This window comes from Spermophilus citellus (assembly GCF_964194105.1).
Source record: "Spermophilus citellus genome assembly, chromosome: 2".
Lineage (NCBI taxonomy): Eukaryota > Metazoa > Chordata > Mammalia > Rodentia > Sciuridae > Spermophilus > Spermophilus citellus.
The window spans coordinates 202,030,790-202,102,081 of record NC_138183.1 but is presented as its reverse complement, the minus strand read 5'-3'; the positions used below and the strand labels follow the sequence as shown (position 1 = coordinate 202,102,081).

The following is a 71,292-nucleotide window of genomic DNA, read 5'->3' as shown; positions in this document are numbered from 1 at the left end:
GGTCTAGCCTAGTCTTGCAGAGAGAGGCCACCCTGACATTAAATCCCAGACCCCAGGGGTGAGCAAAAGGTAGTTCAAATGAGGAGAAAGGGAAGGATGTTCCAAGCAGGAAAAAAACAGCAGGTCTGCAGGCCTGAAGGTGGGCAACAATGAGGGCAATTTGAGATGCAGGATGCATCCTTGGAGCAAGGGGCAAGTCAGTGAGGGGTGAGGAATGTCAGGACAGGGGGACTTTCTGGGGAGCAATGGGAAGCCATTACAGGTTGGAGAGTTGGTTGGCAAAATCTCACTTGTACTTTTAAAATACCTCCTGGCTGCTTACACAACATGGAGTCTATACTACTGGTACTCAGGCTGGATTCGGGGACGCCAATAAGAAGCTTTATAGTAGCATGGAAGAGATAGTGGTCACTTGGTCTAGGGCCATGGCAGTGACAGGGATTAAAGGGAATGTCAAAGACAACTCCCCAATTTGTGTCTAGTTTTTATTTTTTATTTTTTGTGGTACTGGGGGTTGAACCCAGGGATGCTCTACCTTTGAGCTACATCCCCAGCCTTTTAATTTTTTATTTTGAGATAGGGTCTTACTAAATTGTCCAAGTCTGATCTGGAACTTGAGATCCTCCTGCCTCAGCTTCTTGAGTTGCTGGGATTACAATTGTGTTTTTTTCTAAAAATTAATAAATTTTTAAATAAATTAAAAATTATAAATTACTTAGTCTTTATACATAATGAAAAAATTCTAAAGGTGTATACTTGCCCCTTCTCTGCCATCTTCCATTCTCACTTGCAAGCTGACAGCCTGAGCAGGAGCAAATTTTCACTTACTCTCATTCCTTTAAACAGAGGGAGGGTTTCTTTTAAATGGGATAATACTACTTGCTACTCTGCAAGCTACTTGTCTCATTAACATCATTTCAGACATGCTCTGTAAATCAGTAGCTATAGCTTGAACTCAGTTTTTCTTGAGGGGGTGGTACCAGGGATTGAACTCAGGGGCACTGAGCCACATCCCCAGCCCTGTTTTGTATTTTATTTAGAGACAGGATCTCACTGAGTTGCTTAGCAACCGACTTTTGCTGAGGCTGGCTTTGAACTCTCCATCCTCCTGTCTCAGCCTCCCAAGCTCTGGGATTTCAGACCTGCACCTGGCTTGAACTCATTTTTAATAGTTGCATAATATTTTACAGTAGGGCCTAGGAAAGTGTATTCAATCATTGATTGACACTGATATCCAAAGATTTCCAGTTTTCAGCCACCACACACGCTGCTAAAATTATAGGATTATTTTTATATGTAGGTGATTTTCCCCTGTAGGATAGATTCTCAAAAGGAAGATTTCTGGGTCAAAGGCATGTACATTTTAATTTTAATAAATAATGCCAGGTTACCTGCCCAAAATTGTAATAATGCCAGATTACTTGCTTAGCAATAAATGAGAATACCTATTTTCTCAAAAATTTAGTAAACCTGAACATTTTACTCTTTTACTTTTTTTGCAAATCTGATGAATTTAAATAATGAAGTCTTATTTTGCTTTAATTTGCATTTTCTTAACTAATAATGAAGGTAAGCCTTTTATTGGCCATTTATGTCTCTCCCACTCTGAATGGACTCTTCATACTCCAGCTTCTCCTTTGGGCTTTAGTCTTTTCTTTGCAATTTACAGAAATTCTTTGTATATACTGCATATTTTCCTTTTAACTCTCACAAATTTTGCAAGTCTTTTCTCAATAAGTTAATTTTACTTTTCGTTTGTCTATGTTATCTTTGGCCATCCAAGTCTTTAAAACTCAAATATAAAGTATCTTTTCCTTTGTTCCTCCCACCAAATTTATGTTTTTATTATTCAAATCCATTTTTTCTCTTAAAGATTTTCTAATATTTTCGTTGTGTCATTCTTATATTAAAATATCTAAATCACTTGGAACACACTTTTTATATTTGGAGGAGGTAGGGATCTCATTTGTTTCTTTTAGATGAATGGCCAGTTGTGGCAGCCCCATACAATTCACCCATTTAAAGTATTTAAAGTCACAGACATGTAAATCAACACAATCAACCTTAGGTTGACTCTCTTCTATTTCTTCAAAAAGAAACCCTATACCTTTAGCTATCATCTCACTTCTATTCTTAGCCCCTAGAAAACACTAATTTGCTTTCTATCTCTACAGACTCATCAATTCTGGCTTTTTCATATAAGTGGAATCACAAATATGTACTTTTATGGTGACTGGCTTCTTTCACTTAGCGTAATGTTTTCAAAATTCATCCATCTTACAGCATTTATTAGAATTTCATTTTTTTACAGAGGAATAATATTTTTAATTGCTGGACAATTGATTTTTTCCCCATCTTTTGGTTATTGTGAATGATGTTTCTATAAACATTAATGTACAAATTTTTGTGGACATGTTTTTAATTCTCCTGGGTATATATCTGGGAGTAAAATTGCTGGTCATATAGTCACTCTGTGTTTAACTTTTTGAGGAACAGCCAGGCTATTTTCCAAAATGGCTGTATCATTTACATTCCTACCAGCAGTGTGTGAAGTAGTTCTAATTGTTTCCCATCTGCAACAGCATTTATCATCTGAATTTTTTCTTCTAGCTTCCTGTTGGTGTGAAGTGGTATATAATTGTAGTTTTCATGTGATCAGTGATGTTGACCATCTTTTCAGTGTTTATTAGCTTTTTTTTTTTTTTTTTTTAAAGAGAGAGTACCGCAGTCTGGCTGGGCACAATTCAGGAGCCACTTGTCAAAAGAAACTAACTTTATTTTTAGAACCACACATGCCAAACAAAACAGCTCCTCAAGAAAAACCCTCAGAGCCCAACTGCCACCACCGGCTTCCCACAAGCCTCTCACCCACAAGCCTCTCCACCTCCCCCAATCCTCCTGCTCTTGAGGCCGATTGGCTGGGTCACGTGAGCGGAGCCAAAGAAGTCCCCCAATGAGCAGCTCCATGGTCTGAAAGGGCAGGGAAACAGCCCAATGAGCATCACTGCAGAGGAGCCAATCAGCTAGATGTTGCTGGGGCCGCTGTGAGCCAATCATCAGCCGGCAGCTGGAAGTTTGCTGGCAGCTGGAAGTTTGCTGGGGCCCCTTTGGCTGTGGCTCTCAACATCTCCCCCTCTCTGTTTAAACAACAAGCATGTGGCTTAGGGACCGTGCCTGCCTTAGGTTGTCCAATACTACATATGGTCCTTACCCGTCATTGGATGAGCTGACCTCAGGGCATCAGCCTCCTGTCTTAGGTTGGTACCATTGCAATTGGATCTTACCCGTCACTGACTACCGGTCCAGTATACAGCCACACCTGTGGAGAAGTCTTTGTACCAGCTGGGGGGGGTGAGGTTCTTTGCCTCACCTCTGTTGGCCCCCAAATTTTAGCTGAACGATCATGACAAGCAGAAGGGAGGAAGATACACCAAGCCAATTGACGGCTCCTTTTGGAAAATTTGTACCACCAATGACATCATCAGCAAACTTTGGAGCCCCAGCAAACTTCCAGCTGCCAGCAAACTTCCAGCTGCTGGCTGATGATTGGCTCACAGCGGCCCCAGCAACATCTAGCTGATTGGCTCCTCAGAGAGAGAGAATTTTTAATGTTTATTTTTTTAGTTTTCGGCAAACACAACATCTTTATTTGTATGTGGTGCTGAGGATCGAACCCAGGCCGCACGCATGCCAGGCGAGCGCGCTACCGCTTGAGCCACATCCCCAGCCCTATTGGCTTATTTTTATGTCCCCCTTGAAGAAATGTCTACAAATGACAATACCATTATCTTCTTTTTCTCTGATGAGTTAAAAAGCCACTTTTGTCATAACTTTCTTCTGGCCAGGCACCGTGATGCATGCCTATAACCCCATCCACTCATCAAGCTGAGGCAGGAGGTCAAGCTGATCTCAAAGTTTGAGACCAGCCTCAGCAATTTAGGAGGAACCTGTCTCAAAATATAAAACAAAAAGGATTGGGGATGTGGCTCAGTGGTAAAGTGCCCACCCCTGAGTTCAACCCTCTATAAACAAACAAAAACAAAAATAAATCCTTTCTGAACTTTTAAATTGGCTATCCATTCCTTGACCTATTTATCTTTTCCTGGTTTATACTATACTGTTAGGTTATGGTGGGTTGATAGTATATTTTATTATCTGATAATGCAAGTTCTCTTCTTTACATATATTTTATTATTTATTAACCAGTCTCAGATATTTAATTTTCAAATGTACTGCAAATTAAATTTTTTTAAAATTCTAAAGTTTTTTTTAACTTGGGATTCTAATAAAAATTGCATTAGATCTATATATGAATTTTGAAAGGGTTGGCTTTTTCTGAAACACGCCTGTCTTTCTATATGTTCAAATCTTATTATGTGATTTCAGGACTTTCTTTAAAGATCTTTCCATTTGTGATGGTTGTTGTGGTGGTTTTTAAATTAATTCTGGGTATTTTACAGTTTTGTCACTGTTAAAGTATATCAATTTCTTTATTTCTATTTCTCATATGCAGTTGCATTTAGAAAAATCACTACATATTTCTATCTGTTAATCTTGTATTTAGCTATCTTCCCAATTATCTAATCAATTATAATAGTTTTTAAACTCAGTTTTACTGGACTTTCTTGATATATAATCACATAATTGTAAGTAAACATGTGTTTGTCCTTTTTAAAACCAGCTGTTTTCTGATTAATCTATTTTCTTGTCTTATTGAATAATAGTCTTTAAAAGATGTTGAATAGCAGTGCTGAAAAATGTGACTGGGGAATGTAACACAGTGGCAGAGCACTTGTCTAGCATGTGTGAGGCCCTGGGTGTGCTCATCAGCACCTCAGAGGAAAAAAAGTAGCACCGATAATGGGTAATCTGTCTTGTTCCCAATTTATTCGAATAGCTTCAGAATGTCATTATTTAGATATCTGCCATCAGGTTTTTGTTAAATAGTCTTAACAAATTTAAGTAGTTTTCTTCTATTTCTTGTTTGTTTAATATTAGCACTATATGCTGAATTTTATCAAATGATTTTTGACATCTATTACTATAATCATATTTTGTTCCCTTTGTTTATTGATACAGTGATTAACATAGATAGATTTCCTGGTGCTGAGTCATGTTCATAGTGTTGAAATAAACCCGCCTTTATCATAGTGCATTATTATTTTGATACTTTTTCCCATAACCAGTTAGTTAATATCTTTTATCTTTTCTTTCATTCCTCATTTTTTATTGGTGCATTATAGTTGTACCAATAATGATGGAACTTGTTACACATTCGTACATGCACACAATATAACAACACAATTTGGCCAACATCACTTCCCAGCACTCAGTTAATATCTTATTTCAGATTTTGCACTCATATTCAAACTGTTCAGATTTTTTCTTTCTTTTAAACTTCATTCTTTCTAAGTTTTGAGAAATAAGAAAATGCTAGCTTTTAAAACAAACCAGGGAGTTTTTCAACTTTTTCTTTGGTCTGGAGTAGTTTAAGCAACATTAAAATTATCTTTTTAAAGGTCATAAAAACCTTATTTTAATGTAATCCATATCTTGTGATTTTTAAAATTTTAGTTATGACAAAATACACATAATGTAGAATTCACCATCTCAACCATTTTTAAGTGTACAGCTCAGTAGAATAAATACATTCACATTGTTATGCAATCAATCGGTGGACCTCTTTTAATCTAAAAATTCTGAAAGCCTATATCCATTGAACAACTCCAATTCTTCTCTCCTCCCAGCCCTGGCAGCTGCTTTTCTACTTTGTATGAATCTGAATACTCTAGGTACCCTACAGGTAGAGTTATATACTAATTATCTTTTTGTGACTGGCTTATTTGTGAATGGCTTATTTCACTTAGCATCCTGTCCACAAAGTCATCATTGCTGTAGCATGTATCAAATTTACCTTCCTTTGTAAATTTGAATAATATTCTATTGTATTCTATTGTACCACATTTTTGTTTATCTGTTTAGCCATTAATGGACACTTGGGTTACTTTCACCTTTTGACTGCTGTAAATAATGCTGCTGTGAATGTGGGCATATAACTATCTCTTTGAGAACTTTCTTTCAGTTCTTTTGGCTACATATCCAAAAATGGAATTGCCAGAGCATATGGTAACTTGTGATATTTTAATGGCAGAATTTTAATTTCTTTTCAAATCTCTTACATTTATTGTCCTACTCAGGATTTTTACTTTTATGCTCAGTTCTGATAATTTTCTGCCTAACTTGAAGTTATCCATTCCCCCTAGGTTTTCACATTTATTTTTATAGGCTTATACATATTATTGTTAAAAGTCTTTAACCTTTGCTGTATCTGTGATATATATCACTCTCTTTCAAACCTAATATTGTGCATTGTTTTTTGTGCAAGGGATTGAACTCAGGGGTGCTTAACTACTGAGCTACATCTCAGCCTATTTCTTATTTTTTATTTTGAGACAGGGCCTCACCAAGTTGCTTAGGGCCTCTCTGAGTTGCTGAGACTGGCTTTGAACTTGCAATCTTCATGCCTTAGCCTCCCTAGCTGCAGGGATTACAGGTGTGTGCCACCGCACCTGGCTTGCATTTTCGCTTTCATTATTATTATTATTATTATTATTATTAGCTGTAGTTGGACACAACACCTTTATTTTATTTATTTATTTTTATGTGGTGCTGAGGATCGAACCCATATGTTCATATGTTGCATATGTTAGGTGAACATTCTACTACTGAGCCACAACCCCAGCCCTCTTTATTTTCTTAACCAGGTTTGCTTGGAAGGATTTTCTATTTTGTTGGTCTGTTCAAAGAACCAGATTTTGGTTCTATTTTTTTCCTTTTAATTATGATTTTTTCTAACGTTTGTTTATTTTCTATTTTATTATTTTCTAAATTTAGCTTGGTTAATTTCCTTCTATTTTTTTGTGGCTGTTTATTCTTTTTCTGATTTCTTAGATTGCATATCTAGTTCATTTACTTTCAGGCTTTCTTTTTAACCTTAAAAGCATTGTTTCCTCTGATATGGCTGTGTTCCTTAAATTCTGTATGGTATGCTGAGTTCTCTTTTTCATTACTGGATGATCTGTAATTTCATGTTTGATCTTATCCTTGATTCAGTAGTAACTTAAGAGTATATTTCTTAGTTTTCAAGCAGTTTATGCTTTTAGCCTTGAAATCAACTTTGTTTGACATTAATATTGCTGTTCCTACTCCCTCTCTGCTTGCATTTGCTTGGTATATTTTTGCCTATTGCTTTATTTTCAGTCTTTTTTGTCACCTTGTTTTGGGAGTATTTCTTGTAAACAGCATTTGGCTGTATTTTATTTTTTAACTTAACTCAGACAATCTGTTTTGTGATAGCAAAATTCACTTTCTTCACATTTAATGTAACATACTGATATACCCAGCTCCGTTGCTGCCAGAGAAGACTGGCGGTCCCAGTGGGTGCTGCTTCCTGTTATTGTTCTGGTCCATTCTTGCTCACACAGCCTTTCCCATCATGCTCGTCATGCAGCTAAGACAGGTTGGAACATAAAGATAATACAAGTGCCAAGTACCAGATCTCACACATTTGCAATAATTAACCCCAAATTCTGATGCTCCACTTCTCCTTTTTAGGATTCTACTCTCCAAAAAGTTGTGAGGCCTTTCTAGGAATGCTCACACGAATAACTGAAGTACTCTCTGGACACCACTAGATTTTGAGTTTTAGAGAGTCATTTCCTAACAATCCCAGGGGTGAGCAGTAGGGTTGGGGGAATAGATGTCTCCTGTTTAATTAGAGCTGCTGCCTGATGCTCCTGCCATCTTGCTTAAGCTGCTGCCAGTGCCACCAGTTTACTGAACTTAGCTGCTCTTTTCCTTCCTGACCTAGCAAGATGACACTTTAGCTTCTAGTGATCAGTTCTTTCAGAGGGGGCTCCCATAACAAAGCTGGAGAGCTCCCTATGACCAGGTTCCTCATTTGCACCACCGCCCTCTTCTTCTTAGAATGGTGATCAGGAGTAGGTCAGGCTCAACTTTGCACCACCTCTGGAACTGTTGCTCCTTCCAAATTTCATACCATGTTTCACAGTCTAATCCACCCAGAAGATCCCCTTGCACCTATTGCTTCTCCTCTATCACAGATCCCTGTGGGAAACTCAGTACTTGTGACAGTTCTGTCCGTCCATCTCCAGCTATGAACTCAGTTCACTCTTTCACCAGGAGTCGAGGCCCCATATAAAATGCACAGATGGGGTTGGGCATCTGTTGCAACACCTCACTGCTCCATGATGGTTAAGCTTTCGGAACTTTCTTTCTCTGTATCTCCTTAGGAAAACTAGGGAGCTGATCTTTTGAGAGCACATATAAGCCTTTACCACAAGTGAGGTAAGGGCAGGGAGACTGGGTGTTTACCCCTCAGATGGGCTTCTCTGAGTGTGAACTCTGGCCAAGCAGAGATACCCAGTTTTGGGGCCATGCCACTCCATATGACACTCTGTGCAAAGTAGCATAAGGTGCCCTCTCTGAATAGGTACAACTCATGACAGGCACATAGCTTGGAGAGAGTAGAGAAAGGGCAAAATTTTAGACCTTACTTGCTCAAGATACTCTAATACAAGTACCAGCTAACACCAATCCAGGAAGTGGCTTTGCCTGGCTCCCCAGAGAACTGAACAGAGTGAGCATGCAGATACACATATTCCTTCAGAGGAAGTGTGCTCCAATCTCTGCTCTCATAACATCTATATGACATCCTGGGGGGTGGGGGTGAGTGTTTAGGGTCTCTGAACCTCCATTCTTAAATTGAAAGCCCAGGAAATCAAAGTTCCTTCCCTTACTCCTCAGGCTTCCATTTTCTCCAGGGAAACAGAGTAGACTCTTGATATTCCATGTGTCCATCCGCTCCAGGGGCTGAACTTATTTCCTAGGCCTCAACAGAGTAATCCATACACCACTCAGCAAACCTAACCTTCACTCAGAGATACCCCACTTGGAGGATCATAGGGGAGCTGTTTCCTCAGAGGACTTGGAGAGGTAAGGACAGACTGAGAAGAGTCACTGGGCTCAGAACCTGCAGGTACGTTCGCTTATAGTACAGCAGGCTGCAGGAGCAGGATTGCAAGTGGATGGAACTCAGTAGACATCAACTGAACTGAGTGAGGAGTAGTGGTGGTAGCCAAGGCATCCCCAGATTACAAGGAAGTTGGATTAGGATTTTATCTTGTGGACAATGGACAGCTATCAAATATTTTTTGAGCAGGGTAGAAACAAAGCCAGATCTTGGCACCAGAGGGAATGACTCCAGTGGCTGTGCAGGATGACAAGGTGGAGGATTTGCCAAACCTAAGGCATGGCGTGCGTACTCTGAGTGGCTCTGAGCTAGTGGGGAACTAAGAGTAGCCAATTTGGGAAATCATTCTGAAGAACTGTGAACATTCCCCTTTACTTCATTAAATTAAGTATGATTCATGCAATCATTTCACACACTTTTCCAGATACTCTGTGGGTCCGTGTTGAAGGGTGGAGAAGGACAGGAGAATCAGCAGGAGACCCCTCTTCCCCCTGCCTTTTCTCCGCCCCTCAATCAGAATGTGTTTTGATAAGTGGGGGCTTGGGGACAGCATAAGGGTGACTAACAGCGCCTCCCCCACCAATTAAATTTTTTAAAAAGCTGCTATGGAAGGAGCGAATATTAGTTTCCTGATTTATAAAGCCAAATGGATTAAGCTCATTCATTGCCTGAGGAAACAAAAAGGAAATCTTCAATACCTCTGTGCACATTGAGAACAGGAACAATACCGGTCTTTAGAAAGCAGAAACCTAATTTGGGGGAATCAATTACCCTCTGTGTCCCTGCCTCTGTGGGCTCTCTCACTGGCTCTCTCAATAGAGATTTCCTGGGAGGTAAAATGTGGAGAAGTTGGTCAGGCATAGGCACACCACACCCTCTGTATAGCCTTGAGACAGGAAGTTGAGAATTGGGTGTCGAGTGGGTGGGGTTGTCAAGCATATGTAGAAATGAGGTGTAGGGGGCTTTGAGATAAAAGTAGAGACTGTAGAGGCAGAACTGGGAGGGACAGTGAGAGGGCAAGGAAAGCAGGGGTTTGAACAGGGCAGTGAGGTAGGGTGATAGTGTGTGGGGGGAGCATAGACCAATCAGTGCAGGAACAGGTGATTGGGGAGGGGGTTGGATACTGTGGCTCAGCCTGGCTCTTGTGTCACCTATTCCCTCTTGACCCTCCCTGGTTTCTCTTCTGTGGTCTGTACTTTGCCCCCTTGGATCTGAATATGCAGTGGACAATGGCTAGGCAGTAATGAGAAAAGAGACAGGATGGAGTGCCTGCCACCATAGCCAGAGTCACATTCACAAAGTCACACAGAAGCACTCTCACAATCTCACACACATTCCTGTGCTGGGTCTCCAACCTCGGTTGACAGTCCAGTCCAGAGCCACACCCAGCCAGATGCACTCATACAATGCCTCACAATCACACACAGGGAGTCCCACACTCACAGCTGCACTGTGGCAGGCTGAAAACTGCACACTCTCACTCGGGATCACACATGCCACCCTCCCCTCTCACACAGTGGCCCACCACCCCAAACAGCCCTCACTCTGGCATGCGAACACACACACACACACACACACACACACACACACTCCCTCACTCACACACACTCTGGCTGTGCTTTTGTGTTTTGTCAGAATTAATGAGAAAAGTTCCCGTGCCCTGCGGGTAATTAGTGTCCTTGGAGTTAAATAAGCTAATGGCGGGCACCTCTGGCCCAAGCAATTATGTTTGTGTATTGAATAATTGATTCAAAGGGGGGAAGGGCCGCTAATCAGATCTGAGCATAATGAATTGATTTAATTAACAGGGGAATCTGAGGGGCCCTGGGAAACGCAGGCTGCACTGTGCTGAAGCGAGCGCAGCCGGCTCAGAGAAAAACCCGCGCGCTGCTGCCGCTGCGGCTCCGGCTCTGCTCCGGCCCGGCCCGGGCAGCGGCTGCTCCCGCGGCTCCGGCGTCCCGGCCCTGCCGGCGCGCCCCCGTCCCCGCCCCCGCGCCGCGCCGCGCCCTCGCTCCCTCCTCCCGAGTTCTTTGCCCCCCGGGCTGCGCTCCGAGCGCGGGTCGGTCCGCGCGGGTCGGCGGCCGCTGGTAGCTGGACGCCGAGCCGGCGCTGGGCTGGCGAGTGCTCCGCAAGCGGGCGGCGGCGGGAGCCTGAGCCGCGCGCCCCTCTGCGTCTTCGGCGTGTGCCCGGCTGGAGCCGCCGGAGGACCATGGTGTTGGACCCTGAGGACGGTAGGTGACCGACGCGTGGTGCCGGTAGTCGGGACGCGTGGGCACACGGTGAGGGCGGCCGCACGGGCTCTGCCGTGACTACCCCGCTCTCGGCGACAGTGTCTCCAGAGCCCGCTCGGGCCGCTTCAGGCGGGTTGGCTGCTCCCCGGAAGCTCGGCGGCTGGATGTGTGCGCGGGTGTGAGTGTCCGGGGTGTCAGGTTCAGTCCCCGGTGTTCCTCGCCAGGATTAGGAAGTCTCCTCCGCCACCTGGAGCCCGCCAACCCCACACGCTCAGGCTGGGAACTTTCTCACCGGCTCTTGCCGCCTTGCAGGCATCCGGAGCGCCTCTGCTACCCGAGAGCCGCGGGCTTCCCGACAGTGACTACTGCCAGCTGTCTCTGGGCCTGAGCGTCTGCATGTCCCCCTACTGCGGAAGTGATCCCCAGGGGGATTCCCAGAGAAGTTGGGGTTGAGGGTGCAAAGCAGCATGATCGTGGGGTTCCTTAGGTCAGGGACTTCACAGCTGCGGGAGGGTTAATATTGCCTCCACCCCTGCAGGGCCCAGGAGGAAGCATGCCATCAGTTCACCCAGCCGGTGTTGAGAGGTGCCCTGCTGGCTAGAGGAGGTGGATGAACCATATAGCTCACAATACCAGGTTCATTCTGAGGCATATTTGTCTTGAAGCTAAGGAAGTTTGGGGTCCTCAAGGTCTTTCAGCTGCCAGATCCATAGTGGTAATTTTGTATTAATAATCTTGTATTCCTTTGCTTAAAGAACCTCCACCCTAAACTGCAGCCAACTTTGGATTTCACAGAAACGATCCATCCCTGTATCCAACTGACACTCTTTATATTGCCAGTATGTTGGTAGAACTCAAAGATCTGGCTGGCCATGGACCAGCCTCAGGGGCTGGGACAGTCCAGTAATACCAGAAAGAGAAAGTGGTGGGGCAGGAAGCTAGAAAATTTGCATTCCGGAGGCAGCTGCTGGTCTGCAGGGAAGGGATCTGACTGCCTGGATTTTCTTTCTAGCCCCACTAGTCCCTTGTCCCACCTTACCATATTCCCTATGGTTATCAGCTCTTCTGGTTTGCCCAAGACTCTCTCCATTTGCAGCACTGAATATCTCTGAGTCCTAGGGCAAACCTGGACAGTGGGTCAGCCAGCACCTACGACTTTTTCAGGACTGATGTTCAGGGGGTAAGACTTATTTAAGGGGTAAGCTAGACTTCTTTTCTGAGGTACAGATTTGGCTTAGGCCTTCACAAGGCCTAACAGTTTATGACTACAGCTTCTCAGAAGGCCTGTCTGGGCTCTGTAGACACCAAAAGAGGGAAAGTTTGCAGACTGTGCACTTCTTCAGGGTAGCTGGTTGCAAATTCCTGTGCATGAGCTGCTATTGTGTGCTTCAGGGGTAGGGCAGGGCATCTGAACTTAGCAGGCGTCCTGATCACACTGCAAAGACTGTAGGTTCACTCTATTCTGTAAACTATAGTGGCCACAGGGAAGGAACCCTTGTCACTTAGAATAGCTCTCTAAGTGTTACTTATAAGGCCAGGCCTAAACCCTATCTTGGAGACAAGGGCACTGTGTTGAGAGCAGGGCCCTCAGGTTGAAACATCTGACAGCCTCCACTGAAGAGCTCTGAAATATCTAGTATGTCTGGGTCCTCAGGTATGGAGTCCTACCAGCCCCCAACCCCCACTGCAGGAACCTTTTCTCAGGACTTTTCTACCAGGCCAAGGACAAAATGCTGAGACTTGCCCAGAAATTTGTATGCCAGCCAATAGCACCCCCTTTCTCCTCAAAGTAACCTTGGGGACTTATCAATTGGCCTCCTCCTGCTATCCCCAGAGGCATTTCAAAGGCATTTTGGAGCACTCTTGGCATGTAGAAGTGAGAATACATGCTCATCACCTGTGGAATGTGTTGGGTGAAAACTGCCTTTTCCAGCCCCAGGGGATCTGAGGATTCCACTTCATTGTGGGTGTGTCCTTGGACCTGGAGGTTGCTTGGGTGGGGGTGAGCATAGAGGTGAGAGTTACCCGGTAGGGCTGAGGAGAACATTGCCCAATAATTGAAACTTCTGTCTGGCTCTCTCAACCCAGCAGGCCCTTTCCTAGCTGGGAATTTAAGCCACCCAAATCTTTTGAGACTTGTTAGGCAGTTTTGTAACCCAGCTGTGAAGGCAACCTCTCTGGCTCAGCTTGAAAGTGTCATGCTCACAGCTGAGAGAGAGCTGCTTGTGGGCAGAAGAAGCCTTCAAACACAACATTGATCTCCTGCTGACATGCCCTATCTCCTTCTGCAGCCCATTGCTCAGTACTTGGAGACGCAGGGTCCTGACTCCCCAAAGCGAAGGCAGCCATGTTGCTGTTAATTGGATACCCTCTTTGGGTATCCTCCCAAAAGGCCCAGGCACAACATGTGGACAAGAGAGTGGAAATGTGGATGCTGGGTCTTGCACCAGCTAGTCAAGTCCTATGTTTGTGGGTCAGGGCCAGACCCTAAAAGTGAGGAGAAGTGTCCCTGGAGGTCAGGAGTAATGCTGCAGCTTTTGTGGAGTGAATGCCTTCAGGCAGCACAGGGGCTTCTGCAGCACTGTCTGGCCCCCAGCACAGGTCAGGGTTGGGAACTGACACCAAATCTGACAGTGGCAGTGGTGCTGAAGCCTCCTTCAGCCCTTGCAGGCATGGCTCCGGCTGAAGTGGCAAGGGAGAGATCAAGCTTGTAGTCCTGAGGGACAGCGAATCTGAGCAAAATGATATATTTAACATCAAATATACTCAAGGACTATTAGGATTAAGTATTCAAGATGAAGGGAAAATCGAAACCCTCTGAGCTGCAGATGAGGCATCTCATTAGAAGCAGCCACTCTTCTGTTTCCTCAAAGCCTGACTTCCCTTCCTAGGAGAGGAGAAGATGGGCTTCAGCCCCTAATTCTCCACCCTGTCAAGCACTGGGGCCTCTCAGGGTAGAAGGGGCAAGACCTAGCATCCAGGTTTCCTTTGTACCAGATAATCCTCCCCATTGTCCAGAGTGCCACAGTTTACAAAGCACATTCACATGCATTATCTCATCTGATCCCCACAGCTGTCTTAGAGCCAGGAAGAGTAGGCGTCCCACTTCACATACAGAGAAACTGAGGCCCAAGGGGAGAAACTGACTTACTAAGGTCCACCATCATTAATTGGCAGAGATGAGTTAGAATCCCATCTGGTGGCCCTTTGGCACTCTGAAGACTTCAGCTTCCTTCCCTTTGCCTAGGTCTAGTCCTTAGATGTGGCTGCCAGGACCAAATTCCCAGCACATATATCTGGAGCCTTTTTTTTGCTCTGGAGGAAAAGCATTATTTCCACTTTACCCTGGAGCTCTGTACTATATGTGGGGGTGCGGAAGCTCTTGGGATTTAAAAATAGGTGGCCTTCCAGGAGTAGGCAGCCTGGGCACCAGCCCCAGGGCTCTGAGGAGAAGCAGGGTTAAGGAAAGAGATGGGCACTGTCTGACCCCCTTCCTGCCTTATGAATTACAGAGCAAAAATTGTCAACTGCGTAACAGCAGCAGGAAGCTGTTGTTCACTGATGTATCCTTAGTGCCTTAGACTAGTGCTTGGCACAAAATACATGCTCAATAAATATTAGTGGAAGGAGAAAATATTCAGGGCCATTCCATGCTCAGAGAAAAGATGAGACAGTCTCCTCCACTCCGTGGAATCAGGGTGTTCTTTGGAGCTGCTAGGGTCAAGGGTAGGCTATTAGACTCAGTGGGAGGTTTTGTATCCTGCAGAGGGTTTACTTTGCCAGACAATCCCAGAATCAACCAGAACCCCCAGGCAGGGCTTGTAGGAAGGGAGGGGACGGGATCAGAGAAATATCCCTTCTGTGAAGAGAGAGAACTCAAGGCCTAGGGATTGGAAGTAACAGACCCGGATTGTCCACCAGACTGACAGCGGAGAACCAGACCCTGGGACTAGAGCGGAGCCACGCGCCGAGTTGAGGTCGAGAGGCCTCCAGGTGGCGCTGCGGAGCCGGGCAGCCGCGCGTCTCCACTCCCCATTAACCCGGGAGGGAGGGGGACCTCGCGAAATGTGTGCATTTATTCAGTAGCAGGAGTGCAAACCTCATACATTGAGGGAGAAAGGCAGCGGGAGACGGCCGCCGAGATTCCCCCCATCTCTTTGAATATAATTTTAGATTGAGATTCAGATTAAATCCGAGGGGAAAACACTTTATGAGGCTGAAAGCTGTGTCGTTGCCAGAGCCAGGGTTATGAGCTATCAAATGCAATTACATTAAGACAGATTATACTGGGCAAATTGAGCCATTTAGAAGGTGAGAATCAAAGAAACGGCTCTGATCCTCTCTTCCCCCTTCTCTCTCCCTCTCCCTTTCTCTCTCTCTCTCTCTCTGTCTCTAAATTGCAGTTCGTAGTTCCTTGCAATTCTGAGGCACAAAAGTAGGTGAGACTGCTTTTGTATCTGCGAAGTGCTTCACTCCTGAATGTAATTCTAGCTGAGTGCAATCTAGGTTAAGAGCCGGACAAGCGGGTAATTAGAGCCCGCTCGCTACCCGAGGACCGGCCGCCCCGCCAAGCGTGCCCCGAGTCGGCGCCCTTCTCCCGGCCGAGCCGAGCTGCGGCTGGACACGGAGCGCCCGAGATGATGGTGCTGGACAAGGAGGACGGTAGGTGGCGGGCGGGGGTCCTGACGCCCCCAACCCTCCCCCCTCCCCCGCCGCGGCGCGCGGGAACATATGCAGGGGCAACGGCGCACACTTGCTGGGCTCAGCTGGGATCGCGGAGCCCGCAGCGTACAACCGACTTGGGCCGGGGTGGGACAGGGTGGGGTGGAGGAGCCCGGGGCCGCGCGCACCCCCACCCCCACCCCCACCCCGGGATTCCGGCCGAGAGCTGGTGAGCTGTGCGCTGGCCGTGTGATGCGCGATGGGGCCGCGTGGAGGCTCCGGCTGCCCTCGGATCTCCGCGCCGAGGCGGTTCGCGTTGAGCATTTGGTCTCTGCGGCTGCTCCTCTCACCGCAGCCATCACCCTCGTGCCAACCGCGTAACCCGAGTGGCGCTGGCGCAAAAGCAAATCAGCGGCTTCGGGAGAATCAGACTCCAGAGCTTGGGGCAAGCGGGAGGATGGCGTGAAGAGCCAGGGTGCCTAGTACGGGAGGAAAAGACCGGTTGGGCCCTCCTGGGCACAGTTACGACAAACGTCTGTTGGTGAGAAGGACACCTCCTGTGCTGGCCCACCATCTCTGTCCCGGAGCGCGGGGCGGGAGTTTGGCCCAGAGGAAGTGTCCTGCCACAGTCCAGTAGCTTGCTGGATAACCCGTTGAGAGAAACATGGTCCTTCCTTGGACAAGGGCTTTGGTGCATCTCCCCAGACCTCAGGGCCAAAAAGTCAGAACACAGGTGCCCATGGATGCTGGAGGTCACTAGCAAGCAGGTGGCTCCATAAACTCCAAAGACTTACTGGCTGGGAGTGCTTTGCCTAAGAGTCATACAAAGTTAGGCACCTCAGTCCCCTGTGGGTAAAAAACGGTGTATGACCTCTGACCTAAGGCCCCCATGGCCTGCAGAGTGGCAGTGTTCTGGTATCCTCTGGCCTGCTCTACAGGTGAGGCTCATGTGGTTTTGTAGGGAGAACTGGACATGATTTTTGGCACCTGTACTGCTGCTAGCATCTGTCTTTGATGCAAACCTGAAAAGGTGAGCTTGCTGGGCTTATGCCCTCTGCTCACTCAGGCAGTAGTGTTATTGACATGATCATTGGTAAAGATAGCAAGTTAAGTGACTTGTTCAAGGTCACACAGGATGTTCACTTTGACACTACCATACTCGGATGCCTATGCCTACCTATGCCTTCAGAAACACCAGGAGTTGAGGGCGTCTTTAAAATGTCTGACTTAGAGGTAACATGTAGGGGAACTCTGGGGCTGATAAGCCCATAAGTCTGATTCTTGGCATGCATATAGAAAGAGGAAAGCAGGTGGGGGAACTAAATCCTTTTAGGCTGCTTGAAGCGTGATATCTCCATCTTCTGAATTCACAGACTGATTCCCCTCACCGGCCCCAAATCCTTTGTGAACTATTAGAGGACTGGGGTGGTGCCATTTTACATAGAAAGAAAAGGAAAAGAAGGAGTCTGAGGTCAGGTCTGACAGGCAGGGAAAAGATCTTGATTTGGCTCCTTTTGTCACTAACCCTGTGTTACCTTGGATCAGTCATGTCCATCCCTAGACTTGTCTTTCTCTCTCTCAGTAAAAACGAAGGACTCGCAGAAGCCAGCACAGATGGTCCTTCCTTGGTGCCTGGAGGGACTCTTACTGTGGGGTGCATGTGGAAATCAGGATGCATCTTTAGCTGAGGTTATTTTATGTGCTTGGTTCCACAGGTTTAAGCTAGGAATCCAGAAGACCAGAGTTCTGTACAAGGGAGGCTTCAGGCCAGGGAGACTGATTTTGTGCCAACAAGATGGCACCCTCACCTCCAACTAGGATCTGCAGCTGAATCTATGATCAGACCTTTAGAGTTCCTTGGGCTCTGATAATACTAAGAGTTTCAAATGATCACTGAGTGGGAATAGATCTCTGGAGCCTCTGGACTGCAGTACACCTCAGAGTATGTATTTGCCCTAGTCCCAGCCAGAGCTGCAAAGGAGAGTTCAAAATGTCCCTCCACCTGTCCATTCTAAACAATATGGTGCCTGCTACCATTGACTCTCTTAGGCTCTGGGGTCCATTATAGCACAAAAAAGACACATGACTGGAGTCCTGAGCAACCACCAAATTCTTGTCCTTCACAGCCTAAAACTGTCCTTCAAAAGCAACCTTTTTGCTCATAACTCTATGTTCCATTCCCCGTTAGAGTCTGGCCTCCCCTAGTTCCAGGAAACCTTGAAGGTACACACACCTTCATTGGGGGAGGGAGAAAGACTCTGGATTCACTCACTTGTCCACACCCACAGTAACTTCTTATATACTTTATCCTCCCCCCCCCCCCCCCCCCCCCGCAAGTGGCCATCTGAGCTGGGTGGCTACATTGGCTCTGTAGGTCCTAAGGAGTATGTTCCTTAGGGCTCTACTCAGCACCCTTTGTCTGGCTGCAGCAGGGACTCCCGGCTCCTATTAACCACCCCCAATGCCTTTTCTCCACCTGACAGCATCTTGTCAGGAGAGGCTGGGGCTCCACTGGTTGAAGTCGGGTCTGCCAGCTGCTGAGGACCAAAGCTTTTGCTCTGCTGGGCTGCAGGGCTTTCATGTTGCACTTCTGAAAGATAATAAAATATCAATCGTTTTGCCGTAGCAACGGGTTTAAGAGACTTTCTGAAGTATTGAATCGTCAGAAAAAAATTTTTTTTTTTGCTTTTAAGCACAGTGCATTATTAATAAAGTAATCCATTAGGTCGAGCAGTGAAGGGTCACCACAGAGACAGAAAGATCTGTTTTGCAAACGGTTAAACTTTGGGTTTTAAGATTAATTGCTTTCATTTGGACGCTTGCTCTTGGCCTAGCTATCTCCACTTTACTGGAACTCAGGGTCCGGGCTTTCTAAACGCTGCCGCGTCTGCCTGTCAGCGAAAGGGAGCTGAGCTCCAACTTCCCCAGAGAAACAGCCTGTCTTCTCCTGGCACCTGCAGTTTGGGCTGGCACCAGAATGTGTGCCTTTGCCAGGAGATTTGAAGTCCCAGGGGAGCAAAGGGAGGTACTGTACTGAACCCTGAGAATCAAATTAGGCCTCAGCTATTGAAGAAGAGGCCCTTCATAGGGATGGACAGAACAGTGACAGCTTGAGCCATGTGGGACTGGGCAAGAGAGGATGCTGAGGGCACCCAGCTGGGGATACTGGCATGTTCCCAGGTTCATTCGGGAGAAGGGCAAGACTGTGTATAAACCACCTCTGTAAAGGCCCTGCAGGACGGCTGGGGTGACCACAGGAAGCAGCAGGCAGATTGTGGAACTAAACACCAGATATGATTCCTAAAGCATTTTTAATAAGTAAAAATTGCTTAAGGAAAATGGAGCTGGGCTCAGGAGGACCAGACAGAGGAGTCTTCAATTGTTAATGACTGCTAGGAGCACAGCCACCACAGCTGACTTGGTTTGTCTAAGAGACAGGCACTTGGCTGTGTTCAGCTACTGACCAGCGCCTGTTCAGCCACCAGCAGGACATCCATGGATATCCCATCACAGTCTGGACCACAGAGGGTCCCAGGGCCTTTTCCGACAGTGAGGTCTGGACCACCGGGCCCTGCAGATAGAGGCAGGGAATGGGCCCTGATGCTGTTCCATGCCAGAGACCCCAGCCTGCTGGCAGGGCAGGAAAGCAGACCCTAGTAGGCACTGCTGCCTGAGGAGGGCTAATAAAGGCCTTGTGAGGTCGGCAGGGTAGGGACCAGACCTGGCATTCACTGGGTACCTAGAAGTGGGGGTTGTCTCCATCTGCATCTCCCATAACTAGTGCCAGAAGCAGCATCTCCTCACTGGTGGGAATGAGGTGTCAGAAATCTTGGGTAGCATGTATAGCTGCTTCTCCTTCCTGCCCAAACTCAGCCAGGCAGAGTCTATAAAGATGGGTCTCCCCTACCCTCTTCTGGAGCTTTGGGTAAAGAGGCAGGTGCCTCTCGGTTCCCTGCACTTCCATTCATTTGCCTGCACTAAGGCGGGCGGGGTGAGGGGGACAGGGAAACAACATAAATTGGTCTGTCGTCCAGAATCCATGTCTCGCTAATGTACCCAGATTAACTCAACTGTAAATTGTCTCCTTGGATGGCGGTGTCTTGCTAAAAGTTTCCCATATGATTCATGATTTGGATTGCTTTTAACGGCTATTGGCTAAGCAAGCCGGTGACTGTACAAGGTGATGCAATTGGCATTAGCGAGGGGAGGCACGGGAGCGTGTAATGCAGTCAATACTGCATTAACTACTGATGCCCAATTACAGGGAGCAGGAGAGAGCCTTTCAGGAGCATTAGGACTGGGGAAGCTGAGATCACTGGCCGCTGCTTGCCTAAAAGCTTCACCCTTTGCATGCCGGTGCTCAGTGCTGACATGGCCACTCACTTGGCCTCTGTGGCTGTGGGAACTGCTTTTCTCTCTTGCTGTCTCTCTGAACATGTCCCACGAAGATGCTTTTAGCACATGGAAATGTGTAATTGCCTAGAGCTGGGGGCCTGTCTTTCCTCCTGAGAATTGATTCTCTACCCTATCCTGTGTCCTAGAGTCAGACCAGGTGACTGTCCTACCCTCTTCATTTAAGGTTCCTCTCAGCAGGCCCCATTAGTGAGCAGGACCTAGAGAAGACCTAGTTTGGTCTCATGCGCTTGGAACAGATAGATGATTATCAATGAGCATTGACAGCTGACCCTCTGGGGTCATGGGCAAAGGAGACACAAAGTTCAGCCTCAGCTCAGCTAGGCTGCCAGCTCAAGGGTGCCCAAATTGGGAAGTGGCTGTGGTTGGATGGGCTATGGTGGTGCAGCCTGAGGAGGCTGAGCAGGGAGTGACCTGAGGTGTGTTGGGGTCCTGAGCAGATATGGGTGTATAGAGTTAGGAGCCTCTTCCAGAGCTGCGCCTTACTGAAGGCAGTGCTACTTTCATGTAGCCCGATGCCAAGGATGTTTGGACTTATCTCCAGGGGTCACGCAGCCCCCTGGAAAGCCCTGATATAGGGTCATTGAGAAGATTGGAAAGAATTAGGACAGAAGGTGGATAAAAGGGTATAAATGCCTCTGTGTGTCCTTAGACCTTCTGCTACCTCTACCTTCATGCTAAGCTGTGCAGCTACTGTGTCCACTGGTTTTGTGTTTCATGTTCACTCAACATTGAGATTGCTTTACCTCCATACTTTCTCACCTCTACCATAAGAACAGCCATATTTAACAAGTTTGTTATCAGGATTAGGTGAGATACTGTTCATGTACCCCCTTGATCCACAGAAAGCCTCAGAGCTGTGTGAAGCAATATTGCCCCCTGATCAGTTTCAGTATGGTATGAAATAGTTCTGGACCCAGTCCAGTGCCTTGTTCACTGATGAGCACTGTTCTTCACTGTCCTTCCTCCAGTTCATCCACCGTGGTCCTTGGTCACTGCTGAATGAGAAGCAGGCTGGCCTCATTTCTCAACATTGCCCAGATCCTCAGGGCAGGGATCATCAAGAGAAAGGCCTCCAAGATGACTCTTCACAATTCCTTCACTTATAGGGGGAAGGTTGAGGCTAAAAGAGGGTAAGAGAGTTGCCTGGGTTATGTGGCAGAGCCTAAGCATCTTTCTGGGTTCCATTCTCAGCTGTCATGTCCTCTGTACTTGCCCTAAGGCATGATGAGACTGGGTGCTAGAAAACTCTGATGACAGGGAACATTAGCTGGACTAGGATGGCATGCCTGGGTGTCCCACTCATAGCCTTAGCTAGCCTACTGCCAGCCCAGGGAATGTTGTTGTGTCTTCAGCTGTAAATGCTGATGGGCACTTGTCCGTGCTAGGCCTTTCAGACTGGAGAACCCTAGAGGTGCATGTAGTGCATACACCATCCTGCCTGACTTCCAGCCTTCCTGCCCCACATGCAGGGAGTGAAGGATATTGAGGCATGCAGGATATCCTCCTACCCTCAGACTTAGCTCTTCACAGTGCTACTAGGATGGTTTCCTGGCAGGTCCATGCTCAAGAACTACACCATGGAGTCAACTTGCATTGGCTTGTTTGTGAACGTCTTCCCATTTCTGAGTTCAGTAATATCACATCAGTAGCTTGAAATCACCATGGCGGGACTATCTACATCATGGAAACAAATCAGGGCTTTTTCCTGGAAAGCTGATAGTTAAACATCAGCACATCACTGGATTATGTTCACCTAGGACTCTGGACCTACCTGTTACTGTTCTGCTATCTCCATCCTTGCACTCCACCTACCCTCTCTCTCTCCTCATGCTCATTACAGACTGAACCATCCTCTGCTACCCTGGCATTTTACCTGAGACTGACTGACACCTCTATTATCACTCTAAGCTATGCAGGTCTAATATGACCACAGTGGTTGGTGATCCATGGAAACTCGGCATTTGCCTCTATACCCTTGCTCTTGTTGTCCCCCTTTCCTGGTATGCCCTGCATCCTTTAGTCGGCCATACTCAGAGAATACCTACCTAGCAACAAGCTAGTCTCTCATTGGTTGGTATATGTTATTTTGTGCTCTATCATGAAAGCCCATAGTCGCTGATACACCTGGGAAATTAAAAGCAGGTAGTGTGAGGTGTGGGCAGGCTGAAGCAGCTTACAGGGGTAAATGCCCAATGTGGAGGTCTTCTGAGTTCAGTCATCAGCTCCTACCTGCTTCCCCTTCCCCTGGAGATCACCAAGGCTTTCCTGAGTGCCCTACTGTCTCCAGGTGCAGTCTGCTGGCATGATTCAGAAGACCTGGGTTCTAGTCCCAGCTGAGTGCTGTGTGACTTCAGACAACTTACTGAACCTCAGTTTTCTACAATAGGAGTAACACCTAACTGGCACCTACTGTCCATATATACACATGATATACCAGGAAGCCTCTTGCCTGTGTGAATTGACATTGCTTTCTGCATGGTACAGTGTGATCTCTTTGGCTTCAGCCTCTGTGTCTTCGGAGGTAATAAAAACAAAGTAGCTTTCATCTTATTGAAAGCTTACTTTAAAATGAGGCATTGGAATATGTACATGTATCAGTTATTGCTGTATCACTAGCCACCCCAAACTCAGAGGTTCAAAACAATAGCATTTATTTAGCTCAAAAATCTGTGGGTCGGTGATTTAGGCTGTGCTGGCCGAGCAGTTTTTCTGTTCTCACTCACACCTGGAGGGTGGAGGATGGCTGCTCAGTGGAATGCTGGGGAGACAGGACTGCGTAACCCTCATCATCTGGCAGACTCATCTGGCCTGTTCTTGGTGGCAGAGAGGGGTCCAGGAAGAATGGAAGCTCACAAGGCTTCCCGAGGCCAAGGTCTGGCATGGGGATGTTGTCACTTCTGCTGCATTCCATCAGCCAAAATAAATCACAAATCCAGCCGAAGTTCAAGGACTGGGGAAACAGATTCTACTCTTGAAGGCAGGAAGCGAGAAGTCATATTACAAAGGGCAGGGATACTGGAAGTGATGGAGGATGGGGCCATTTTTGTAATCAATCTGCCATGTATCTTCCTTGCATGATCTCATTTAATACCCATGATGACCTTAGAAAGAAGCTACTGTTATTATCTTCATTTTACAGATAAGAAAAGTGTAGTACATAGAGCTTAAGTAACTATTCCCAAGCCCCACAGCTCTCTAATGCCTGTGGTGGCTAAGAACATAGGTGGTCTGACTACAGAATTGTGTGCTCATTCTCTGTGCTCTGCCGGCTTGCTTTTCCCACAGTCAGACCTGGAATTGGGGAGAGGAACACTGAGTGGGTAGAAGGAGCCTTCCAGAGGATGACCGGGGGTGGGAGAGAACTTGCTATGGGGGCAGATTGTCAGGGAACTGCCTTTGAGTCCTGTCCCCATTTCTCCAAGGGCAAGCTTGGAGGGGACCATATGATCAGCCTCCTCTTCCAGCTTTTCCTCTCTGTCTTTCAAAGCCACTGGACAGACATTTTGAAAGGGGGTGAAGCTCTGTGGTCAGCAGAGGTAACTTAAACCGACCATATATGCAGATTTGGTCTGGCAAGAATCAATTCATTGGTTGGCCCCTCGCCTCAAAACGGGGCGGTAAGTGGGCTGGTGAGAGGCCTGTGTACATTCATAAACCAGCTGATTGAAAAGCAATATTTCAGATAAATACAAGCCAGCGATCTATCAGTGGTTGTAATAAAACCCAGGCTTCAGGCTGTGATTTTATTTTGAAATAATAAGAATTGCTTGATTCTTTTTACTTGAGTTACCATGGTAATTCCAGCGTGGAGCAGTGTTATATTGATTTAGAAAGTGGACAGTAATATTTCTTTTGTGTTATTCTGTTTCTAGGCCTTGATTTCTAATTTCCACTTGGAGATTACTTTTATAAATTTCTTAAGTCCTTCCACTTTTTTTTCCCTCTCACAGTATAATTTTCCTCTCATATGCCGCTATGTTCTGAGCTTATTGGTTTGCTCTTATTTTAAATTAAACTTGCTGGTTTCAAATATTGAAATGACATCTTTGTCTGTGTCTGTACTTTGGTTTAGCAAAATATTACAGTCTGACGCTTTCTGCTTAATAATTTAAGGGAGGCATTCTGTTGGCCCTCACTGGGTGCTGATAACTTATGACTCAACCAACGCAGGCCTTAAACTCCTGACATTTTAATATTGTGTGGCAGGAGCAGCCACCCCTCTGTTCTGAGTCTCAGTGGAGAGAAAGCCGTGTGGTACCCCAGAAGGGAGTTTTAATAATTCAACTTTGCTGGTTGGCACAATGACTTGGTGGGGGGTGGGAGACGCACTCTTCCCAGATGAGTGGGAGGAGCACAGGCCTGGGCTCCTGTGGCCCACAACTGCTCTGTTCCATCCCACCGTCCCTCTCTCGTGGGTCTTTAAGAACCCCCATCTCTGATGACAGATTTTCCGGGAACAATTGGGTAGTATTGCCTGTGGGTGTCACGAGAATATGTGAACTCTCTGCTTTCTTGGTTTTCCCATTTGTAAAATGAGTGTGGCTAGCATGGGCTTTGAGTTCCATAGACTGGGTTCTAATCCTTTCTCTGCTTAGTAGTTCTAGTGAGTAGATTTTAATAGTCATTTTAGCTATAAAATTGGTATGATCACAGCCACCATTAAGGCCTGTTGAGACTTTATCAGCCAAAGGTCTGATAGTCTTGTGGATGGTTGGTACAATTCCCCTAACCTTCTAGGGTTTTGGTGAGAGACAAAGAGAAAGTGGAAGTGGTGTGTGCTTTGGCAAGCTTGCTCTGCTCCCAGCCCACCCAAGGTTCTGAGTTCTTCAGGGCTACCACTCCCTGAGGAGGTAGGTCAGTTCTACCCTCTTTCCTAGTCTGCCCACTGAAGGCAGGAATCTGGGGTGGGCTGGAGACAGGGTTGTGTCCTCTGGGCCCCTCTCTCACAACACTTCCTAGCAAGGCCTGTGCTCTTCAAAGATGCTCACAGCAATGTAGGCTGTGGGGCAGAGATCTGTCTGCAGGGATCTCTGCCCCTGAAAGGCCAGAAGAAAGGTCTTTCCTTTTCTGAGTGTACAGGCCAATATGGTGGTGTATTAGTGATTAGTTATTGCTGAGTAACAAGTTATTTCAAAACTTAGCAGCTTAATGCAACACACATTTAGTCTCTCATTTCTGTGGGACAGGAACATGGTGCAGCTTAATTGGGCCCTCAGTTTCTCACAGACTGTAATCAAGGTGTTGGACAGGGGCCACAGTCTTTTCTCAAGATCCATGGGGAAGGAGCCACTTTCAAACTCACTTATCTGGCTGCTGTCAGGATTTAGTTCTTCATGGGCTGGGGACTGAGAGCCTCAATTCCTTGTTGACTGCTGGCTGCCCTTTGGCTCTATGCCATGCGTGACACTCCAGCATGGCAGTGTGCTTCTTAACACCATCAAGAGAGAATGTCTGCTCACAAGAAGGAAGTCACAAGCCTGGAGCAGTGGTGCATGCCTGTAATCCCAGTGGTTTGGGAGGCTAAGGCAGGAGGATCAGGAGTTCAAAGCTATCCTCAGCAACTTAGTGAGGCCCTAAGCAACTCAAAAAAAATAAAAAAAGAAAGGAAGTCACAGTCTTACAACCTCATGACAGAGGTGATATTCCATCACTTTTGGTGTGTTTTCTTCCTTGGGAGCAAGTCAATAGGTCTAGCCCACATTTGAGGAAGCCGGGTAAATGAACACAAGGGCATAAATGCCAAAGACAGGGTTGGTGGTGACTGTCTTAGCAACTGGTCTGCCATAAGAGGTTTGCCTCTGCAGTAGCACCTCTGCTCCAAGTGTCCAACAGGTTAGCTTCCCCTGGAGTCATCAGCCATGACTAGGGAAGGCCTAGTCACCAGTGTCACCAGTCAGTTCCAACCAAGGAAGCTACAGATGTCTCATAGTCTTTCATTTCATCTTCATAGCACCTTGGGAGGCTGGCAAGACAAATATAAGCTGGCCCCATTTTGCAGAGGAGTAGGTTGTACCCATAGACACCTGCCTGGGTTACCCTAGTAAGTTGGCTTGTGACAGAGTTCAGAGGAACAAGGCCCCTGCCTGCTATGAGCCTAGGGAGGTGGTAGAAAGGACACTCTCAGGCTTTTCCTGGCCCTAGTGGTGAGAGGGGATGGTATTGATTGTGTGTGGGGACACACACTCACACTCACACTCACACTCACACCCTCAGGCTGGAACTGGGAACTGCTCGATTCCCTTTTTTATAGATGATAAGTGTGCCAAGGTTGTAGAGGCCTGTGGACCATCCATTCAGGGCCTCTCTTCTCCTTTAGTGTTTGCTCACCAGACCCTCGAAGGAGGTGGGGATGGTACTGTTGTGAGCCAGCCTGCCACAGCTGTTGACAGAGGGCCTCCCTTCCCCCTGCATGTTTCTAGGTGAGGCGGAGTCAGGTCTCTGAGGAAACCTGGGCAGAGGCGGCTTCCCCAGTTCCTTGTGAGGGAGCAGGGTTCCTGTGGGATGAAGCTGCCCAGGGAGCACGAGACCAGAAGCAGAACCCCTGCAACCACATCCTGGCACTGCTACCACCTTGAGTGTGTGGGCAGGTCCCTTCCCCTCACTGAACCTTGGTTTCCCCATTTAGATTGCCAAGGGTGCTGCTTGATTCCTTGTGCTGTTGGATATTGGACCATGACTGTAGGGCAAGAGACCAGCAGGAAAAGGACCCCTTGGAGGTTTCTTTTTCTTTCTTGGTCTCTGGGAGTCACAGAGTTCACAGGTGAGAGCATTTGTGCCTCCTCCCCGACCCCAGCCCTCTGCACTTGGTCTCGCCACATTTGAGTCCAGGTCCAAGGCCTCTAGAACTTGCTGTTTCCTGGTAGTATAGAGTCTCAACTAGGAGGCAGAGGGGTCCCCTGGAACAGGTCCAAAGCTTCAAGGCCAAGAAGTGGAAGTTACAACGCCGGGCTGAGAGCACAATGGTCACTTCCCTCCTTTTATGGCCAAGAAAACTGAGATACCAAAGCTCTGAATCCTGCTCAACTCACTGTGTCTGAGATACTTTCTGAGTAGAAAAGTCTAGGGCTCAAAAGAAGCTGTGTGAAGCCCAGCCTGAGGCCCATATCTGCCTGTCAGTCAGAGGTTGACTGTTCCAGGCAGCTGTGTTCCCTTGTCAGGATCTGTTTTGCATCTGTGAGGCATCATGCACATTCAGGAGCCTGGGAAGCAGTGGGCAGTGGGCAGGGCTCCCTGGGTCACTGGGTTCCAGCCTGGCATGCCACCCAAGCACAGAATGCAATGTTTTTACCTGCCTTTTGGCCCCCAGGATGTTTTCACACTTCTCTTTGATCTTCAGACTGCTTTATCAGATCAGTGTGAAAATGTGCCTTATACATGAGAATAATATCTCATTAGTATTAGTAAGAATGCAAAAAAAAAAAAAAAAGATCCAGGAAAAAATTAAAATTGGTTGAAATAATTAACACAAAGAAAACTGGCAACACTAAGACTGCACCTGGTAAAATATGTTATTGACTAAAAATTGACAGAAGAATCAAAGCTTCCCGACAAAATTTAGATCTGCAGAAGTTGGCTCCAGAAATATTTTCTGGTAGAAATAATTGCCACATAAGAAATCTCAACAGCAGCAAAAGCCTAATTTATGAGTTGACATGAGCCAAAACTGATCATGAACAAAATAGTCACATAAAAATTTTAAAATCATTGATCCCAAAGAAAATAATGCTAATAAGTTAAAAACAGGGGTGGAGGTAGAAATGATTCAACACTATTGAAGATGAAATTGATTAAGAAAATAAGTCGACTTGGTAGTTTATTAAGAACTATTTCTTGATGAAAAAACAGCACTGGTATAATTGTAACCAAATTACAAGTGTCAGGGACCACCCCTACTTTCCTTCCTGCCTTCCTTCACTTCTTTCTGCATTGGCATTCTAAGCCTGATTGGAGGGGGCAGGAAGGGGTCTGGTTGGTCTGGGTTCATCAGAGAGGAAGTAGTTGAAGAACCCTCCAGAGCATCAGCCAATAGCAGATGCTTAATAAATATTTGTTGAATAGTGAGTAAATGACTGAGTTAACAGGTAAAGGAGGTCAAAGGGTAAAAGAGAAAATCATAAGGATTCCTTTGTCCCGGAGAAAGAGAAGAGAGAGAGCAGGAACTCTGAGTTGGTGGCCAGCGAGGTCGTTGGGGCTGGAGCCCAGAGTGTCATTGACATGGCTGTAGTTTTGGTCTGCATTGGCAGGGTCACCCTATGCACAGCTGTGTAGGCCATGGTTAGGAGCTGGGATTTTGTACTAAGGTCAGTGGGAAGTCTTTGAAGGGTTTTAGGCAGAATCAAAACTCATGATCAAACTGATATTTTATTAAGCTTATTTGGGCTACTCTATGGAGAATATATTGGAAGTGATAAAACTAGAAGCTAGAAAAGGGCACTATGTGTGGAAGGTCCTTCCTTTTTAGCCTTACAGGTGACTCCCCCCACACCTCTAATTGACTGCCCCAGGCTCCTTCCAGCTTTCCTGTAGTTTCTTTCTGCACTTGCAGTCTGGGCCTATGGCTGAAGGGGAGAGACATAGATTTGTAATCTTTAGAATTCTTTAAAAGAAACAGCAGCTTCATGAGGGCATGACTAATTACTGCAGAGGCAGCCTGCTTTGGGCTTGGCTGGCAACACATACAACTTTTTATCTCAGTCCTGCTCTGCTGTTCCTTGACTATGAGATCTCAGGCAAGTGTTGATCTACCACCTACTGCTGCATGACCCTGATCAAATCGCTTAAACTCTCTGAGCTTCGGTTTTCTCATATATAAATTAGGGCCTAGGGTATCCTCCCTGTCTCCCACCCAGAACTCAAATGAAAAACAATGCTTTCATGCATCTTGTCAGCTGGGCAGCACTGTGCTCACCTGAAGAATTGTTGGTGAGTACACAGTGACTGCAGGAATCAAGGGTGCATGTGACACTTGTTCCTTCCACCCTTACCCCTGAGAGGTCTTCTCAGTCCTAGCTCCCCAGAAATTAGAGGCTAGTTCCTAAGATAACACTCCATGGTGAATCCATAGAGACTCATGAAATAGCCTCATGCCTTGAAAATGGGCATGTGTCCCTTTGCCTCAAGGCCCAGTTATCCGTCTCAAGTGACAAGAGTTGTCCTGTTCTATCTTGGGCCCTCTCCACATGCAAGAGATGTGGAGACTGGCCTTTCTCTGCTGAGATGAGGCCTGGATGGCCATTGCTACTCTCATCCTGACCCTGACATTCCCTAGATGTAGGGGGTAGGGGATTATGCCCTGCTACAGTTTTCTCCTTGCTCCCCCTGATAGCCTAGATATTCCATGTTTTTGAGTCACTCTCTCAGACTAGTCACAAAAGGGCATCATCCCTAGCCTGGACACAGGCTTCTTCCAAAAGCATCCTTAGTGCCTTCCTTCCTGGCACCATGCCGTGGATCTGAGCTCACACACCCTTCCCCAGGCTGGGCTCACAGGTCCTGGGAGAGGGCAGCATTCCATCCCCAGCTTCCACTGTGATCCTATTCATTGTGCACATGCCATTATGCACATGTCACTTGTGGCACCCCACATAAGACAAGCTCACAGTCTTGAAAGAAGGACCTGTCTCCTGTGGGCAAGGCTACTTTCCAGACAGGGCATAGTCCTTGAAAGATGCAGAAATTTCAACAAATTTGGAAAGATAAAACATGAATGCAATGGTGGAAGCAAATGGATCAGAGAAGAGCACTGGATCCGGTAAGGTCTGACTGAGTGTCCGGGGGGAGCGAGACTGGAAAAGTGGGTGGAGTCAGATTTTTGCATGGGGAGGGAAGACTGGAGAATAGAAAGGAAAGAGGGACTCTGGAAACTTTGTCTCCCTATGGTTGTCCTGTGAGGCCAGGACTCAATTTTTTTTTATGAACCAGTCTCTCCTGTTCTCAAAGGAATATTTATTTTATGATTTTTACATAACATCTTTATTGAGGTATAATTTACATACCACAAAATTAACTTTTTTAAAACGTGCAATCTAGTGGCTTTTAGTATATTCGTAGAGTTGTACAATCATCACCATTATCTAATTTGAGAACATTCGCATCACTTCAAAAAGAAACCCTGTACCCATTAGCAGTCTCTCCCCAATCCTCCCTCCCTGGCAACCACTAATCTACTTTCTGTCTCTATGGATTTGCCTATTCTGGACATTTCATATAAATGGAATCACACAATATGTGGTTTTTTAATCTGGCATCTTTCCTAGCATAATATTTTCAAGGTTCATCCCTGTTGCAGCATATGCCAATACTTCATTACTTTTTATGGTCAAATAATATTCTGTGTATGTGTAATATTTTATCCATTTGTCAATTGATGGAAATGTTGGTTGTTTCTACTTTTTGTGAATAATGCTGCTGTGAACATTCATGTAAAAGATTTTGTGTAGAACTGTTTTTTTCACTTCCCTTGGGCATATACTTAGGAGTAGACTTGCTGGATCATATGAACACTCTATGTTTAGGGATATCTGTTTTTAAATTCAAATGAACAGTGCAAGGGAGTTTAGGAGAGAAACCATCCCTGGATGTCTGAACTTCCAGAAGAGAAGTTACTTGGCAGCCTTGTCCCAACTGGGCTCCTGGGGTTCTGCGGAAGCTGGGGTGAGTCCTTTCCTCTGATGGCTTCAGTTTTCCAATCTATGAAATGGGGTTAGTCCTGATCTTGTCTCATCTCAAGGACTTTTAAAGTATGTACTACTACCACAGCCTGTCAAGGATCTCAAATTCTGCTTTACCCATTCTAGTTCTGCTCATGAGGAAGCCAAAGTTCAGAGAGGCTAAAGGACTTGACCATGTTAGTCAGTGGTACAGCCTGTACTCGAACCCACACACATCAGAGTCCAGGTCCCTTCCTCAGATGTGTCTCAGGGCAAGACAAGGCCATGCCTGAGCAGCTGCCATGTTCTCTGCCCCAACCTGAGAGCTGGGAAATCAGGGCCCCAAAATGGTCAGGTGTGAGCTCCAAGGTAGAGTTCACTATAGAAGGAGACTTTGCAAAAGTCTGCTTTTTAGCTGTGAGACTTCAAATAAGTTGTTCTATCTCTCTGAGCCTCAGTTTCCCCATCCATATAATCAAAGCAATAATTATTAATATAATAATATTATTTAGAGCACTGGAACCAGCATTTGGTAAAAAGTTGACACAAAGTGCCAGGCACACAGAAGGTAATAGGTAGAAGAAGTTTCTAGACACACAAGAAGGGTTGAAGAAGGTTGCAGGGTGTTGTGTGACCACCAAGGAGAAGTGACCAGCTTCTGGGCTGGTCAGAGCAAGCTTTAAGGAGATCTCACTCAGAATGGCCAGGAAGGTGAGCAGAAGGTGGGAGGTCCCTTGGGTGGTCCCAGTGTTTTCCAGCCTGGGGCTGTCAGAAAACAGGAGGGGTTTGCAGGGATCTAGAATGACCTCTGTCTTGAGGAGAGCTTGTGGCTAGACCTGCTGGTGCTCCAATCTTTGCCCCCACCCTGCCTGCAGATGCCTGAGTGGGGGCTTGCATGACTGCCTCAGTTAGCCCGAGTGGTAATAAAACACTTTAAATTTATTGTGACATTTGGATTTAATTAAAAAGTACACACTTAGGGAAGTAGAACATAATGGGGAGAGAGGCAGGGTGGCTTTTCCCCTCCTTTCTTCCCCAAACTAATTAGCGTTGTATTTTAAATTGTTTATGTGCCGCTAATCATCGTAATAAATCATTTATACTGAAAAAGACACACTCGGCTGTGCCCGCCGCGCGGGTTCCGCTCGCCCGGCTCTATCGCGAACAAATTGATCTGGAAGTGAATTTATTAACCACTGGGGAAGAAATCATTAGTGCTTTCTCTAAACATTCCCCAGGTACGCTTTATTGCCGCAGTTTATGCTGTAACTAAAAGGAGCATTACCCAGGCCCACGTTGTAATTTCCTTGCAAAGCCAGCAGCCCTCTCCTGAGCTAGGGGGTGGGAGGGGTTGGGGAGTCCCAGCCTCTTCTCCCCTGTGTGATCTGGGGACCCCAGCCTTCTTTCCCACTGCTCAGTCCAGGAGGGTTCCCCGTGAAGCCTTTGCAGGGACTGGGCCTTGGTACCTATCCTGTTGTCTCTCACCTGCAGAATGGTTCCCAGTCCTGTGTGTTTATGTTGCAGGAATGTGGCTTCAAGTTGAGAGATGACCTGGGGTTTGGAGAACTGGGGGCCTGAGTGAGGGGTCAAAGAATATTGCTATATATAGACAAGCTTCCCCACCCAGAGACTGGGAAGGCATCAGCTGTGGGCCGATTATAGGCTGGGAAGAACAAACATGGCTTTCCAGCAACCAAGCAGGAGTAGAGGTCCACAGCTTAGACTTCCTGGAGCATCCTCTGTCAACCCAAGGCTCGGAGACCTTCCTCCTTCAGGCCCTGCAGCTTTTTGGCCAGGGGTTGACTTGAGCAGTGTATTCTGTTCAGGTTCCCAATGTGACCCACTGCCCTGTGCATCCCTGTGACATCACAGGGCAGTGTCCAGACTGGTACTCAGTACTCCAGGCATGTCTTGACAGTTGACAGACCGTGCGGATGTCAGCTCCCTGGCTGCAGAAACCACGAAGTGGCTCATACAACCAGCAGCCAGACTGCCCTGCTGGCTCCCATGCCAGGGATTCAGGCCCCTCTCAGTTCCCTGGGAGCTTTAGGTTTTCTTTTGCCAGTTTTCCAAAAGGGATATTTACTTGTGAACAAGGATCTTCTCCTTAGAGCTCTTGGCTGGTCTAGAATATAAATCCCTAATTGTCGGACTCCAAAACCCAAACTGTAAATGGCTTAATTCATTGGTGCCCCATGAGCCTTCTCAGCCAGGTTGTAATCCATGGGGTCCTTGTCTTTATCTTTTCTCCAGGGCTGCAACAGCCTCCAGGGCCTCCACAGGAAGACCCAGAGCAGTGCTATCTGAGCAGAAACCCAAGGGGTTCCTATCCCTGCTGTCCTGGGGGCAGGGCACAGAGTCTCCCTACACCCCATACCCTCCCTTCTCTTGGCCAGCCCAGTGGCTAGCAGATGGGCTCTGGCTACATCGAGAAGGAAGTAGGACCCAGCAGCTGGCTAGGCCAAGCCTGCCTGGAGGGTCCCCTCTTTGTGCCTGGAGAACACATTTAAAAGTTTGAATTCAAAATTGATTTTGAAGGGCCCTAATCTCCGATCCCCTGGCACTCACGGTGTGTCTGCAGCTCCCGCCAGACTCTCGTTTTCTGGTTCAGCGCGTTGGTGCTCACATCTCTGATGCTGTGAAATTGAGACTCATCTGAGAGTCTGTGTCCTCCTCCTCTGAGGAGATTGCAGGCCCCTTGGGAGCCCTATTTCATTAGATGGGTGACGCGGGCTTCAAGGGTGCCCAGGGAGCACCTGAATTGCTGTCTGGAGAACACAGCTTCCAGATGCTTTCCCTCTTGTCCCCATACCTGTGTAGTTCCAGGCAGCATCCTGCTAAGGAACCTGGGCACAGGCTCCAGCAGCCCAGGATGGCTTGGGGATAGGGGATCCAGACCGAGAAAGGCTTGGACCTGGGGTTTTTCAGTCACAAAATCCAGGACTCATTTCCTCTCACTGGCCCCCAGAGGCTGAAACAGGACTTGCAGGGAGTGAGGGAGGCTAGGTCTGTGTCTGGGAGAGGAGGAGCCCAGGCCAGAACTGCAGAGGAAAAGACTGAGCTGCTGGCCTTACATCCAGACCTAAGCTCTGCCTGCCACTCCCTGAGGGGTGGATGAAGTATTTATGGATAAAGTAGACAGAGAGCAGAGGTCTCCTTCCTCGTGGGTCTGCAGGGGCTAAAGGACAGAATTTTGCTATTCCTTTTTTGACGGGATAAAGGGTTTGCACTTCATATGAGTGTTGTTGTTTTGTAGCTGAGGCCCTGGAATGTGCCTCTCAAAAACCTTGGTTGCTATTGCAGTGGGACCTGGGTGCTGAGGCAGTTGGATCTGCATGTTTTGTTACAGCCATAGAGCCACAGGTGTCTTGGGATGTGTGACACAGGGACAGCAACAAGCCTGATCAAGGCCCCACTCTCAGGAGCCTGCCACTCTGAATCAGCCCACTCTGGCCAGCAAACTCTCGCCAATAATATCTGGATAGCTTCCACCCAGTCTCTTCATTCATTAATGGAACTGATATTTTTAAAAGCCACCGCTGTGGGGTTCAACACTGGGGATACAATGATAGACAAGATAGACAAGGGCCTAAGAATAGGCCTTCATGGGACTTCTGCTGTTTGAAGAGAAACCAATCACTTTTCTGGTAAGCACACTGAAGAAAAATGAAATAATTACAAATTATGATTAAAAACTCTAAAGGAAATGACCAGGGGTGGAGGGGATGGGAGGGCAGGTCATTTGAAGAAATGAGGTAAGAAAGGCCTCTCTGAGGAGACATTTAAGCTGAAGCTCCAGGATGAGGAGGTGCCGACCACTGAAGAGGCGGGGAAGGTGTGTGCACGTCTGAAGGCTCTGTGGCAGGAAGGAGATCCAGAGTGCTGCTGGAGCTCAGGGCGACGGGGAGGCAGGGGCCCAACCACGTGAGGGTTTTGTAGGCTAGATGAAGAGTAGAGGTGTTATGCTCAGCCCCTGGAAGCTATGGAAGAAGGGTTCCATGCTGAGCAGTGACTTGCCCTGATTTGTTTGGAAAGACTTCTCCCGCTGCTGAATGAGGACTGGTTTGTGGACACTAATGAAGATGGGGTGGTAGGCACTAGACACAAGTAGGCTGCTGGGGGCTCTGCTATCGTGTGGTGAAAGATGGCAGTAGCTCTGGAAACAGGAAGAAGGTGGCGTGGGTACAGAGAGTGGCAGGGGGAGAGGATGAGGATGATGCTGAGTTTCTGCAGGAGCCTCTGGGTGGATGATGGTGTGGGTATCAAGAAGGGAAGCCAGGGACAAGGGCACAGGGGCTCAGCTCAAGGGAGAAAGTCAGGAGTCCCATTTTTGGATCTGTTGCTTTTGAGATAAATCTGAGGCTATAGGCACACCGAGGAATTAGAAGAGGATGCCTGCTCCCATGCCACAAATGACTATGTAGTTAACTTGAGCCTCCAAAGGAGCACATGCAGTTTCCTGTGTGTCTAGGTTCTTCACTAAAGAACCACAGAAAACTTCATGAGGCTGCAAGAGCAGATCCCATGTGAACCTGCCCCAGACCCTCACTCAGAGTGTCCTCTGGGCCTTCCTTCAAGTTCTCAGCCAAGTTACCACTCAACTAATCGCATGAGGTGATTAAATCACTAATTGGGTTAAGGCTCTTGTAACCCAATCATTTCTTCTCTAAATCTTCTTGCATTGTCTCGCACATGAGCTTCTGGGGGACACCTCACATCTGATCCATAAGAAGGACTAAAACAGTCCACTCTGGGTTTTACTGGGCTCACTTCCCTCCATAACAAAGGCCTGTAAGGCATGAGTAGGAATACCTCAGCCCCTTCATCTTTGGGTACTCCAAGGTCATGGCATGTCTAGGGTTTAGGTGCAACATTGCTAAGGTCAGGTTTGCCTCCACCAAAACACACTGTGAAAATACCTACTGCTTCCTAATTCTTCACAGGAAATGGCCCCTCCAGGGGTTCCAATCTGTTCAGCCTCTGGGGCCAGGCAGCCTACCAGGCCTTGACATATCCCTGCCAGGGGTATTTTAGAATCTTCTTTTGGCAGGGTCCAAACCAGGTCCAAGTGTAAGTTCACTTTCCCATTGCTTAGAAAAAAAGGTGACAGTACTACCTCTGGTTTTAGGATAGAGCAGGAAGGGCACAGGGCACTTCCTGGCCAGCAGCATGTACTTCTGGCCTCTCTTGGACACTCCCAGGCCTCCCTTAGGCAAGTTGCATCATTTCTACAACCCAGGGTCACGAAGAGCTGAGTTAACAAGTGTAAAGCTCCTGGCACGAAGTAGCACTCAGCAAGGGGTGATGCAGTTTATTATCATCCAGTCGAATGTGAGGACTGTGGCTGCTGATGCTAAGGGTGGGACTGAGCAGACCTCCCCGTAGGCCTTCCCTCCTGTGGTGGACTAGAGAGAGCAGGAAAACCTTTGCACCTTCCTGTGGTGGACTAGAGAGAGCAGGAAAACCTTTGCACCTTAGAGAAGGCGAGAATTTCTGTACTTCTTTAACTGTCTTCCTCAGTGCCAGGCCCCCTTCAGGACCCTCTCCACTCCCCACCTCCCCTCATTCATACACAAGGTCCTGGCCATTGGTTAAGGTTCCCTCCCCTACTGCAGCTCTGGGCCCCCCAGCTCTCCCCACCTAGCCTCACCATAGCTGGGTCTGTTCCCAAGCATCATGTGTCATCTCAAGGCCTCTTTGTCCCTCTCAAGGCTGCAATGTAAACACCTTGGCTCTGCTTCTGCATGACCTTTCTGCTGCCTTTCCAGCCCCAGGTCCTCTTAGTTTTTGTCCCCTTGTCACCTTGCTGGCCACACCTAGAAACCCTTTAAAGATCTCACAGCAGCCACAACTTTTGAAGGACCAGTAGGTGAGCAGAAACAACCTGTGGCCCTCCCACCTGCAGAACATGAAATGAGTGCTCTGCATGGACAGCCATTCCTCCCGGTCGGAACCTCCATGCTCTAAGCATGCGGCACCCCCACCCTCAGCGTCTTCCAGCATCCAGGCTGCACTGGAGAACAATTCAGCCTCCTCCTTCACACTGGCTGTTCAGGGAGGCAGCAGGGCAGGCTTGAATGAGAACGGGAGCCTGAGGTCCAGGATTTCATTGTCACCCTGCAGTCTTTGAGCTGTGTGACTTTGGATAAGGGCCCCACCCTTTTTAGTCCTCTTGTTTTCTCATCTGTGAAATGTGGGTAATCACTTAATACCTCAGAGTTCATATGAGGATTCGCTGAAATAATTGAGCCCAGCAGCTGGCCCAGGAAATGCTGAGTAGATGGTGGGTTTTATGAATAGGTATCCAGAGTTCTGTCTGAGAGGGTCTCCATCTTAGTTCTATTTATAATTGAAGTATAATGTATAAAAAATCCAAGTCTCAAATGTTCCTTCCATTCAATGAGTTTTTACACATGTGTAAACCTGTTTAAACAGTGGGTTTCCTCATATCTCCTCTCAGGTTATAATGTAGTCCCCTTCCCTTCAAGTAAGCATTATTCTGACATCACATCAGTCTTTCCTGTTTGGCAAGTGCATATAAATGGAACTATATAGTATGTACCTTTTGTGTCTGGCTCCTTTCATTTAACTCTATGTTGTCTGATTCAACCATGTAGTGTGTGTTAATAATCCATTCTTTTTTATTGCTGCATAGTATTCAATTGCATCAGTAAACCATAATTTGTTATCTGTTTCTATGACTGAACATTCATATTGTTTTCAGTTTGGAGCTATTATTAGAAAAAAATCTTCTATGAACATTCCTTTATCCATTTTGGTAGCTATAAGCTCTCATTTCTGTTGGGCATATACCTAGGAATAGAAATATTGGGCCGTAAAATATATATAATTTTTTTAGGTGATTGTTTTAAACTATTATGTCAAATTCTATTATAAGTATTTTTGTACCTATTATTTAAATTAATCTTCAAAATGATCTTTCAAAATAGGCTGTTCTCATTTGTGGGTGAGTAAATTGAGGCAAAATTAGGAAGCGACAGAGCCAAAATTCAAGCTGAGGCCATGTGTCCGTAGGGCCCGTGGTCCATAAGTGTATACTACCTGCCTCTTGTGACTCCCCTTAGGGGAAGCACCAGAGTCAAAGGTGCCAGTCCCTCCACTGAGCAGACCACCACTCTGTGAGCCAAGTCCAGCCTCCCAGACTTCCTTTCCCTACCCCAGTGGGGGGCTGGAGGCCATGGGACCCCCCACTTCCCTCCCTCATCCGACCCAGTAAACAGCCTCCTGTGAATGGGTGCGTAGAGGAGGCAGTAATAAGCGTGAGCGAGGTGGCTGTGGCCACGCGTTTCAACAGTTGTTCTCGTTGGCTTTTGATTCCAAATGAGTAGGAAATGCTATTAGTTCAGGCCTTGCCTGCCACATGGCAAGACCCAGGATAGGAGTGCAGCGAGACGAGAAATTGTGGAGATAAAACTGGTGTGAAATGGAGGCCTTCTCACAAGGCTGGATGTGTCCGTGCGAAATGAAGTTGCTTCTGAGAAAACGAGATTTAAAGAGATTCTGCAGAATTAGATTACACTTTCAAATTTCCTTATTAAAGGGGATTGATGCTCAGGAGCAGGCTGCCTGTTGGGAGCCTGCTCTGTAGTTCCAGGTCTAGGTGTGGCCCTGGGCAGGCAGAGGACCTTGCCATTGGCAGGGACCCAGAACTCTCAAGCCCATTACCCCCAAACCCTTGCAGCTGAGGTGGATGTGAGGCTTTTGGACTGAATTCTGGGCAATCTCCGAGGCTCTATGTGGATCCACCTGGGTGAATCCAAGGGGCTCATTGTCTTCCATTTCCTTCTATTTCTAGGCCACTTGGAGGTTTGTTAAAATCAGAGCTTTATTTTTAGCTGTGATCCCCTTTTTTGGAGCTGTAGACTTTTAAGACAGGAAACATCTCCATGACAGCCCATGCAGGTGTGTGCATCTGTGCCAAGGTGTATATTTATGTGAATATACCAAATGCATGCTTGTACACACCATGCACGTGCATGCTTGGAATGCATGGACGTATATTTTTGTGTAACTTACTGAGCACCTAGTATATGCCAGCATTTGTCTGGGCACTGGAATAAAACTATTGTGGGGTGAAAAAACAGACACAGTTTCTCCTTGTGTGCTCCTTTTGTACCTGTGTGATCACACATACATGGGTAAGTATTTGTGTGCTCTGTGCATGTGTACTGTGGCTGTATGACCCACAGCTGCATACCTTCCTGTGTCTCCTAGTCTCTATAAAGTCTCCTGTTTGCGTCTCTAAGCATCTCAGCATACAGCCTTGCCACCTAGCAGATGAGTCAGGCGATTGGGCCCAGGAGACAGATTGCCAGGGTTCAAACTGCAGCTGTCTTCTACGAACTGTGACAAGTTATGAACTTCTCATGGCTCATTGTTAAAATGTTACCTATTTCATAAGGCAGCTATGAACAAAGCCCTTAGAAGCTGAACACTGGTGGGTACTCAATCAGCATCTTCTCCCTGCAGGTTGCTCAGCCCAGGCTCCGTCTCTGTCTCAGGGGTCAGAGGCATTGCTTGTGGTGAGGAAGGGGAGCCCCAGAACTGCAATGAGCAGTTGTGTTGTGCTCTGTGAGCTCTGAGCAGGGCCTGCAACTGAGTCTCCTCATCCCAGGCCAGGGAAGACTGGGCACTGGTATGGAACCAGGACTGAGGTACATTGAGGGATTATAAGAAATACCAACGCTATACCTGCCCGTGTCCCCAGGGGTCTCCCCACACCTCCGGAGGGACCTCCTGAGTTGCCCTCTGAGCTGCCACAGACACCACTTCACACTTGAGTGATTACTAGGCCAACCTGCTGAATGGAGAGGGCTGACTTTATGCACACACATGCACTGACCACTAGACTGTCCTTTGGGTGGTACCAGATTCTAACCAGTGCCTCTGTGATTTTTAACCACAGTGGCACATTCAGATCAGTTTATCACTTTGCAAAATAAATATCCCTCACTATTTTGGAGATTTGAGATGGAGCTGTGACTGGGGTTGTCCTCCCCTGAGTGCTAAATGGGGTAACACTCATTAGAGCTAACTTTACTGTCAGGCTCGGTTAGTCCTAAGGATGTCACATACATTAACTCCTTTATAGCTAATGGTAACTCTGTAACTATGGTTTTCCTATCCATTTTAGCAAAAAGACAACTGAGGCACATGGTTAATTAAGGTCATCTGGATAAAAGTATCAGCCAAACCCAAATTGAGGGATATTTCATACAATAACTGGCCTATAGGGTTCAAACATACCTATGTTTGAAGGCAAGGCATAGAAATTCTTCCATGTTTAAGTAGACAACTGAACACCATGTGTGACCCAAAACTTTGCCATAAAAAATATTATTGGGCCAGGCATAGTGGGGCACACCTGTAATCCCAGCTACTCAGGAGTCTGAGGCAGGAGGATCACAAACTCAAGGCCAGCCTGGGCAACTTAGCAAGATCATGTCTCTAAATATATAAATAGGGCTAGGATTGTAGCTCAGTGGTAGAGCAGCCCTGGGTTCAATCCCCAGTACCAGAAAAAAAAAATGTTATTGGGAGCATTGTTGAAATCAGAATAAGATTTGTAGTTAGATGGGAATATTACTTGGATGATAATTTCCTGGGTTTGATTATTGTGTTGTGATTATGCAAAATATTTACTTCCCAAAGTATTCTGGTAGAGAGCCTCTCAAATGATTTGGGAGGAAATTATAGATAGGTAGAAAGAAAGAGGAAGATAAAGCAACTGTGATGAAAGGTTTACATTTAGGGAATCTGGGTGAAGGGGACACAGAATTCTTTCTACTGTTCTTGCAATTTTTCTGAAAGTTTGAAATTATGTCAAGATAAAAAAAAAAGCAGGGGGCTGGGGTTGTGGCTCAGTGGTAGAGCGCTTGCCTAGCATGCATGAGGCACTGGGTTTGATCCTCAGCACCACATTAATATAAAATAAAGATATTGTATTCACCTAAAATTTAAAAATACATTTTTTAAAAAAGCAGGAATAAAAAGCCAAGCAGGGATGGCATTCCCTGGGTGGAGCTGGTGCCAACCTCTGAGCTGTGGTCACAGGGTGGTGACTCCTTCTTGCCTCTCTACAGTCTGTGTGGAAAGGGACTGTATGGTCCCATTCCCCAGAAAGGTGATGGGGTCTGCTCCAGGGCCACTGCTCTCTCAGGTCTGAACTTTTAGCCTGGGCCCTCATTGACCCTGACCTTTGGGTAAGGGAGGTCATGGACAGGACAGAGGCATTTCTTCCTGGAGCAGTGGCGAGTGCAGGCCTGGAACAGGAGCAAACGAGAGCCACTTGTGGGATAGAAAGGACAGCGTTCCAGGATTTTGCCAGGAGTCAGTCCAGCAGTGCCAAGCAGGACGCACTGGCATGTGGGAGGGTTCCCAGATGCCCAGTAGAGTCCTCACTGCTGGCCGCAGTGGTCCCTGGCAGGGGAGGCACAGAGCATGGCCTGGAATGACCTGGAGCTGGGAGGAATAGACACACTGGTGGAAGACTGGCCTTGGAGGAGCTCACTGGTGGACAGTGGGAGTAAGTAACAGCAACAAATGCCACTGGCCAAGCTGGAGGTACCACTGGGCTTGGGAGCCCACAGGCTTGGCCTCTGAAAAAGTCCACATGCTGGGCCTGCGGGGCAGCCTGGGCTGTGCTAGGTGGATAGGCATTGCCAAGGCCTGGAGTCTGCCCTGGCAGGAAACTCTGGAGGTCCGTGTAAAAAGAGCTTCTCTCCTAACTGGAGCAAGAATGCAGGTGAGGCACAATGACCTCTGGCAGTCCCTGCCCATCACCCAGCTGTCTGGCTTTGTCCCAGATTACCCACTGAGGGTAAGTGTCTGGCAGCCGATGAGTCAGACCAGGAGGCTGTCCCTGTAGTCCGGCTGCCTCTCTCCAGCTGCCCTGCCACCACCCCACTCTGATAGAGGTAGGGGTTGTAGTTTGACTAGTTTCCCCTTAAATGTTGTTCCCCCTATACCCTAAAATTTAGGGGTGACCCACAGGCCCAGTGAACTGGTTACTTTGCTGAATGCCGTGTGAGCGCCTGAGCCTGTGCCCAGGCGTGTGTGTCCGCACAAACATCATCCATTGTAAAAATATCAGTGTTTTCATGGGTGAGTAGTAATTACTGGGTAATGCTTTAAAACCTTTCCTGAAGGAGCGCAAAGCTGTTTTTTTCTGAAGTCAGGAGTACATTAAAAGGATTACCATGTAGATTTGATTTTTAGATAACACTAAAATGGATCCCAAATGGACTTCGGCAAAGGGATGCTATCTCCTTAATGGAAAGTGCATGGCCTGAGGCTTAGCTTCCAGAGCCAGGCAGGGAGGGAGGGAGGGAAGAAGGGTCTGCAGGGGGCAGGCTGGCCCGCTGGGTGGGGGGCTGGGAGGCAGGACATGGAGTGAGAGCCTGGACCCTCTGGGTAGCATCCCCCTCCATTTGGGAAGTCAGAGACTGAAGATGCTCCCCCGCTCAAAGTTCTTCACCTTCCTGGGAGCATTTTTGAGTCTCCTGGACTAGCCCAGTGGAGCAAGCCACATGCGGTGCTCCCTAAGGACCAAAGAAAGACTCCCTTGTCTTGTGTGACTCCCAGAGCTCTTCCATCCTCAGTGGGAAACAAAGGATTGTTTCAGTTTTCCTTCCTGGGAAGGCAAGGGAACTGAGGCCCAGGAAGACCAGACACCAGCTTTGGACCACCTGGCCAGAAGCTGCAGATATGGAGTCCAGTCCAGGTCCATCCAAAGGCACACTCTGGGACCAGCTTCTCCCAGGACCTTGGCCTTTCCAAGCAGATAAATCTCAAGGGTCCCTCATTGCTCTGGCCTTGGTGTTTCATGTCATGGGGCACATGGGACGCTTTGGCAGAAGCCACACAGCTTCTATTAGAGTTCTGCAGTGCGTAGGAAACCAGAGTTCTGCACACCACAGGAGGGGAGCCCACACTTTCTAGATAACTTGCATGTGGCAAACCTGCCTAGGCACAAGCAGGGAGAGAAGGAACCAAGAACAGCTTATGGATTGCTGCTCAGGAATTCCATGTGCTCTTCTAGGTGTCACACCCCAGAGTGTTAGGATGACAGCTGAGCCAGCTGGCTCTGCAGCCAGGCATGCTGGAGCCTGAACTTGGAAGGTCAATCTGCCCAGAGAGAAGAAGGAGTAGGACAGATTCTTCTAGTGCTGGAGTCTCCACTGGTCCCCTTAATTTGGGGGTATACTTTAGTGGGCTGGGGTATCTCCTGAGGAGATAAAGACATCCACCTGCCAATAATCACACAAATAAAGAACCCTGTCAGGGGCTCTGATGCAGGGAGGAGCCAGGCCTGCTGCAAGCCCAGGTGAACAAGGAGGACATCAGCCTTACAGGTACTCAAGATAGAGATTAGAGTTAATATTTACATGCAGAGCTGTGCTGGCTGGGTACTCCCTCGACAGGTGTCAGGGACAAAAGTCCCACTCTTTGAACCCTAGGCCTTCCCTAAATCCAGCCATTTTTAACGTCTCCCTTATTTTCCTATACCTTATCTATCCCTATAGGTAAGGCCCTGGAGCCTCATAGGACCCTCAGCTCTTAGGGGACTTGCTCTATGGGATCCTCAAGAGCTCTGTGACAGGGACAGTCTGGACCCTACCAGAGGAGATATAGGCAAGCCTGAGGACAGCATCATCCTGAGCCCCATCACTCTCTCAGACCAATTAACCTTTAGAGCTGCATTAAGGAAATTAAGCAGCAAAACTTCCCAGCTAACAGACTGGCCCTGGGGGCATTAGAGAAGGGAGGAGAGAGAAGCCTGCGGTGTCTACTCCCTGCCCTCACCTGCCCGCTGTTCCTGCAGCAGGCCTGGCTCTCTCCCTGCAGAGAAGGCTGCTCTGGCCCAAGGGCCAACCCCTTCTGCTATAGAAGTCTGAGGATATAGCTGGGCTGAAAAAGAGCATAAGAAAGGGAAAGAGTTGCAGGGCCAGCTTGATGCAACTTACCCTGGCCCCCTCTAGCCATCTGGGCCTCAGTTTCTCCATCTGTAGAATAAGAGCATATGACTGGAAGAACTGAGGACCTTCTGACTGACATCTGTAGATTCTGAGACTGAGACCCCTTGATGACTGACTGTCCCCTGAAGCTTGAGGAAAGCCATGCTTGAAGAGGGAAAGAAAAGGGGAATTGGCCTAGCACCCCCAGGTGGGGGCAGGTGCAAGGCCAGGAATGGGAGTGATAACCAGGGGACAGGAGCTGAACTCTTGCCCTGGAGAGAGCAGTGGTCTTTTGGAGACTCCAGGCCTTGTTGGAAAGGTGGGGAGGCAGGCAGGGGAGGCTCCTTCAACTCCTCCATCCAGCTGTGCCTTTGTCAGGGAAGGCACCTGCCTCCACCCCACCCCTGCTTTCAGGAGGGGTGGATTGTCAGGCAGTTCTCACAGGCACCTTACCGGCAAAGTCACAGGCCAGGTTCCTGAGAACCCCCACATTTCCCTCCCAGCCTTCAAGGCCCCAAGGCTCCAAACATCCCTCTCAGGTGAGGGCAAGTAGATATTTGACTCTGGCTGAAGCATCCTAAGGAGACCCCCAGAGGGTCCCACCTCTCTGCAGGCACTAGGACTCCAGAAGCTTCTGTTCCTTCTTGGGAGTGTCCCAGGAGTCTCTCACTGGGTTAGTCAGCTTTTTGTCATTGCTGTGATCAAAATATCTGAAAAGAGCAACTCAGAGGAGGAAGTTTATTTTGGACTCACAGTTTTAGAGGTTCAGTCCGTGGTTGGCCAACTCTATTACTCTGGGCCCAAGATGAGGCAGAACAACATGGTGGAAGGGTCTGGTGCAGGAAAGTGCTCAGCTCATGGCTGCTAGGAAGCAGAGAGTAAAAGAGAGGAGCTAGGGACAAGATATAGTCCCCAAGGACATGCTTCCAGTGACCTACTTGCTCCAACCATGCCCCACCTGCCTATAGTTACTACCTATTCAAATTATTAATCCATCAAGTGGATTGATCTACTGATGAGGTTACAGCTCTCACAATCCAGTCTTTTCACCTCTGAACATTGCTACATTGCCTAACACATGAGCTCTTTGGGGAGTATTTTAATCATGCTCAATTTCTTCCTGACACTCCCACAGTTCTGCACTTGTAGACCAAGAGGTTTAGCCTGACTAGATTGGAATGGTCAATTCACATTGTCCATTGCACAGTGAGGAACAACAAGTCGGCAAGAAAGATCTGGGAATTCTAATGGACCCTATTCCTAGGCCTGTGGCTAGAAGTCCATGAGATGGTGGCTGTGTGCAGAGGGCTTTCAGCCTCTCCAGATCACACTGCACAGGGGCAGTGGCCAGGAAGAGGAGGAGTGGCTCATTAAGGCCAGAAAGGAGGCTGTGTGTGCCCTGGAGCAGAGCAGACTCGACTCGGGGCTCGCTGTTGCTGCTTGCAGCCTCTTCACAGGGCCAGGAAGCGGGCCAGGCCATGCTGCTCCTAGGGCAGGATCCAGAGCCAGGAGAGAAAGTTACCACAGAGAAAATAGAAAGTGAGGGCTCCTGGGAGCCCCAAACCTAGCAGAAGCAGCAGAAAGAAGCAGCAAATTCCCCATTCCCAGAGCCACAAGCCAGTCCTGTGTCCACCTGTTTTTCTGTCCATCCACAGGCGTGCCGATGCTCTCCGTCCAGCCCAAAGGGAAACAGAAGGGCTGTGCAGGCTGTAACCGCAAAATCAAGGACCGCTACCTGCTGAAGGCACTGGACAAGTACTGGCACGAAGACTGCCTCAAGTGTGCCTGCTGTGACTGCCGCCTGGGCGAGGTGGGCTCCACCCTCTACACCAAGGCCAATCTCATCCTGTGCCGTCGTGACTATCTGAGGTGGGCCCCTTCACAGAGCCTCCCCAGCCCCGAACTGCTTGGAGAGCACCCCCATCTTTCCAGGTCCAGCGTGACTCTGCCACAGCTCTAGCCATAGCACCCCTGGGCACAGCCCATTCTTCACTGCCTCACCCCTGCCCTGCATCTCCCAGATGCCCCAGGAGCCACCTGAGGGTTGGCCCATATCTTTAACTCCTTGGACTTGGGGCCAGCTTGGTCCAGGCAGGCCTTTGTAGCAACTTCCCAAGGACACCAGCCTGGCTCCAGCCCTTGCCAGGTGTTTCTGACACACCTCTTCTTGGAATCTGGGAGGGGACACCTCAGAGGGGTTTTGAGGAGCAGGTGGGGAAGCTCAGGCTTGCCTGGGCCTTCCTTTCTGATGGAGTCTCCTGCCCATCTCTCTCCCAGTGCCCAACTCCCTCCCTTTCCAGGTGGTGCTTGGGATTAGGTATCCCATCTGCCTTGGAGCCTGGCAGGTAGCCTTGCATACCCTAGGACAAGCTAATGCTAGAACTTAAAGACCTGGGTTTGAACCAGCTCTGAACCTTTGTCTTCTAGCTTTCTGGGGTAGGGAGGTCAGTTTATTTCCCTGTGAAGTGGTGAAAAGAATCCTGCTTCCTTGCCTTGCATTCCTCAGAGCTCTAACACCCCCTCCCCACAACCTGGATCTCATCCCCTGGGGCTGTGTCCCCCAATTAACTCTCCCTCAGGTCATTTATGACATCAGCAAGGCTGGAAGGAGGCCACAAAGCAGGGGCCTTGGCTGAGACCCAGCACCTGCATTTGGCTCTGTCACAGACTGCTGGATGGTGGCCGGGCCTTGTAGGGAAGGAAGGCCCATCGCATTAATTAACAGGTTGGGACAAGGGCTGTGGGGCTCCTATACTAAAATCAGGGCAAGTTGGAACAGGGTGGGGTTATCAGTGGAAGCTCCCCTACTTCCCTGAAGAGGCTGAGATTTACCTGTCTGTACTTTTTCTTCTAACTCCTGCCTTTTGCAGGAGTTTAAGAAGATGATGCAATGAAACAGGATCTGTGGCTTAGTGCTCTTGGCTGGGGCTGGAGTGAAGAGGCTGAGGCCAGGAGGAGGGGTAAAGGATGCTCCTAGGAATCACCCCCCTTGGGGACCTAGAAAGGGCCTTCAAGTCTGGAGGTATAGGGTATCCACCTGGGCAGCTGAACCTACCATGCCAGGGAGAGGTGGAAGACCATCCAAAGGACTTTTAGAGGGAGGACCAACGAGCTTGATGTGCTTGTCAGGAGAACCAAAGAGCCTGTATTATTCTGACAGCTTCCAGGAGCTGAAAGATCTTTTTCCTGCACTCTGGAATGACACAGAATGACTTTGGGGGCCAGTAGACCAGTGGGCCAGGGTGGGGTGTGACTTTCTTGAGCTGCTCAGCCAAAGGTATGGCTGTCCTGAGCCTGCCCCTCTGCAGCAACCACTCCTTGGGTTGGTAGCAGGAAGGCCCCTGTTGGCAGGCAAATGCTGTGACACAGCCTTTGTCTGCCTTTATCTGAGCCACCAGGCAGCTCAGGCTGATGAATAATGGAACCAAGCTCATCTGCAGGCGCCTGAGCTTGAGCTGGACAAATCAGGGATTATTGGGGCCTCCTGCCTGCCTTTCAGCCCCCTTGCCTCACTTGGGGCTTGTCCTGCCTCTATGCAGAAGAGAAGCAAGGAGGAACTTGGTTGGCTCAGACCATTGGAGCATCCAGCCATGGATTGGCCTGCCTGGGGAGGAAGTGAATGAAGTTTCTCTCCCTAGAGCTCTACAGCCAGCAATTGAGGAGAGGTGCCAACCTCAAGGAGGCCATTGTGCTACATGCCCTTGGAACATCTTCTGGGCATCAGTTCTGATCTAGATGCATCTTTAGAAAGAATCATCTGGTCCAGCATTCCGGTTTTACAGAAGTATAAACTGAGGTTCAGAGAAAGAAAGGGAGACTTGGGCAAGTAACACAATTCACTGCAGGAAAAGGATTTAATCAAGCCCTATAATTTTAAAGGTGGGGAGGCTGCATCATATAGTGGTATAGAGAACCTCCCTCCCCCTAGATCCAGGCCATGTGACCTTGGCAAGTTGTTTACTTCCCTAGGACTCATTCTTCTTCTTCCTTTTTTCCCCTTTCTTTTTTCTTTCTTTCCTTCTCCTCCTTCTCCTCCTTCTCCTTCTCCTTCTCCTTTCTTCTTTCACCAAGAATTAAATCCAGGGACACTTAACCACTGAGCCACATCCCCAGCCCTTTTTATTTTTTATTTCGAGACAAGGTTGCTTGGGACCTCACTAAGTTGCTGAGGCTGGGTTTGAACTTGTGATCCAACTGCTTCAGCCTCCCCAGCTGCTGAGATTATAAGCATGTGCCACTGGCTCATTTTTCTTATCTTGAAAATGGAGGTTAATACAAATATCCACCTTGCAGGGCTACTGTCAGGATCAAATGAGGTCATCTTTGTGAGCTTTTAGAGTGGTACCTGACCCATGAAAACCCCATCAGGTGTTTGCCAAATGAGTTGTGACTAGTTTATAACAACCCTGTGAGGAGTGTGTTTTGGTCTTTGTTTGACAGTTGTGGTAAACAAGGCTCAGAAAAGCTCAGGAGGATTCAGTGACATGCCTAAGGACATACAACCCTTGATGGGCAGACTGCCTCTTAAACTCAGGCTTGTGTGAGTCTGGAGCCTTTTCCCAGAGCCCATTCTAATGGTCTTCTGATGGCTCAAGGTGCTTGATGGACCCTAGTGGGAACCTGGGAGGGGTTTTGGGGGGCAGTATCAGCCAATCCCTATCCCCCTCCACAGTCTTGCTAGGAGTAGGGTGCCAATTTTTCAGCAAGATCCACATGATGATATTAGTTCATTTACCCTTTTCCCAGGCAAGCTGTGGCCCCCAGGCTGGGAGTGGCTCTGGTAGAGGCAGTTTCCCTATCCTCCAGCTCCTGGGAAAGCTTCTGAGTCCTCTGTGCTCTTTCTCTGGCAGGCTGTTTGGCACAACAGGAAACTGTGCTGCTTGCAGCAAGCTGATCCCAGCCTTCGAAATGGTGATGCGAGCCCGGGACAATGTGTATCACCTGGACTGCTTCGCCTGCCAGCTCTGCAACCAGAGGTGAGTGCTGGACCTGTAGCTGACCCAACATACTCCCCAGACCCCAGCCTGAGACATGCTGGGTGGGCCAGGAGTGCTGTGGAGGTGGGCATGCAAATGTGGGTTGTGCACATGTTGTGTGGCTGAGTATGCATGTTGTCATGAACACGCATGTGCGTGAGTTTTATGTATGCCTAAGCTTTGACGTGAAATGTGCATACCCCAATACTGGGTGTACACATGTGGCACATTTCTGTATGAATATAATGATAAGGTATGCATGAGTTTACTGTATATGCATAGTATGCATGTCTATGTCTATGTACAGTGGGTATATATGCATGGAATTAATATTCACATATGCATATATGTACATGTGTGTGTTTTTAGTCTGTGTGCAAGGGGTGTGTATGTACTGTGTGTACATAGATGAGTATGCCTGTGAATGTATTTCAAATGTTTATATATAGGGGTATGTGTACACAGTATCCTTATGTGTAAATACATGCATGTGAGTTTATGTACAGTCTAGACCTGCAGGGACTAGTCACTCATTCCTGATCCCACTCCTGTGAATCTGATTCTAGCCCCGCTGCTTTTGAGATTTTTGGGGGCCCTACTCAGTGCCCCATCCCTTGGGAAACCCTGGGTACTTAAAGAGCCAGAGCCCTTCACCCCTGACAGGGGCCTAGTACCAGAAAGCAGGCCCTCTTCTCAGGAGCCCCCAGATCAGGTAGGAATTCACAAGTATTCCCAGAGGGTGAGGTCCATAGGGACCTTCAGGGAACTCTGGTCTGGCTGGAGGCTCTGGCCAGACCCACCACTAGGAGGAGTTGGTGAAGTTATATCGCCACCTGGTGGTTTGACTGGGATCTGCTGGGACTGGGCCAGTGACCCTGGGGCTCAATTAAGTCCTCAGCCACCCTGGGGACATCTTGTGAAAGGCTGGGATCCCCCAATGTTTGTAAAGGGCTAGAGATTCATAGCATGGCCTCCCTTGGGTAGGAGAAGAAATGATAGAATAGGATATCCTAGAAGGATTTTCCAGGCAGCCTACAGATTTTATTTGAGGAAACATGCCCTCGACTAAGTCATCCTCCTAAGTAGGGGAGGGGAAACAGAGATAGAAAAACCAACTATTTTATCTGTACCTCCCTTTTCTATCTCCATCTCTCACCACCTCTCTTCTTTTTCTTTCTTTGGGCTCTCTTTCTCTCCCTTTCTTGGGATAAGTTACTTCTGTACCTCTCCACTCCCTATGCCCCCACACATGGGAGACCTGATGGTAGGAGACCTGTGGCCCCTCCTTGACTTGCCTGTCTGTCCTGCGTCCCACACCGCAGATCCTGGCTAAGGGTAATTAACTAGGCCTTCTGTGGGACTTTTCCCCTATAGAAAGTTCAAGGAGCAAACATATCCCAGGACCCCACCTCCTGCCTTCTGGGCCAGGCTGGGTCCTGTCACTCATTAGGATCCTTCCCATGGCTTCTCTCTCTTTTGCTTGGATTTTCTAGATTTTGCGTGGGAGACAAATTCTTCCTGAAGAACAACATGATCTTGTGTCAGATGGACTATGAGGAGGGGCAGCTCAATGGCACCTTTGAATCCCAGGTTCAGTAACGCCCGGCGCCTGGCCTCCAGGCCCATCTGTCTGTCTGCCATCCGCCTGGCAGGCTGGCCGGCAAGCCACTCTGCCAGCAAGGCTGGCCAGCCACTGACCTGCCGACATAGAACTTCTCCATCCTCAATGGGAGGATGGCACTTCCTCCACTGCTGCCGCCTGTCTGTGTGTGACCCCTTCTGGGGCTGGGGCTGGGCCTGTACAGTCTGTCTTCTGTATATAAATGGGAACATTTATTTTATGAGAAATGTAATGCGATTTTATTACTGGCGTGGATTAAACTTATGAATGTTTCCGGGGATGTTACTCTGTGTTGTTCACATGACTGACACAAACTTGGAGTCCCCTCCCCCTGGGTAGAGTATGGAGTGGACGGCCAGCATGTGCTATTGCCAAGCAGGGGGGTGGGGTGGCCTTAGGTGGAAGAAACTGGAAGGAATAACTCAGAGTCCCCCATCCCCAGCCACAGGCAAGAATTGGGGTGTTCCCCTTTGCTGAGAACATATATACCCTGGCTCTAAGCAGGCCTCTAAGAAGAAGGGCAAGATGATCCTGTGTTCCTGAGACCCCAGAAAGAGCACAGATGGAGACCTAGCTCTGATTTGCTCCACAGTAAGACCTTAAATCCTGAGCCTCCTATCATGGAAGTACCTTCCTACAACCCTTCTTCCCTTTCAGGATGACAGATGGTGTTTGTTGTCTTGGGCCTGACCTGGGGTCTTACTTTCTGCTCCTCAGTGAGTGAGACCAATTCTGTTTCCTTCCAACTTGGCGCATGCTGGCTGGAGACAGTCAGTCAGTCAGCAAACCTTAATCTACTTTGTCTCAACCCTATGCTGAGTGGGCTGGCAAAGCAAATCAGACACAGGTTGAATCATAGATGGGACACAGCCCCTGCCCTCTGAGGAGCTTGCTGTGGGACTAGAAAGCAAAGGCAGAGATGGAGAAAGCCAGAAAAACAAAGCACATCATGGTGAGGACAGAACACTGTAAAGACCTGGGACAGGCCAGTTCTTTCCAGCAGACACCACCACTTGCAATGACGCCAGAGAGTCAGAGACAGATGAGCCAATGGACACACTGTCAGGCAGACACACAGGTGCCGGCAAGGCAGGAAGACAGTTAAGCCAGCAGGCACTCAGCCCAGGCCAGAAGACAGCCAGACCTGCAGCAAAAAGGCAGACACCAGGGTGTTTTCCACCTTCCTGGCTGAGCCAGGCTCACCTTGAGCAACAGGGACACCAAGGGCCAGGCACAGAGCTTAGCACTGAGAAGCTATCATATCATTAAGAAGTATTAAAAAGAGAAATTCTAGTGCCTGGACAGGGAAAACTGTAGAATGGGCTCCCCACCCACCATCAGGCAGCTTGCTTTCTTTTTGCCCAGGGGCTATTTTCAGCCTGACCACTGCCGGAAGCTAAGGGTTGATATAGCAAGACTATGGCCTGAAGCTCTGCCTGCTCATGGGCAGGGAACTGGTTGGGCTGGGCTACACCCTCGAAGCACCCTGTCCCCAGGCCTACTCTTCCACTTTGAAGTTGGAGGACAGCTTGGCTCTCACGGGTGCTTGGAAAGTTATTGTTTTGAGGCCCAGTCCATGGGAAGGGATGGCTAGGGCCAGGGATCTTGTGGTAAAAGTTCTTAACTTTGGGGGCATCTGTCTTCTATAAAGGAGCTGCACCCATGTATATGCAAAAGAAGAGAGGCAAAGAGCCAGTCAGTCTGGCCGCCACAGTGGGTGTTTTTGTGTGATGTGGGTTTGATGTGGCTGTGGGACTAGGAAATTATCATATCCAATGATAATTATCATATGCAATGTAAATTTTTGAATGAGTTTGAGTTCATAGAGACATGAAGGACTGGAGTCCATAATGAGGTATTTTCTTGCTCTATTTGGAAGAACAAATTATTTCCCTGGATTATAGTAAAGCGCCCAGTGCCAGATCCTTCCTGGACCCATAGGTCTAGGATGACCATGCCCACCCCAAGACCCTAACTTTTAACTTAAGAGTTTGCTGCAGATAAAGTTGTAACACAAGTTAATTACATGGTTATGGAGAGATAACGGAGCCACTCGAATGCAGTTTCTGGGCAATTACAATTGTTTCCAACAGAGTTACCATATTGCAGCCATGAAATAACATGTCATTTTGCAGTAATTATGTAATTAACTTGTCTCACCACTCCAGGTTGCACAACAATTAATTCACTCACAATGAGATAGACTCAAACACAGGCAGGCAGGGTTTGAAAGCCCCCAGGAACAGAACTGGTCTTCTGAGAAGACCCTAGCCCCACACTGCCCACCCCAGACCCCATCGGGGAGCTTTCACTGCTCAACATGACGACATGGAACATGCCAAGCCCAGCATCCTTGACCCAATTATTGCTGTTTCACCACCCTCATACAGGAAATGGGGATGATCTGCTTCCCAGGCCAGCCACATGGCCCAGATCTACAATGTGAAGTATCGCACTTACATGATGAGCTGGGGTCACCGTCCTGGACTTTGTGAAGTCCTGATGGGGGAACCCCTCACCAGAAAGTCCTAGATCAGTCCAAAGATGCTTTGAAGAAAAAGCACATAAGCATTGATTGCATCAACCAACTGGTCTGAAACCAGTAGGAAGGCAGAGGGTTGGGAGAGAGCAGAGGCCACACTTTCTAGGTAGTAGGTTCAACAAGAGCAAAGCTGGAACACCTACTGGAGTCTAGAGATTATGCACCAGGGGAGGATTCACAACCTCTAAGGGTGACCTGGGCAAAGCCTGATCCTCACCCCTAGACACTGCTAGGAGAACCTTGGTTAAGTTTAGAGCATGAATTATTCTGAACTGGTTCTCCTTGGGACAGCATGCCACTGTGAATGATAAGGGGGAAGAGGAAAAGAAGAGCTGAATGAGAAGATCAGAAGCTGTAGCAACTGGATCCTGGAGCACATGGGTGGTGGAGATGTGGACAGGCATTGCATTACAGCTGTACACAAATCCCCTCTTCTCATAAACAGCCTATAGAACCCCATCTCCCCTCCCTAACCTCCTTGGTGGCCTGGTATCAGAAATACCATAACAGGGCACCTAAGCCCCATGGAATATGGTATCTGCTGTGTCCTCAGTCTTTGGTCTAAAGCTGGACCACATAGTCCATGTTTGGAAAGAAATTAAATTCCATTTTTTTAATTAGCTCTTAATGGTTACACATAGTAGTTGGGTTCTTCCTGACAAACTCAGACATGCATGGAAATCAGTTTCAGTTCAGGATCCCACCTTTTCCTCCCTTTTCTCCCTCCCAACCTCCCTCCCCTCCCCTTCTTCTTCCTCTACTAGGCTTCCTTTCATTTATTTGTTAATTTGTATTTGATTGGTTCTTTCTGTAATCCTACCCTTCCCTCCCCCTTTCCTTTATTTTACTCTAGCTTCTACTATGAGAGAAGACATTCCACCTTTGAGTTTCAGGTATCAATTCCAATTTTGACACTACTTTAGAGCCCATCATGAAACCTCACATGGTTTTCCTGGGCCTGGTCCCAGAAATCTTGCCCTACATCACGAGACATGTAGGGGCTGTAGACAAAACCCATGTGCCATTCCTGCCTGGGAGATCTCATCTCTACAAACACAATTGCTCTCTCCCTTACAGCTGTCAGAGACCACTCACGGACAGGCTAACCAAATCTGGCCCTGAGTAGTCCTCAACAACACCCAATGGTACTAAGTGAAATAGGCTTGGGAAAGATATTTTGTAGCTGCAACTCTTTTGAATCACCTTTGGAAAAAATATCAGTGAGAAAATGATGTCATTCTGTGAGTCAGTATTTAGCTTTTACCTCTAAAACTAGAATTACCTGGAAATGAATTTTAAAAGATAAGCTGATATGAAGATGGGTTCATCTTGGCTTATCATGAGAACTCCTTCTTTCTGGTATCTCTTTTGTCACCCAGAAACAACCAGCCTGTTCTACCAGGGGGTCTGTTCCCAATTTAGCAGCATCTCTTTGATGCTACCACTGTGGTAACCTCCCCTGAAACACAAGTATCTTCAACACTGAAAAACTCTTCCATCTTTTTTTACACTGAAAAATTCTTTTACATCAAACTTATTTCCTCCCTGTAAAAAGTTTTGCCACCTGTATCCCCTTCTTAGAGATGGGACATCACTTGATGGGGCTCCTTGTATCTAAGTTAGACCCTTATGACCCTCCCTGCAGGGATTCTGAGGCAGACCTAGGAAGGCGGAAGACAGTTGCTGCTCAAAGCAGTCTTCAGGGATGTCAGAAGGGGTGAGGAGGAGGAGGGGTTGGATCATGCCTTGATAGGCTCAGGGAGGTGGGAACTCAACTCAGGAGAAAGAAATCGACTTTTAAAGCTCACTTCCAATGCGGTAGGCAGGGATAGAATTGCATTCAAATTGTTTGGACTTTCCCAAGAGGTTTTTATTGTGGACACCATCCTTCTCTTTCATGAGAATTGGTAGAAACCCTCTATGCTGTGGTGTTCTCTATAACACAAGTGCCTTCTTTTCTCCCGACTCCAGGCTACACACCTACCTGAGGCTTCCAGTGGCTACTGTTCAGACCCTGATTTTTTTCATGTGTTCTGGACCCCAGAAGGTCCAATAAGAACCTTGAGGCTGAGGCTTAACTCAGAACTCCTCCCCTATCAGAACAAAACATTCAAGCTGAGAGAGGCAAGGGTGGTCCTGCCAGCTCTCAATGTCCTGTGTCCCTCTAGGCATTGCAAATTCCTGCTTTTATAGCAAATTGTCTTTTTCCCTAGAAAATTAGTCATGCAAAGTCTGCAGAAAAACCTGCTTTCTGGATACATTTTCTGTGGAGGGCAGAGAGGAAGCAATCATCAAGGCCACATTGGAGTCAGTCAGCTTGGGGACCTAGTCTCCTGGCCCAGGGCTCTGCCTCCTGCATCCTGTGACAAACATTCAGGTCCCCAACTGTTTCACTGACTCTGGGTTTTGCAGAGCTTATGGCCTTTGAAAGGAAAGTTTGGGCCCTTTTGGGGTTCAGGAACTTTTTGGCTACCTGTGACACTTGGGTTGGGGTTTGCACTAGAAGATCATCATATGGACAGTGCTCAGAGTCATAACTGATTCATGGTGAGCCCTATGAATGTAGCTGCTGCTGGGACCATTCCCATAATGCAAGCAACCCTAGACCTGCTGATCTGATCCTGGCCCCACTTCCCGCAGGAGGACTGACTCACCACAGCAGCCTCTCTGCAGAGAGACACTGGACCCCAGAGCCATGGGGAAATCCAGCCCTGACTAGCATTTGAATAAAACTGAGGCTCAAACTGCTGTACTAGTAAGTAACAGAATCTGGATTTGAACTTAAAAAATTCCATCAGGTAACTCCCAAGTGAAACTGCCTCCCGGAGGCAGCCCCAGACAACAGAAGGATCTGGGAGTCCAGAAGTAGATTTTACTCCTAATGAAGCTATCAGAAGGAAATCCCTGTTTTCGTCTACAACCCACACGCCACTGAGAGCTTGGTCCTTGGATGGGGAGGATCCTGGAACATTTCTGTTCCTCATTGCATGTCCTGAGCATATCACCAAGCCTGGTCTGTGCTGGGTAGGAGAAGCAGTTCAGGCAGTGTGCCCAGTCTCTGGGCTGGAGGTTTATCAGTGAGGTGGGGCCCAATGCAGCAGCACCATTCATTCAGTCGGAAGCCAGTCCATCAGTCACTCAACAGGGGAGTCAAGTGCCTGCCACATGGCAGCCATGGTGCTGGGTGCTGAGAAATTAAAACATCAGTGGGCAAGGCAGACAGGACCCTGGGTGGTTTATAGTCTAGTGGGAGAGAGACAATAAAAAATAAATAGATAATAACAAGGTAAAGATTGCTGCAGGCAGGGAGTGGCTGGAGGGAAACCTTTTTAAAGTAGACAGGGATGAGACAAATGAACTCGCTTTGGGGAAATTAAGGCCCAGAGAGGAAGCAATGGTCAAGGACACATTGTAAGCTGGACAGCTTGGGGACCTAGTCTCCTGGCCCAGGGGTCTGCCTCCTTCAACCTGTGACTTGCATTCCAGCTTATGATCCTGCTTGAGCACCTAGTGCGAGGAGAAGAGGAAGCTCCACTCATCCCTGACACCTGCTCAGTGCTTCTCTCCCTTTGTTTTCCAGGTTACTAAGAAATATTATTCCTTAAATGCCAAGAAATTAGGTTTGGGTTCTTGGCTGCCATCACCAGTCTTCCCATCCCATAATGGCACCAACTAGGGACACATTGGCTAGATCTATGGCTTCTGGGCTTCTCCTGAGGATTCTAGGTTCTGAACACTTGGAATTACTGCCCTCCACAGAAGATGTATCCAGAAAGCGGGTTTCTCTGCAGACTTTGCATGACTAGTTTTCTAGGGAAAAAGACAATTTGCTATAAAAGCAGGAATTTGCAATGCCCAGCGGGACACAGGACTTTGAGAGCTGGCAGGACCACCCTTGCCTCTCTCAGCTTGGATGTTTTGTTCTGATAGTGGAGGAGTTCTGAGTTAAGCCTCAGCCTCAAGGTTCTTATTGAACCTTTCTGGCTTCTGGGGTCCAGAAATGGGATGAAGCTTCTGGGTTTCTCTTAGCTGTGCCTCACAGGCTGAGATGTGCTGGCTCCTATCTGCTGTCGATGACATGCTGCATAGCTGGCCCCCTGGAAGGAAGGGTGTGTTGTCTGGCCCCTTGGATGTCCCTGCCTGCTTCACTTAGGCTTTCATGGAGACCTGTGGGTTTTCAAATTCCACTCAAGGTAACAGTAGGCTCCTCATTTCTGGTCTGGGGCCACGGGGCTACCCTCTACTCCTAGCCTCTCTCTTACAGTGAAGGAGTGAGATTGAATTTGTACAAAGTAGAGTTGGGGTGGTCACTAGTTCCATGGGACTCAGGAGAACATGGATTATTTCTCCATGTTCCTTTGAGCTGGCTGCCCCTCCACCTAGTACTCAGCTGGCCCAAGCCTGTCCTTCACCCACCCCCACCTGCCTTCTTATTTGGGGCCTATTTGGAAGCTAATCCTTGTGTTCATTAAGTGACCCCCTTCTCTTGCCCTCTGCTTTGATTAGAGACAAGAGAGCTAATTACCAGCCCCTGTGAGCCCCACTACAGGCCATTTAGAGCTGACGCAGCCCTTGAAATGATTTAAAAATCCCATTTCCTTGCAGTGAAATAGGCTACCCTTCCCTCCTCATTAAGGCTAATTACTAAACATTTCCCTTCTGAGGAGGGACCTTGCTCTTGCCCTCCACCCAGCCCCACCTTAGGCAGTGGCTCCCCACAGAACTTTCTCAGGCAGCAACAGTCTCTTTCCCCTCTGGGCAGACACCCCCGTCAGGTCAGGATGGCTGAGGCTGGCAGGTGACATGAAGAGGTGCTGAGATGGGGGGGGGGTAGGGGGCAGATCTGAACTGCGGGCAGGCAGGAGAGCCTCTGGGGCCTTTGAGCTGCCAAACTACCCCTCCCACATCCAATATTTGAATTTGCTGGGTTGAGGGGGAACCAGTCAGGGCTGCAGGGCTTCCTGGAGCTCTCCATGGTCCTGAAGTTTCCCGAACAGAGCATTTTGTCTCATGAGCAAAGGCTCAGAATGAAAGGGGTGGTGGAAAGCAGCTCCTGGGATTATGAGGTGCCCTTTCTCTAGAAAATAGGAGCTCATTACCACCAGAGCAGCCCAAGTCTACAAATGGAGGCCCCTGCTCAGGTGTTTCTGACTACAGAAAAGAGGCTGACACTGTGCCTCATTGTGACACTTGTGTTTTCTCCTTCTGTCCCCTGTCTGGAATCAGAAAAATAGGAAATCCATTAAAAAAAAAAAAACAGACTGTGAATTCTTAATTTTAGCCTATATTTAAATTAGTTTCATAATGCTTTTTCTTTGACTTTGGGCCTCTAACTTAGGCTTTAGACTCCATCTGGCTGTGCTCTCTCTGAATTCATTGAGGACTGACTGGCTACATAGTCCTCAAGGTCCCTCCCCCTCCCACATTTCCCATTACTCCCCTTCCAAGGGACAATTGGTGTGAGCTGACCCTTCAGGCCTTCTTCCCAGGCTCACCAGCAGATCACGAACATCAATGTGCAGCTCATAACCGAGACTGTTGGAGAGAAAATAGAAGAAAAATGCAGCACGATCTGCTCTTTTGGAGACATCAAAGCCTCCCCAGTGTATGCTCTGGGCCAAGCAAGGATCACACTCAACCTTTTACCACTGTTTTTTGTCTCTTGTGACCTTCAGCACAGAAGCGTCTTCCTACACTCTACCAGTCCTGTATGTCTTCAAGCTTTGCCTTTTGATATTTGCAAGTAAATGTCTGAGAGAGGATAAGAACTCCATGCAGAGGAAGGAACGTCAACTCCAATGTCCCACATAGATAGAGATTCCAGGCTCCTGATCCCCTCTGGATGATGTCCAGGTCCCCCTACTGTCCCCCACTTCAACTCTAAACACATTCCACTTCCCAACCCCTTCTTCTGTATCAACCAGTCAAGATTACAGACTACCACCCTCCCCTACCCCAAAGGCCTTCCTTCATATCTCAAGCTCTTCTCTGTGGAAGAAGCAGCTTCCTATTTGCCTCTTCTCAGGTATTTTCTGCCACATGAGCCATCACTTCATCATAATTCTACCAACAAAGTTCCTATCCATCCACTCCCCCTATGTACTACTTATATTAGTGGTCTATACCTAAGGTACACAGAGCAGGTTCCCATCCCAAGAAGCAGTAAACTGACTTCTATTCTCTCCTGTGTACCATCTATCTACAGTGCAGCATATTTTATTTCCTCACATGTAAAGTGGAAAAGCAGCCCTGAGCAATCTGGTGACTGAGGCAAAAAGGTGGGGTTGATTTGATTCATCCACCCATCTATCTACCCATCCTTCCCTCCATCCCACTTTCTACATCTATCCAATGTATGTTGAGTGTCTAATAGATTGTAAGGCAAAGGAGATGCAAAAGACAGATGAAGCAAAGGCCCCCCTTGAGAAATATCAGAGAGAGGAGGGGAGTCAGGAGCTAGCCTGTTTAAAAAATCATAACTCAGTGTGGTCAGTGTCAGGTTGGAGCTCTGAACACAGGCTCAGAAAGAAGGATAGAAGGGGACTCAAAGCCTAGGAGAAGGGAAAGTATCTGAAGAAAGAATATTTGAACCACTTCAAACATAGGAAGATGAGCACATCCGGCAGTGGGTAAAGACACAGAAGTGGGAAAGAGTGAGGCTTGGTTGGAAGTTGGTCCAGAGCTTGGTGTGCCTGCAACACAGAACACAGAGGCCTTGAAGGACAGTTGCAAGGCTGCTGGCAGGGGCTCTTGTGCCAGGCTATGGAGATGGGCCTTTATTCCCAAGGCAACAGGGAAATATCAACGCTTTGTAAGTGGAACAAGGACAAGATCAGATCTGTATTTTTTGAGACATCACTCTGGGGTGACATAAAGGGCAAATCAGAGGGAGCAGAAGCCAGGGGTGGGGACAGGGCAGACAGCAAGGGTGGGGACACCTGCAGCTTCTACTGTTCATGTGAAAAAAATGAGTTTTGCACAACTTCCTCTTAATAAGCCCCTGCCAGACTTTTTGTTTTTATGTCTATTGAAAAGTATATATATATATATATATATATATATATATATATATATATATATATATATATACACACACACACACACACACACACACACACACACACACACTAGAACTTTTTTGGGGATATGAAGGTCAAATGCTCCCATCCAATCAGTGTTTCCTAGATCTGGTTTTTCCTTTTCGGAAATCACAACCTCCAGATCTCTTCTCAGGAACTTTTATCCACTCTCTGCTCCTAGGGCATCTTCAATCACAGATAATAAAATGGCTAAAGGAAAGCTATTTAGATTGGGCAAATAATTTCTTATAAGATGAAATGAACTGTGGCCATCTCCTCATCCCCCCAATATGAGGGCAATGAGAAATGAATTGAGAATGATGCCAGTATTCCCAAGTAGCCCAGATGGTGGCATTCTTTGTTAATGAGGAGTCCAACTGTAATAAAAACTTGGTCATAAATGAAGCAAGTACTTTGCACAATAGTTCCAGGTAATAATTATTGAAGAGAAATAAAAACCAGGTAAGTAGGATTATGAATTCTTCTGGTAAAAATCAGCTTTGCAGCAGTGGTGAATTTCTGTTAGGTAAATTCAGGAGGATCCAGGCATCCATGCCTAGCTGAGAGGCAGAACCACAGTATAGTCACGAACATCTTCTCATGCATAGGAACAAGGGAGCAACTCCCTGAGACACCCTCTGGTGGACATTTGGGTGACTCTGCATCTCCATTCTGCAGATCTGTCTAAAAAGGATGCCTGAAACCTACTATTGGTCAAGGGTTAGATATTCAATTTGCCCTAATCAGACTAAGGACTAATATTCTATGACTGGAGGAGTTTTCAGTCTTCCTTTCCATATATGACTAAGGAAACAGGTAGTTCTATATTCCCCTGACAGCCATCTATGTCCAAAAAGGAAATCAGTCTTACAATCAAGATTCTACCAACAAAGGCAAAATGGAGGAATGAAAAAATCTATGTCCTTGGTGGCTTGATTAAGCTGCTTGTTACACATACTTGGGACCCAACCCACCTCAAAATGCCTCTATTTTTTAGGTTCCTCAGCTCCCAAGTTTCTCTGCATAAAGCACCTTTACTAGTACACCCCATAATGGACTCCAACAGTGAAGTTTTTTGCCCCTTGTTGTGGTACAAGTTTATGGCTGCATAAAATGCCGTGCCCTGGTCTTTCCAACTCTCTGGGTTGATTTGCGGTGTTTAGCTGAAGGTTTCAATAGATATAATTGCTTACACCTATTGGAGTTGAGCATGAGTAAGACTGGGGGGACATAGGTATGTATCCTGGCATTGAGAGAAAGGGCAGGACTTTCTCCTCCTTCAGATACCTTTGGACATCACTACCCAGAGAGATTTCAGACCACGGACAGCACCCCTTGTCCTGAGAGCCCAGGGACAATTTTCCTGATTTTCCTCTCAAGAGAATAGTATTAGAGGATCATGCACTCACCTCACCTGAGAGCCAAAAAGGAGAGGCTTGTACTGCAGATAAAGAATGGATGTTCCTCCAAATCCACCCCTGTATTCATTTCCATTTACTCTAGCATTCTTGCTCCCCGACCCTATTACTTGAGGAGAGGAGTCATGCACATGCAGGTAGCAACTGGGACCAGAGCCCAGATGAGACCCCAGCACAGTGCAACAAGGGGCCAACTGACAGGCAGCAAAATCCAGAATCTACCTTTCCTCAGGGCTGAAGCATCAGCCAGGAGAGGCTCTCTAAAGCAGGTCCTGCCCTGGCTCCAAGGCATGGCATGGCTAGGAACGCAGGAACCGTCACAACTGATCTCCCTCTTTCCTGCTTTGGATGCATGAAAGGGACTCTGATGCCTCATGCTGGTGGCTTTGATGTCCAGCCTGGTCCACTGAAAAGCCCTTTCCCTGGCAATGTTCTTTGTCTCTCCTTTGAGACTCTTTCCCTCACTTCATCTCTGTCTCTCCCTCCCTTTCCCTTTTAGTCTCTCTCTTTCTCTTTGACCATTTCACCCCTCTTTTTCCATGTCTCCCTACTTTGTAGCTAAGATATTTTTCCTCAGTAAAATCTGAGTCATCTTTAAAATGGCTGGGCTCAGTGAAGAGCCTGCCACAGGGCCTTTGCTGGCCCAAGCCAGAGGCCGCTTATCCCACATTCTCCTATCTTAGAAAGAACATGAGTCTTCTGCCTTCTGGTACCTGGATGCTTGCAGGTGGTCCTGCCTACAGAAGAGATGGGAGCCTATCTCTGTGAGCTGGGGAGGGCTCCACCACATTCCAGATTATCCCTCAATCTATTTGCCTGAAGCCCCAAGCTCTACCATTTGTAGTTAAGCCATGGGGAGGCCCCACCCCCTTGTACCAGCTCCCTTATATGTGAACCTCATAATTTTCCTCTAAAGGGCCCCAATTATCAGAGTTCTCAGGGAACCTTGGAGGAATGTTATCTTCCATATATGCAAGATGATTTTTAAGTTTCATGCTATGTCTTAAAGTTCACGTGCATATTTGCATATCAGTTGATAATATATCTTTTTAAAAGTAAGTTTTTTTACTGAAGTATGACATAAACAAAAGTACTCTAATCAAAATAGAGCACAGTAGATTTTCAAAATGAGCATACTTATATTACCAGCCCCCAGACGAAGAAAAGGAATATTGCCAGAAGTCCCCAGTGCCCATTTCCAGGCACTACCTATCAAAGGTAATAACCATCCTGCCAATGCATAATACATGCTTCTCAAAATACATATTTCAAGTTCCTCTCTACTTAAAATGTTTATTGAAGAAGCCCATGCCTATTCTGTGGCATTGACAAACTCCTGCATGGCAGTACAGACCCTATTCTTGTTCAATCCTTCCAAAAATTTCACCGAGTGAGGATGAGCATCATTATTATTATCCCTACTGTATCGTTGAGGAATGGACATTCAGAGAGATGTTGACTTGTCCAAGTCCACTAAACCTGTGAGTCAAAAAGCATGGATTTGATTCCCAGCACAATCTCTGAAGCTCTGTCAGTGGTGGCACTACCAGGGAACAGAGATTTGCTCAATGGAGTCTAGGTTGTTTCATCTAATGAATTAAGAGCCTGAGAACATCTGAAGTGCAGGGTGTGAGGGGCAGGGTTTAAATGATACTGACTCCAGGAACTTGGCCAAGGGAATAGGGACAGGACTCCAGCTTGCCTGACTAGGGTGGCCAGTGGCCAGGAGGTATCCTCTCCAGAGAACCAGCCTCCCAATTCTTGTCCTCTGAACCAGTCATGACAATTGGCTTCCCACATCCATGACCAAACACTCCTCTGGCTCTTTCCTAGAGGCAGAGAATAGGCTATGGTCTGGGCTCCTTGGAGTGCTGAGTGACCTTGAATAGTTCTTTTCCCCTCTCTGAGCCCCAATTCTTCTGTAAGTATTCAACTTGAAGGAAAGTCCCTCATGACCAAAGGTGGGGCTTATGGACCCCAGAGAGGCCAGCAGGAGGCATCCTGCCCATGCTGGATGGTCCTCACTGGATCGTGTGAATAAAATGGCAGGCCAGGTCTATACACGCTCCCTGGCCTCCTGGATGGAGTCCTCCTTTTCTTACTAACCCCAGCAGGAAGGTTACAGATGTCACTAGGATCAGAGAAGGGATCCTTGTCCAGATTCTAGGGAAAGCTATGCATCCTGGAGAGAATCTGACCAAATTTTTCTACAATTCAGAAGATTAGAGAGGGTGACCTTTTTAGCTTTTTTTTTTTTTAAAAAAAAAAACATCAAGTCTAATGTTTTAGAGAGGGGATGTTGTGAAGGATTGTGACCCTTTGCTAAGAACCTTATTTCCAACCCAGGAAGTATTAACAGAATATAGGGGTTAAACTGTGGAAGATGACAGGTTCACTCTGCTCTCTCCTGGCCAGACCAGGAGACTTCCTTCTGGAGGAAGGTCTAGAACAGCAAAGACCTCAAAGGAGGCACAGCTATAGCAGCTAAGCTTATTTTCCCTGCAGGAGTGCAGCCTCAGGATCCTGGCATTCCACACCATGGAGCAAAGTGGTCAAAAGTGGGCAGTATGGCATTTGTCAACATTGGGTTTTGTGTTCAGTGGTGTTACTTTCCTTAATGACCTTGCATCTGTTACTTCTTATGTCTGTGCCTCAAAATCCTCCCTACCTCACAAGGACAATAGGAAGACTACAAGAGGTGATATATGAAAAATACCCAGTACAGCATGTGGCACATAGTAGTTAATATCAACTGCCTTGGTGGTAGTGAGCTTCCCATTCCATTAGAGTTGGGGAGCCCACTCTAAGGGCTACCACCAGTTCTTAAGTAGACTTCTGTCATCCTTTATATGACTTTTTAAAATTGACAGATAAAATTTCATGTACTTACTGTGCGCAACATAATGTTTTGCTCTATACATACATTGTAGAAGGCCTAAATCTAGGTAATTAATATATGCATTACTTCATGTGGTTTCTTCCATAACTTTTTCACCTGGATGAGATGCCCATGATACTCTGTCCATTTGTCTGCCAAACTTTATTCCAGCCCAGAAGAAAAGAAAGGGATAGATAAGGTGGTCCCAGCCAGTGCCTGCAGAGGAAGACTCAAGAACTCTTTTCTGACTTATCTCCTTGCTCAGAAAAGTCCTCAAAATTCCTCTTCTGAGCACAAAACAACAGGATAGGGACAGGGAGCGGGGCAGGAAGAGGTGGCTTAATAAAAAATCCCAATAAAGCTCTGCAGCCCCTGTTGGCCAGGGGCAGGTCCTGGGCACAAGCTTTCTTTAGATCCGCCCACCGGGGGGCCCTGACTAATATTCCTGGAGCCTCTGTCTGCCCCTGGCTTCATTACCCATGCGGAAGGGGCCAAGAGGTCCAACAGGGCTCCCTGATGCTGCCTGAGAATATTGCCAAGTCGCCCACCCCAGCCCCACCCCAGCACACATACCCTCCCTTCCAGACCCTCTGCAGAGGAATGGGCTTGATTCAATCAGTCATTTGCCTGTGGGACCATCTGGGTCAACTTATTATGGGGAGATGCCAGTATCAGTGAATCAGGCCACCCTGATGTGAAATTTGGAGCAAAGACTTATTAAAGAGTAGCAGAGAGGCGCTGGGATGAGAATTCTCTTCCCCCAGAACAGAGCAGAGCAGTCAGACCCACGGTAGGCTCCAGTAAGGAACTGTGAGGTAGATAGGGGAACCCCGGTAGAGACCCGGGTAGAGCTCCCCTGCTGGTCAGAGCTCATCCTCCCGCAGTTCTGAGCTGTCCTCCCTCTGTGGAGAGCTCTGAGGAGGACAAGCTCAGGCCTTGTTCCTTCTATCTACCTCCTAATAGAAAGCACAATGCTTTAAGGATTTGGGTTGAGAAAAGCTATGTCCAGCCAGTTTGAAGACAAACAGACAAAGGGCTGGTACGGGACCGCCCAGAGTGCCTCAGTCCTCAGCTGCCTACAAAAGGCAGGAAAAAGGAGTGTGGACTTTGCAGTGGAGCTTAAGAAACAAACCTGTGAAACAGAGACAGTCCCCCTGCTCCCCCTCCTCCAGCATTAGCAGGAGGAGCTGAAAACATTTGTTCAGAGAGAGGGTGGGGGGAGAAAACCCTAAGTGCTTCTGCTTCCCTTTTTTTGCCAAATCATGCAGAAGATGCTGGCAGCTGCAAAGATTCAATTATGCACAATGCGAAAAATCATTTACAAAAATAATGGCACTCGAAAAAAATGGCCTCTCCAGAAATGGCGTGGAACAATAAATCCGTTAATTAGCTAATTAATATTCAATTGGGGTCAGTGGGCTTAATAGAACCTTTCTTGGAGACCCAAGAAATTCTAAACTGCCGCAAGGCGCCTGCCCACTGCCATTATCTCAAGCAAGCAGGCCCTTATCGGGCTGCCAGCTGTCCCCGAACAATGTGGGCCCTTATCAGCTGGGGCAGCAGCCCTGGCCGCTCACTCAGGCTGCCTCCGCCCAGAGGAGCACACAGCCTCTTGGTAATTGATATATGGCACAGCTTTGTCTGAGGCTGTTTGCTCTGCTGGTATTTAAGGCAGCGCGGGCCCCCTGATTGATTGCCATTGGCCAGGTTTCTGCAGTCAGTGACAACCTGTCAATGAGGGATCAGCCAATGGCAGTGGCTAACACTCTTTATGCCCCAGCCATCTGGGCCAGGCCAGAGCCCAACATGCAGCAACATGGCCCACTGGGTTTGGCCTAAATTTTGTTGCCATCCTAAATGGGAACCTAAGCCCTATAGACTTGGGTGTTTGGGTGGGTGGCCAGCATCCTTTGCTTTGCTTTGATCATTGTTCAGTCTTTTTCTCAGGAAAACAAGAGGTTGGCCCAGATCCTTGCTACTCTAAGTACGGTCCATGAACTTGTAGAATCTATTGCCTAAGAGCTTGGTAGAAACCTCAGATCTTCTGAATATAAGGCTATAGGGATGGGGTCCAGGAGTCTGTTTTATCCAGCTCTCCAGAAGATTTCATGCTGAAGTTTAAGAAGCAGTTGACAAGATCAGGGTTTCTACTCCTGGCTTAGTCTTAGAATCACCTGGGGGTGGTGGTGGTGGTAGTGGGGTAGGGGTGGGGGTGAAGATTAAATACACATATTCCCAGGCCCTGCAGTGTAGACTTACACTTTTTTTAGTCATGGAGTATGTGTCCTGAGCACTGGTAGCCATAAGGCACTTTGGGAACAATAGGATGGCCAGCAAAGAGGTAGAAAAGCAGGCTGCCATGGTCATGCCCATGGGGGTCCTGTCCAGTATGGAATGAGGTTGCACATGACCAACAGTTGAGACAAGCTCTGGCTATACAGGGCTCTGCCTCCAGAAATCCACTGGGAGCCAGGATGAGTTTCCATAGAAACTAGGGTCCCCATGGGAGGGTACCTTTCCAAGCTAGCCCCCAGATACTGTGAGACCCATAGTAGAGCTGAGTTTCAGCACATCCATTTTACAGGAGCGGGTCACAGGATCAGGAAGGCTGGAGAAGGAAGTAGAAAATCAGGAAAGAAGAAGGTAGGAAGGGGCTTACCTATACTCTTTCTAAGACTCAAAGCCTAGGATAAAGATTGGAAGTTTCTTCAGGGCCCTATATTCCTGTGGTGCCCCATCTTCTCCCTTCACCCCACTAGCTCATTCTCTATCATGGCACCCTCCCAGGCCTGCCCTCTCTGGAAGGGCTCAGAGTCTCAGAGCTCTGCCTTTTCCTTAACTTCCCCCAACCCAGACCCACACATCCAGAGTTATGGGCACTAGAGGACCCCCTTGATTGTGTCTCTTCATGTGAAGGAGCAAGTCTGATCACTAAGACAGAAGGGCCATAGAGGGATCTGGACTTCAAGGTAGCCTAGGATGAGATGCGTAGGGAGAATACCCCTTGTTCTCCCTCCACCTTCTCTTACCTGCTGTGTGTGAGCTAGACCAGCATCAGGAACAAGGAGGCCCCAAGTAAAGGCCAAATACCAAGCATAACTCAACTCAGCCTCTGTGGTCCTTATCAACACGGTAGGGGAAGGACTCTGCAAATGGTGGAGCTTAGTGAGAGAACTCAGGACCATGCTCCTAAATCCGGGCCATGTGTAAGGATCTGAGTCTTAAAAGGTGACAGGACTCAGTCACGGGATCTGTGGGGTATGGTGGGACAACACTGGTCTAAGCAAAGGACAGCTCTAAGCTTAGGACGATGGTGTCCTGAACAAGTGAGCCATCAGAGCCTTCAGCCTCAAAACAATTAGAATAAAGTCATCAGTCCTGAAGTCCTCCAGATGTAACACTGAGTGAGACTAGAATGAAGAGCAAGAGCTGCTGAAAGTCTTTTCTACTTCCTGGACATATTCTAAAGGTAGCTGGCCATCTGATCTGTTCCTTTGTCTCTAATGGGAACCTGCAACACAGGCTTAATGGACGTTTCCTCCTAGGTCATTTTCCCTTTAGGAATGGGGTCCTGACTGTGTGGGCTCCCACAGTCGACAGCAATCAGAATGAGGAGGGGCATAGCTGATGCTCATGGTCCCAACCAAAAGATCCTTTCATCTATGCCCTCCCTGAGGCTCTCGGTGTATCATAAGGCTGTTGGAGAATATCAAAGGCAAGTATCCATCAGTCATTGCTCTGCTGGGTTCAATGACTGCCATTCAGATGTGTTGAATTCTAATAAGAAATACAGCTGTCTGTTCAATAAGCAAACTATTGACTTGAGAACCCATGGGTGAGCTCAGGGCCTAACCTAGCAAGTAAACAATTAGCTTTGAAGCTGCCCAGGCACCAAAAACATTCTCTTCTCTCTCCCACGTATGCTCAGGCACATGGCCTTAGCTCTCATGGGACTCCTTGATCCCTCACCAAGCAAATCTGCTCCTTTGGACAATTTGGGTTTGGCCCATCTCACTGAATCTTGAAAGAGGAAGCCCAAAATTGATCTCCTCTGGGTTAGAGCCCAGTCTCTCTGGGGAGTGAATGTGCCATCCAGGTCTTGAATGCGGCCCTGCATTAAGCAGGTACAGGGGCCAGACAACCTGGTCTTCTTTCCCCAGGTCAAATCTGTTCTGATTGTTTCAGAAGGGCTCCCCAGCCAGTTGTTGGTAAGAGGTAGTTAGAGGCAGTGACCGAAGATGGCTATAGAGAGAGGGTCATGGGGAGACTCAGAGATAGACTAACAAGAGAAGCAGAGAGAGGCCTCCAGAGAGCTGGCAGGCTTGTGTGAGAGAGATCTCCTATCCCTGTCTGGATTATCTGGGACTCTCCTTTGGCTGCCACAGAGACATGCAATACCCACAACAACTGCTTCCGGGATGGGACTGGTGGTGGGTTGGTACCCTACTGGTTTTTCTTGACTCCAAATCCCTCGAATGACCTTGAGTATCTGGTTTCCTGGGAGCCCTCTTCCTTGAGCAGGGAGAGTGCTGAGCTTACTCCCAATTCTCTTTGCCACTTGTCCTCAAGAATATTGGAGCCCTCAGACCAGTGTCCACCCCAGTTTTATAGATGAGGAAACCAAGGTTCAGGGTGCAAAGGTGCCCGAGTACACACTGTAAACATTGGGGTCAGCAGCTGGGCCAAGAAAATCCAGGGACAGTCCTCCCTCTTTTACCTTTAGCTCTCTGCCTACTGCACCCCTTCCCCACACACCCAACTCTCTCCTTTGTGGGGGTGTACTAGCCCTAACATGGGAGGAAAGAAAGTTCCTGCTAACCTGAAAACAAGCCATAGGAGCAGGAGGCCCTGAGTGCGCCTGCGGAGTTTGGAGCTCCTTCAACTTCACGACTAATTGCAGAGAGGCGGTGGGCGGGCTCTTGGCAAGCGATTAGCTGTCCCACTGCATGAATAATTTGCATAGAAAATGCTTTATTTTGGCAATCTATTAAAGGGCCCACAGTGCTGTGGCTTATCTCAGTCTCACAGCAAGGGGAAGGCTTGGCTATCTCGTTAAGTTCTGTTGATGCATAACAATTTGAAATGGGCACAAGCTAGTATGACATTTAAAGATGCCTTCACTTAATTATATTACACAAACATGGGGTTGTTTATCCTTGGGAATAAAGTCTTTTTGAAGTCAAAGTTGGCATGTGCATAAAGGAGGGCATTCTAACTGATTTTTCAAGAGGGGGCCTCCTTACTTCAAACTTGGGGGGTTGCATTTCCTTAGGGCCTTGTAACACAGAAGGTTCTATGGCTGAGATGCAGACTTTGAGATTGGTTCTTTAGTTCTTCTTCTTTGAGGGTGGCCTACCGTTTGGCCTTAATATGTTCTTGTGGATAGAAAAGCTTATTAGAGCAAGGAAAAGAGAGAATTGCTGTGTGACCTTGGGTGAGCCCCTCCCCTTCTCTGAGCATCCATTGCCTCTTGTGCAACATGTGGGCAGGGCTTTCCTTTTCTACAGTGATTGACAAACCACAGTGTATTTTCACTTTCTCTTTGCCAGTCTTCACACTGACTGTAAATAAAAATTTAGATGCTTTGTTAAGACCCCCTCAGACTTTATCTAAAGACTGGATACATGATGGAGAAGGGAGGTGAGGAAAAATAGGAGAGGGCTCACAGCCACAGCAGCATTGATATATTTCTGTTTTGTCAACTCCAAAGGCCCCAGAACCTGCAGAGCTAGCAGCCTTGCCTCAATTCCTCTAAAATTAGGAATTAGGTCCTGACTGGAGAAAATAGTAGAGTTCGATGGGTATTGACAAAATCCATGAAGGCTTGAGACGCCTGTCTTGCTCACAAGGTGCTCGTGGAAATGCTGTCTGAATGCCAGCTAGCTCTTCACCTCTGGGCTTTGGAGCAGAGATCCAGTGCTGCTGTGGGAGGAGTTCTGGACACAGGGTCCTAGGGGCTGGTTTCTGGCAGGACAGAGCTTTGAAGTCTTCAGTGAAAGTACTGCCTGAAGGTTCACTCAACAGAAGACACTGTGAGCAGAAAGGCTTAGTCCAGGGTCCTGGCTCCCAGGCTCCATGCTCCCCTGAATTCAAGCTTTCTGGAAAACATAAATCTGATTCTACCTCCCAGATCCTTCCTGTCCCTCTAGGACTAGGTCTGCTCTCTCCTCAGCTTACAGGCAACATGGTCCTGCTTCTCCCACTTCCTGGCACTTCACTTAAATATATGACTCTGTGTGTGTGTGTGTGTGTGTGTGTGTGTGTGTGTGCGCGCGCACACACACACGCACAGATAAGAGATAGAGAGAGAGATATTAATAGATTAATAGATACATTACCTGTTATTAAGAACAGAGAAAATTTCCACTCCATTATGATTTTCTATAGATAGAACTCTTAAAATAACTGAAAGAATATGAATTAGAATTAATAGCTAACTTTATTTTTGAATGATGTATATGAGACTACTTTGGATGAGACCTAAAGAAATACCAACTCCTATACACAATTATGTAGCTCTTTGGCTAGTCTATGACTGTTGTTAATCACTGACATGATTATCCCCCAGTTTGGTGTAAAATTAATCCACTGGGCATGTCAACCTTGAGTCAAAACCTTCCTGGTGAAAGACTTAAAATCAGCATACCATAGTGATGCAGCCACATCAATGTTTAGAGCAGCTCAATTCACAATAACTAAGCTATGAAACCAACTTAGGTGCCCTTCAACAGATGAATAGTACATATATACAAGAAAAATGTGGCACATATAAACAATGGAATATTACTCAG

The 71,292-nt window shown here is 47.6% G+C and overlaps 1 protein-coding gene across 3 annotated transcripts; it reads left to right on the top strand.

Annotated features, from left to right (window-relative positions):
- Positions 1 to 11,095: 11,095 nt before the first annotated feature.
- LMO1 (LIM domain only 1) lies at positions 11,096 to 50,852 on the top strand. Of its 3 annotated transcripts, XM_081281697.1 has the most exons (5): positions 11,096 to 11,283; positions 15,687 to 15,945; positions 45,643 to 45,856; positions 48,838 to 48,963; positions 50,457 to 50,852. In XM_081281697.1, exons 2-5 carry the CDS (start codon positions 15,921 to 15,923, stop codon positions 50,560 to 50,562), a joined length of 471 nt encoding a protein of 156 aa, XP_081137823.1. In that variant the 5' UTR covers positions 11,096 to 11,283; positions 15,687 to 15,920; the 3' UTR covers positions 50,563 to 50,852. The 3 variants fall into 3 exon arrangements, with proteins under 3 accessions (XP_081137823.1, XP_081137824.1, XP_081137825.1); XM_081281698.1 differs by lacking the exon at positions 15,687 to 15,945; XM_081281699.1 differs by lacking the exons at positions 11,096 to 11,283; positions 15,687 to 15,945 and adding an exon at positions 41,520 to 41,556.
- The last annotated feature ends 20,440 nt before the right edge of the window (positions 50,853 to 71,292 follow it).

What these genes read in the sequence shown, in the direction of transcription:
- LMO1 (XM_081281697.1), top strand. Translation starts at nt 15,921, where the DNA reads ATGATGGTGCTGGACAAGGAGGACG. An exon ending in GGTGCTGGACAAGGAGGACG is followed by an intron (nt 15,946 to 45,642) that starts GTAGGTGGCGGG and finishes GTCCATCCACAG; the next exon opens with GCGTGCCGATGCTCTCCGTC. An exon ending in TGCCAGCTCTGCAACCAGAG is followed by an intron (nt 48,964 to 50,456) that starts GTGAGTGCTGGA and finishes TGGATTTTCTAG; the next exon opens with ATTTTGCGTGGGAGACAAAT.